This window comes from Jatropha curcas, chromosome 6 (assembly GCF_041381405.1).
Source record: "Jatropha curcas cultivar XTBG-Jc1 chromosome 6, XTBG_Jcur_1.0, whole genome shotgun sequence".
Taxonomy (NCBI): Eukaryota; Viridiplantae; Streptophyta; class Magnoliopsida; order Malpighiales; family Euphorbiaceae; genus Jatropha; species Jatropha curcas.
In genome coordinates, this window is record NC_143156.1 from 9,997,866 (window position 1) to 10,062,371 (window position 64,506).

The following is a 64,506-nucleotide window of genomic DNA, read 5'->3' on the forward strand; positions in this document are numbered from 1 at the left end:
ATGATATTTTACAAAATCTAGTCACCAAATTTATAATTAATCCTGGCAAATGATTAGATAGTGCGGGACATAGAGATGAAAATAGAAAGCCTACTCTCCAATAAGGTCTACAGAAGTGACTAGCACAATTCTGAAGAAAAGGGATGCAAAATTTGGGGTCAAATTAAGAAAAACATAAAAGAAAAACTAGTTAAATGAAAAACTTCTATTTCTTGATCCCCCGTCCCCGTGCAAATTCAGCTGTGACTATTTAAAGGAATGGGAGGGAATGTCGACTTTTTCCTAATATAATCTTCAGTTAGTGATTAGTGATTAACGCAATTATGGGATGCGATATATTTTTTATACGCATTTAACAGCTCCTGAAGATAAGGATACACTACGATTCCGCTGATCTTTAAACCCAAATTCCAAAAACGACAAATTACTTCTGAAGATAAGGAGATGATGTACACTACGCTTCCATTGGTCTTAAACCCAAATTCCCAAAACGACAAATTATGGTTTTCATTCAACTCAATGACACTTTGTACGGTGCTATATCTGTCCTTACTCATTATCATTAGGCTGAAGAGTGAAAGTAGCCACTTCTGTACTCGAAGAAGGGAGAAATGGAGATCAAGCCTGGTTTATCCGCTTTGGTCACTGGTGGCGCTTCTGGAATTGGTAATGATTTTGTATAATTTATCTTTCTTTTAATTATTTGTAATTCTCAGCTGTTGATTTTTGCATTTTACTGATTTATCTGTAATCTTAATTAGCTTTCAGTTATGGCTTGTTATTGATGGATGCGATGAATTTGGCTATCAATTTTTGCTGCTTCTTGTTGAGTTTGAGTGATGGAACAGTGACTATGAGGTCTTTGTTGATGAAAAATTACAAAGACTTCTAGTTCGTTGACGTTAAATAAAATTGATTTTGAAGTTTATTTAATGTTTGATTTAGAGATAGTGTGGAGGATTCAAATTTAGATCAAAATCACTTTTTATATTTGTAATTTAATTATTTGATTTCAGTTTCAAAGTAGTCCAATTTTCTTTGTTTGCAATCTTGGTGTGTAATTTATTCTTAAAAACTGAAAAGAAGTATTTCTGTACTTTGGATGCATTGTAAGCAGAGATGCAAATTTAAGTTTAGTGGTCTAGTTGACACTATAAACCTTTTCTATGCTTGGAATTTTTGTAACTCCTATGTTTGATGTAGCAATTGTCTAATGCTTGCTTTTTTTAATATTGCTGTTGATGGTTTACATGTAGGGAAAGCGCTTAGTTTAGCTCTTGGAGAGAAGGGAATTTTTGTAACGGTAGTTGATTTCTCTGAAGAAAAGGGAAAGGAAGTTGCATCCCTAATTGAGAAAGAGAATGCCAAGTTCCATCACAAGTTGGAATTTCCAACTGCACAGTTTGTCAGATGCGATGTGACAAATACAGGTAAGTGTTACCAATGATTATTTATGAAAATAAAAATAATTTTCTCATTAAATATTTTTCCTTCTCAGTTTCCATTCTGAAAGTTGTGATTGGCTTTTTTAGGATTGATGACTTGCAAGACTGCTCTTTTTAATCTGCAGAAATCTTGTGTAATCATTTTGTTAAATAAATAATAGTGCAATTTCAGCACAGATGATTGAGGATTATTATAGAATTTAACCAAAGATACAATTCAGCAAAACTTGATTTCATTGATTGCTTTCTCCCTTTCTCTTAATTATATTTTTCTCATTTTCTTGATTTGTTGGGGTTGATTTCTCCTCTCAACTAGACAATAAAAATGATGAACATGACATGGTGCCTCTTTATTGAAACTATTTTTCTGCCAAAACAGGAAATTTGGCTACTGCTTTTGAGAAGCATGTAGCAACATATGGAGGATTGGATATCTGTATCAACTGTGCTGGTATTGGTACTTCTATACCATTCTATGAAGACCAAACTGATGGTGCTCATTCATGGAGGCGCACTGTTAACGTGAACCTGGTTGCAGTAATTGATTGCACTCGCCTTGCGGTATGCTTAAAATTTTAATTTGTTTTCTTCAAATTCTTTGACTCTGGCTGCCTACATAATTAATCACTGTTTTGGGGTGGTTAATATTGTCAAATTAATGGGCTTTATAAATTCATAAACTTGCCACAAAACTTTGGAACTTTACTGACCTTTGGTCTTCAGGTTGCAGATTTGTAAATATTAAGTGAAACTTGATGTCCTACCAATTTTAGCATTGAGCTACTTCCTATCTAGATCCTCACCTAAGTTCCATCTTTAAAGTTTTGTCGACGTCAAATGTATCACTGTGCACATACTGCACGTAATATGTGATTTTTCAGTAGAGAAATGATACTAAGGTGAAAAAAAAAAAAAAGAAAGGAATAAAAGCAGGTGAGAAGGGTTTAAAAGCTGGAGACAAGAATGGAGAATCCTGACGACACATATTTTTCTTATTATTATTATCATTATCTTTTGTCTATTGAGACAACCCTTGGTGAATGCATAATTACTAACAATATCTAAGCAGGTAAATGCTATGAAAGCTGCACAAAAACCTGGAGTCATTATAAATCTGGGGTCTGCTTCAGGTCTTTATCCAATGTATGTCGATCCTATCTATGCTGCCTCTAAAGGTGTGATATTTTCTGTCACTTCTCGTTGCTGATTTCTTCGCAATCTTTGTTCTTTTTGTTCACAATTTTCCTAATTCGAGACAGTGTAATTCATGAACAGAAAACTCTGAACATGCATCAGTGAAAGCCTTTTGAATACTTAGATACTTGCACATTTTCTTACCTCAGGTGGTGTTATTATGTTTACTAGATCACTTGTTCCATACAAACGTCAAGGTATTCGTGTTAATGTGCTTTGTCCTGAGGTAAGACTATACAATGAAAATTTCTGAACTTCTACGATTATTTTTCTCTTCTCTGGTTTATTCAAAGTTTCTTTCTTTTCCTTTAACCCGAGCCCCTTCCCTGTTTCTTCTCATCTGATTTCATTTAGTCAAGAAAATTCCAAAAAATATACTCATAATTGAATTTAGAATTTAGACCAATCCTATGATAACTTAAAATTTTATGTAGTCCAAAATCTTATGTTTACCTTTATCATAGCATCTTTGCAGAAAATCATTTTAATGTATAAGACATAAGCTAGTTTCCTTTATTTATTTATTTTTTGTTAAGATAAGAATATATTATTGAGATGAGTGTATGATCTGGACAACAAGAAATCCTCCTAAAGCTCAAACAACAAGGGGTAACATGAAACAAGAACGAAGCTAGAAAAATATTTTGTTGGGTCCCAAATTTGGATCTAGTTATGGGTATATACTTGAATGGAGTTTAAGGATAGAATTAGGGCTCGTTAAGAGGGAAACCTACAATCTCTAGGGCTCGTCAGGAGAGAACCCTATGATCTCTTAGAGCTCATTAAGAGAGAACTCTATGATCTCTGATTTTTAGGAATTAGAACCTTTGTCTAAGATTCCGCTGACATTTTTCCTCTTTTCAGTCTTTTAAACATCTAAATGCAAAGCTAAAACTACCCAGTACCCAATAATAACTACCCGTTACAATAAATAACTTGCTTAATCACCAGCCGCTAATAAAGAGACTGATTCTTATCATGACAATAAATAATACTAAATAAATGTTGCAGCTCCATAACAATATTACCCTCCAATCAAGTTGGATAAAATTCAAGCTCCAGAAGCATAAGCCTACATAGAATCCCAAAAGACCACCTTGTCTCATAACAGATTAATGGACATGATTTTCTTGAAGATACGTTTATTTTTCCACATAGAAATACTCCATATGACTGCAAAAATGCAAAATTTGAAACTTACTTCCATTGGCATTGGCTATTTCTCTTAAATTAATTTTATTCTTTTTGAATGTGTTTTCTTTTTATGGTTTTCTGATTCCATTTTCACTTAAAATACTCCAATTCGACCTCTTATATGGGGTTTGCATTGCTATTTCATTTATTTCAAAAAGTTGGATGCAGTTTGTTGAAACTGAGATGGGAGTAAAAGCGGGTGCTAAATTTGTTGAGATGATGGGGGGCTTTGTTCCTATGCAAATGGTGATCAAAGGTATACTTTATGGCAAACCTTTCTTGCAATGGAATAACTTTCAAGTCCTGAAAATATTACACATTTTACTAGATTGCTACTACTTAAACATGTACCATTTGCTTGTTGAGGTTCTTTGAGGACACTACTTTATGGCTATATCAATGGTCATTGAACATTTTTTTTATTTATAATGTTATTTCCTTGAACCCCTCAAAACAAATTTTTAAATTCCAATGTCTGCATAATTTTAGGTGCTTTTGAGCTTATCAGTGATGAGAGCAAAGCTTCCTCTTGTCTTTGGATTACAAATCGTAGGGGCATGGAGTATTGGCCCACCCCCGCAGAAGAAGAAAAATACTTATTGGGTTCTTCATCTTCCAGGAAAAGGGTGTCATCTTCTAGGGAAAGGATGTCCTTCCAAGGTCCAGTAAAACTCCAACTTCCTCAGAGCTTTGAGAAAATGTGAGAGGATCTCTTTTCAGATATAATTTATTTTTGGAAATATTTTTCTATCAAACATAAACCCAAAATCGAATTACATTGCTGAAAATCAATCTTCCCCTTTAGCAAAATAGCAATATCAATTGCATTGCATAGAATATTCATTTTATTGTGATCAATGTCTTCTTCTTTTTTTTTTTTTTTCTCTTAGAAAGAACATATAGAACGAGCAGGTGTAAATGTTAGAGTCAAAAACTTTTAGAAGGTGTGGAATGAATGAGTAAAACTAGTAGAATCCGATTCCAATAAGTTTCCAATCTCACTATGGATGATCTACAATGATAGATCTGAGATGACCAAAGCAAAACCCTAGAAGGTTGCTTCAAGGATACTACTGTACTCAAATCCATTGGAATCTACCAAAACGAAGAACAAATTAAATAGAGAGAAATAATTATGCAAGAGCATCCAAGTCAAAAGTAGAAGTTCTTTAGTTTCCTTTTTTATTTAGGATTCCTATATAGTATGTTCATTAATAAGGATTATTCAGGTTTCCTTCTTTATTTAGGATTCTTATTTAATATAGTATTAGTCGATTAGGAATACGTTTCAACATAGAATTAGGATTTGTCCTAATTAATAAATACGACAACAACAATCATTTTATGTATTGTATTTTTCTAATTTTTCTATTGATATAGAATCTTAATTCCATGCATTTCTTTGAAACCAATTATGTTACTTTGTTCTAACTAAAATCACCCTATTCTAGTCTAATTATTGAGAATTAATTGCACTAGACTTTTCCAGTACATCAAATGGTATTAGAGCTTAAAAGATTCTAAATTGCATTTTTTTTTTCTTTGTTCTAAATGATGCTTTGTAATGGTAGACGTCAAGGTAGAGGCAATTAACCCCAACAAACTGAGTTAGCTAAGATGTGGCGAATGATTGAGGATTTGACTCAGTTTATACCGGCCTTGCAACTTTAGGAACCTATGAAAGCTCGAATGGAGATTCTGGAAGGCAACCACGAACAACTTGAGATTCAAAAGGATCTTGAGATTGAAGAGGAAGTCGAGGATGTTAATCCTTGTCATGAAGCTGCATGCACAAATCTAGCAGCACAAGGTGGATTGAAAGAATGGTTACCACATGCTTTTGATTTAAATGGTGGAGGGATGACGACTGAAGTAGCTGATATTCAGGGAAAGCTACATGTGGAGGATTATTTAGATTGGGAAGCTAGATCTAGAGAATTACTTTGAATGAAAACCCATGGCTGAAAATCGGAAGTTACTATTTGAAAGCTTAAATTGAAGGGTGTTTCACTTCACGGTGCAATAGAGTTGAAGCAACATGAACGACAAGGCAAGCTTAAAATCAACACTTAGGAGCCCATGAAAACTAAGTTATGGAAACAATTTTTGCCTGCTAATTATACGTTGGAATTGATTGAGAAGTTCCATTCTTTGAAGCAAAAGAACATGTATGTTAATGAGTACATCAACCTGTTTCATAATCTTGTGATTCGTGAACAATCTGAATGCATAGATTAGAAGAGGGGTTAGTAAGATCTCTTGACCTCAATTTAGAAGTTCCTATTCAAATTGCTGAAAATTATAAATATTCTACTACTAAAATAGATTCGAAAAGTGGCAATTGGAGAATCATGACATTGATCGATGTTGATGAAACTAAGGAGAGTGAAAAGGAGAAGGAAGTTTTTTGTTTTAATGTTCAACACAACGACAACAATAGGGACCTTATGGAACCAGACTATGATGAGTATTATGATGAGCAAGAATAAGAAGATTGGAATATTGAAGATGAGTAAGGGTGAAACAATGGTCGGTTGTTTCAAAATTAAATCAAACCAATGTAGAAAAAGGCAAAATGAAGTTCTAGACAGTAGAATCGATTTGAACCAAATTTATATGTGAATCAAATGGACTCAAATTGAACCAGCTAGGTTCGATTGGTTTTCGCTGATTCGGTTCGATTTTAAGCCTAACCAATTGATTTTTGCAAAACTAAGTCGAAAAAAAAAAAGTTTTGGGCTACATCAATTAAACTGACAATCACACTTTGTTGTTATCAGACAGAACGTTTGGTTCGGTCGGTTGTTTTGCTCACCCCTAAAGATGAGAAGACAAAGGAAGACCGTTATTCTTCAAGAAAGTATTTGCTTATGGATATTGATAGCATCGAGTTGCCAAAACAAATAATAGATGTCCATCATGCAATTAATCTCATTCCTTGTGAAACTTTAGCTAACCAAACAAATTGTTCAATGCAAGCGTCCCATGAAGTTGAAATACATCTTCAAGCAAGAAGGCAGTGCAAATAAGTAAAATTCTATGTTGAACCAACTTTGCTTGCTCGGAAAAGGGACGAATTATTTGAATGGTTTATGTTGTTGTTTGCTCTTGTAAAAGCCCTAAGCACATGATACTCTGAGGAGAAGTTTATGCGAATTGATCCTATTATGTTGGCTGATATATCTAACATTTTCTCATTGAAGCCGAGTTCTTTTCAAACACGAGGAGAATGATGCAGGAGCATCCAAATTAAAATTAGAACTTTATATGGGAGTGAATGTTGAGCCTCGAATGCTCAACACGTTCAAAGATGAATGTCGCAGAGATGAAGATGTTAAGGTGGATCTATAGCCACATGAGATTGGATAAGATTATAAGTGCCCACATCCGACAAAAGCTACAAATAGTGCAAGTTGAGGATAAAATGCGGGACGTCTGAGATGGTTTGTCATGTCCTACGTAGAACCTCAGGTGCTTCATTTTGTAAGTGTAAATACATTAATAGTTGAAGGTGTTAAACGAGGAAGAGGTAGACCTAGAACCATATGGAGAGAATTAGTTTCTAAAGATTTGTTGTTTCTGGACTTTAGTGAGGATGTGGCTATGAATAAAGCAAAATGGAAACAAATGATTCGTATAGTTGACTCCAACTAATTTAGGAGTAAGGCATAGTGTTGTTTGTATTGTATTTAAGATTTCTATCTAGTATGTTAACTGATCAGGAATATTCAGGGTTGCTTCTTTAAATTAGGGTTCCTATTTAATAGAGTAGTAGTTGATTAGGAATACATTTCAGTATAGAATTAGGATTCCCGTAATTAATAAATAGGACAACAGCAATCAGTTTATATATTGTATTTTTCTCCATTAATTCATAATTTTAATTCTAAGGTTTTCTTCAAAACCAATTAAGTTGTTCTGTTCCACTAAAATCACCCTTTCTAGCCTAACTGTTGAGAACTAATTGCCCTAGACTTTTCCCCTGCATCAAAGAAAGTCTTAAATTTTATTAGTATTTGGTACTCAAGGCTTTTCTAAAGCTGAATTACATTAGCTTTTTGTAGTCTTCCCAAGTAAAATAAATTTCCTAAGAAATTAATATTTTATCCTGCCAATGTAAAAAATCTAGAATAGCAATTATGAAAAATATCCTAAATAGAACATCATAAAGACCAAGAACAAACACATAAAAACTACTTAATATTCCTAAAACCCACTGGCAATGTTTGTGTTGCTCCAGTGTCAGTCTTATAGCAAAATTAGAACTAGAGAAAGGAATAGAAAGGGTTTTGGGAAAGCCCAAGTGAATTCTTATTTCATACTTACAACGAGAAAGAAACAAAGACCAATAAAGGCACAAGAGTACATGAAAGAATTAAAAATAGCTGTTGCAGATGTATAATTAAATGAACAATTGATGTAAAATCGTTTACTTGGTTACTCCTTGGAAAATGCTTAGCAACATGGTTATTGAAGAGCATAATACACACATTTAGGTGACAGCTAACAAGCTCCTAAAATTACTCATGTTTAGCTGTATGCATTGCCAGTTTGACTGGTTTCAGTTAATGTTGGATTCAGACTGCAACTTAAAATTTTTTTGTATTTCAGACCAAGCAAAAGTTCTTTTGAATATTAACTAAACTAGACCAAACCAAACCAAAAGAGTACTTTTTGGTTAGTTTCCAAAATTGTTTTGTTAGCATTCTTATCATCGTTTTATTTTCTTAATTTATGCTTCATTTGTTAATCCTTATTTCGTTGTTTACTTTTTATGATAACTATTTCTTCTTTTTTTTTTTTTTCTTTGGTTGTTAATTCTTAACTTGTGTGAAACATACATTATTAGACCTATTACCTTGTAGTTTAGTCTCAATTTCCATATAGTTGAGACCAACTATGTTTGTCCATAGCATCTTACCCGGCAAGCTCCGCATCCGCCCTACATGCTGATGCTCACAATTTCGATAGCCATACCAGTGATTTGGAGGTCAGTTTTGGGTAACAATTGTATATATGTCTAGGAAAACTACATCTTTCTTTCCTGCTTTACTCCATGTCATCCTTGGTCTATCTATATTTTTTTTCATTCCTGTAACAAAAGCTGTGCCCAAGTAGCATCAATGGTATATCCGCAAATCTACTTTGTATGGCCTAATCATCTCTCAATCATTCTACTCTCAGCTTATCTCAATGGGTGTCAATTCCACATGTCTATAAATGAATTAATTTCTGAGCCAACCTTTATTATGAATGAACTAATTTCTGATCCAATCCTTTGTTACATTTTGGTACATCAATTGTAGCATTATCATCTCTGCCATGCCTATTTGTAGGCATATTTCATTCTTTGCTCAAGATTCAGTTCCATACATCATATCTGCTGCTTTCAGATCAAGTCTTTGTGATATATTATAATCAATAATATTCATCTTTTCAGAACTTATCTGTTACCTTTTAGTGCTGAATGGAATCGAGCTGTCTAATTCAGTTTAGTGCCATCTGGTGCGGTGGTTTGAACTTAACCATAAATCTCACTCCTGTTGCTGTAAGATATGATGTTCTTGTAATCTTGCTCCTATTTTTTCTCATAGGAATTATGTGCGTATAACTTGTAACCAATTCAGATTATCATGAGCACCTCAAAATCGAGTCTTACCCTAACAGTTTCTGACAGTTGCTTACTAATAAATTTTAATTTTCTCTGCAGAGTTGTACATACCTTGGACCATAATTTCCGCAAAGCTACCCGCATTGTACGCACACCACTGCTATCACCCATCGGACCACATCAAGTTCTAGTGAAAGTCATTTATGCTGGTGTAAATGCTAGTGATGTAAGTTTGTGGCTCAACTTGAAAAGATTAACTTTATTCTTTTGAATTATTTTTTTCCTTCTATATCAGTACATCTTATTCTACTCCTCTATCTTTCACAAAGTCTAGAATTCCCTATTCCTCTTTTAAAGAAGAATGTACTAGTATATGTGGGCTGTGCTTTTGTGTGAGAGTTAACTGTAATATACATAGTTTGTTGATTGGGGAACTGTGCCATCATGTGCACGCATCTGTATTAACAGTGGTCTATGTGTTATTAGTCAATTGGGAAACTATTCTCGTGTTTGCAAGTGAGATGCTCATGGCAAATATAGTTTTCCATGCTCTACAGTTCATCATATTGGGGAAGAGATAAGCTGTCCATCATACTTGAAACTTAGGTCAAAATTAAGAATAGCTACCTAATCCTGTCTGAACTTCCAACACTTTTACCTGTGTCAATTATGACCTTGGGAGAATCATATACCTCAAAATCTAGCCATTAAGGTTGAACAGTCCAAGTACGTATAAACCCCACGTTCAAATCTCATGCTTCCAATGTTGGATCTAAGACAAGGTCTGCCCAGCCAAAGCCCCCCACCCCCCCCCCCCCCCCACACACACACACAAAAAGCCCTAGGCAAACAATGGAATACTGACATCACCACCTATAGAGTCACCGCCCTCGATTGCAACTGGAAGAAGTGGTGGTTGGTTTTGATACCAATTATTATGACCTTGGAGAATCATACCTTAAAAGCTAGCTGCTAGCTTTTGAGGTTGGAGACTCCATGTTCATATAAATACCGTATTGAAATCCTATACTTCTAATGTGGGATCCAAGACAACTCCCAACCTTGTCTTGCAACTAGGATCCTTATAGTGTCTTAGTCATTTAGGGTGCCCTTTGTGTCTCATTTTTAAATGGAAAATGCTGGGGCTTATAGTCTGACAGGGTGAGGCTGCACCATAGAACATGTATTTTTTTATAAATTTTTTATTTTTTAATCAAATGATACCAGTTTACGTCAGATAGTCTGCCAGGTGTTGAAAAAATTGTCTAGATAGTAAAAAAGTTTAGTTTTTCTCTGAACGAAATAATCACTGTATTGATAGAAAGATACAATTAATTTTTTTTGATATTCAGTCTATTTTTATACTCATTGTCTCTTGTAAAATATATTTAATATAATGAAATTGAATTTTTACAACCCCCATGAGGGCTGCTGGGAATAATAATCCGTGGCTCCCAGCAGCGCCCTTTTCAAATTTCTAATTAGAGTACAAGTGTGCCACTAACAATCCAGACTATGTTTGGATTTCTTAGTACTATTATAAGACTTAGTTGTATAAATGAAGACTCCTATGAAATTGGATTGTAACTCCCAAATTGGCCGTATATTAAATTACTTGGAATTTCTGTTGATATTTATGGAAAAGTTTGTTAAAAGGTAGAATTGTGAGGAAAGGAAGTCTCATTTAAAGCTTTTTGCCTTCATTTCCACAGTAATCAAGTGTCACCATACAAGGCTTTGTCCCTCCTTTTGGCACAAATTATGTCACTCACGTGTCATTTCTCAATCTGATAGTCTTTACATGCATTAATCTGCCTGTGTATTTTTACAACAACTTGCTATTAATTTGCATGCAGGTAAACTTCAGTTCTGGACGATATTTCACTGGCAAAAAAAATGACATTGTTTCCCGACTTCCATTTGATGCTGGTTTTGAGGTGCATAAAAGAATGTGATGATGTAATTTGATCATGTCTTCATTCTGTGTTTGATCATGGGTTTGGCAATTATGGGGAAACCAATACAGCTTAGAAGTTTAATGTCCCTTTAATTCTCCCTTCCAGGCAGTGGGAATAATTGCAGCACTGGGAGAATCTGTTCGTGACTTAAAAGTTGGTACTCCTGCTGGATATATTTATTCTGGAAGTTATGCTGAATTTACAGTGGTATACTTCCTTGATAATATTCGTTTTAATGACTGGAAATAATTGCTTCATGTTATATGTCTACTTTTTAAATTTCAATTTCTACTTTATTGTAAAATGTATGCTATTGCCACTGAGTTTTCTGATCATGATGATGCATGCAACTCAGGTTCCTGCAAAACACATCCTTCCTGTGCCAAGACCAGATCCTGAAGTTGTTGCCATGCTTACTTCAGGCTTAACAGCTTCAATTGCTCTAGAAAAGGTTTTGCTTTTTGCTTGAATTAGATGTGGAATTTTACCTTCCCTCATCTTTTTTTCCTTGACATTCTCATTATTTTCTAACTTAAAACCTTCATCCAAGCACTGCATTTGTTTCCTCTGACAATATTTTTCTTTTGTGGAACTTTTAGGCTGGACAGATGGAATCTGGAAAAGTAGTTCTTGTCACTGCTGCTGCAGGAGGGACTGGGCAATTTGCTGTCCAGGTTAACTTTTACTAATCCTTTTGATAAACAAGTTTGATGAGTGTCTTAGTATGTGTTTTGAATGTTTCTTCGTCACCGCAGTCATGTGTGCTTATTGTCATTCCAGGCTAGTTTGTTATTAGGTTACATACTTCTCTACTTCTTAAAAGAATCTTCTACAGTTAGTAAAAATCTCAAACAAATGTGACATATATCAATATTATTGTATATTGTTGCTCAATCCAATGCAAGCTGAGGCTTTATGTTGCAGACATTGTGTTTGAACTTCTTTGGTTGATTATCAAAGGAATTGAATTGTCGGGAAAAGCCATAAGGTTTGTTGTTGTATCTGCATTGATGATGCATTTTGTCCAGTCTAAAGCTGAAAAATAACCAAATATGTTGTTCTTGATGACTATTTTATAAAGAAACGGACCATTATGATTTGTAAAATTTACCAGAACTTCAGGTATCAACATTGACAAACAAGTTTCAAATTCCAATTTTAGTGACTTCATTGGATACAAGTTTCAAATAAACTGGTCACATTTGCTCCTCTGTTTATGTTCAAAAAAGTAGATGATGAATCAAATCTCTTGTTTTTGCTTCGTAGTTTATTGGCGATGCTTGTTCAAATGGAAGTTCCCTGCAAATCTCGCACACTGAATCCTTCTAGTTATGACCTCCTGACAGCACCTCTCATTGCAATGAAATCTTTCTTTTTCCAAAAAGAAAAGAGAGAGAGAGAGAGAGAGAGAGAGAGAGAGAGAGAGAGAGGAGAATTCTACTTGTTTGCTTGGGTATATAATGACTCCAATCCAAAGATTAATTGATTACGATAATCAGGAAAATTACTCCTGAGCTTGCACACTTTAGACTGTTGGGAGTTTAGCTTTTCAGTGTGTTTTATATGTAGATCAGACTGCAATTGTGACATCCCTACCCGACAAAATGATCCTAAGAGGGTGGATAGAGCAAAGCTTCTGGCTAGCTTCTAGGATGGCAGGCTAGCTATAGGTAGTGGAATGGCAGGACACAGGAATAAATCGGATCATATATTGAAAATGGGGAAATTAATCATTAGAGGCACCTTTTGGTGGAATGGTTTGGAGAGTTGGAAGAACTCCAGGGTTAAGCACACTCGCTTAACGGAAATCCTAGGACAGGTGACCTAATCCTAGGATGGGTAACCTCCTGGGAAGTTCCCCATTTCACCTGCAGGACAAAACCGTGCGGGTCTTGTCAATCCAGTATCGGATGGAATTGACTTGATCCAAAGCGGACAATTCCTCTGAAAGTTAGAGTCGGGCGTGACAGCAATCCCAACTTTCACGAGCTCATTGCATCTTGTTTTGTGGACATGGATTTCTTTTTTCTGGCAAAGAGGTTGTTTGATTTTTCAATCCTAACTTATTTTTGCTATTTAATTGTGATCTTCCATGTTTTTAGCATAAAATAATTATTTCTTGTTCTTTCATACTTCATTTTTTCCCCTTCATTTTTACGTTGGAAACAAGTACATGTTTTGAATTGTTAAATGTGCAGCTTGCAAAGTTGGCAGGAAATAAAGTAGTTGCGACCTGTGGAGGTAAGGAGAAGGCAATGCTCTTGAAAGAAATGGGAGTTGATCGAGTCATAGATTATAAAGCTGAAAATATAAAAACTGTATGCACCTTTACTTTATACTTTTCATCTTTGATTTTGTTATCCTATCCTTTCATGTCATATTGTGTGAAAGAGCTGGTGGAGGTTCAGTTCATGAGAATTACTGGCTTGAAATGAACCAATAACTTCACTTATGTTATCCCAAATATCCTGTCACTTAACATAAAATCCTTGTTTCTTCCTCGTTAATTTGGTTAAGGGACCTATAACAAGTCCCATCTTTGGAATTAATAAAAACAAAAGCTTGAAACAGAAGATAGTGGCTACTGACAATTATACTCGAATTTAAAAATTTCAAACTTCATAACACGCAAAGTTGAAAAAATAATTAAAGTTTTATACATGCAAATACAAAGTTTCAAAAAGTTCATGCACCATTAGCATCTTTTTTTTCCCAAATTTTTATATACTATTGTATTTTTGGGACTACTCACGACATTCAATTTACAGGTTCTACAGAAGGAGTTTCCTAAAGGTGTTGACATCATATATGAATCTGTTGGAGGTGACATGTTTGACCTGTGTCTAAATTCTTTAGCAGTCCACGGACGACTTGTTGTGATTGGAATGATTTCCAAGGTTGTTTCTCAGCAAGCTTCCTAGATAGTTGGTGTTTTGAGTATTTCTTTTATTTTCTCTCATTGTCATTTTTTGTTACACTTGCAAATACTATTCCAACATCCATTTCATGTTAGACAACTAATGTTTATATGTAACAAAATTAATGGCCTATGCATAATATTGCCCTGAACTTTAGGATTTTATCCTTGTGGCACCTTAAAGTTTTCGAGAGATCTATAGTGTTCCTGACGTTGTAATTTTTAGTAACAACCTTGCACCTTGAGGTTGATGGGTGCAACTTCTAATTGCAGTTTTTAGAGACTTATCATGCCTCTGAAGGTGCTTATTTATAACAGAAATTGCAACCTCAGAGGCATTGATGGGTCTCTCGAAAACTTTAGTCTGCCACAGATATAAAACTCTGAAGTTCAGGGGTAATTTATGCAATAGACCTAATATTAATCATCATACTTGTGGAAGTTGATGGACAACTCATATTGAGTTTAGATTTTTTAACAAACTAGTGGGTCAACTTAATGATGCATATTCCTATTCAAAATTGAAAGATGAAAATATGATCAATTATATGATTCACCTCAAATTATTGTAGAGTACCATTTCACTGGTTATTTGGTATTAGTCTTTAATCTAGAAAAGCTAAAGCAACATATTTGGTGTCAATTTATCTTATAAATTGCAAATTTCTAGTCCCCATGAATTTTTATAGTTTTGTATCTGTGTATTTTCACCATTGGGATTGCTGTATCTGACTTTATATTCATTTTCAGTATCAAGGAGAGCATGGATGGATGCCATCAAATTATACTGGGCTTTGTGAGAAGATTTTAGCAAAAAGCCAAACTGTGGTATGTATCTTTTAGACTATGGATGTGCTTTGATCATACACTGGTTGAGCGTCTGGAAAGTTAATCAACTCGCCTAGAATCTTACTCTAGATCAATTACTTTTGTATTACTTTTTCTATAGAGTCCCCATTATATGTAGACTTTCATATTATTTTGGCGCTCATGCTCCTCCTCTGCCATTGACCTTGTGTGCTGTGGGTTACTTATGTCCAACCACCTTGTCCTCTCCCACTGAAATAGGGTTTGAGCTTCCTGCAGTTTGGGGAGAGCTAAACGTATCATTACTTTCAAATACCAAAGCTTGGAAGTGTTGCCTTTGATCTTTTTTGGCTCCTTGTCACGATGATAGGATATTTCTCCATTGCAGGGTGATTCTCTCCCTTTATATGTAAAGGTTTTCTATATTCTTGAGAGTTTCATCTTATGTTAAGGTTTTTCATGTTCTTGAGGGTTTCATCTGACACGAAGCTGACTAGTTTAATCCCTCTACTACAGCATCTGGTAGTTGTCTGATGGTTGTGGCAATATATCCACAGTTTTTGTAGAAAGTCTTAATGTCTATAGGCTGCAGCTTCTTCCAAGCTGTATTTTTTCTTTAGTACATAAAATGAGAGGCTCCTCTTTACTTTTGATTTTGAGCATTGGAAATCAGTTATGACATAGCATTTTACACATTTCCTTAGACAGATTCATCTAAAACTATTTTGACTATAGGTTATTAACTTTGCTCTTTCTGCATCCGTTGTAACAACAGCCTGCGTGTTTAAATAGTGCAGTTGTCTGGCATGGCTGGCAACACTTCCCATGATCAGTTGCCCTTGTGCACTAACTTAATATATGATCTAGCTGATTAGCAATTATTGAAGATAACTATGTCAGGAAATTCGAAGTATTTTCTTTGTCCAATGGCAGTGATAAAAAGATCTAATGGCCTGTGAAAATCAAAAAGAATTCCAATCATTTTCCCTCTTCCCTAACTAACCTTAAAGTGATGTAATTAACTTGCACCAAAACCTCTTATTAAAATCAAAATTTGCTTCTTCCTCAATATTAGAGACTTCTCAGTAATCTACTTCATATGGGTTATTGTGTGTGCTTGGCGTGCATGTCTGGCTGACCGATTGGATCATTGCATTTATTTACTGGATTAAGCAAATGCTATCAGCCTTTAATCTATTAGTTGATGTAGTTTTGATAATGCTGATGGTTGCAGGCTGGATTTTTCTTAATGCAACATGGTCACTTGTGGCAACAGCATCTGGACAGGCTATTTAAAATTTTCTCTACAGGAAAGCTTAAGGTGATTCTTTCATCCTGTTTTACGCAACTCTCTTTTTACTTAAAATGTTGTCAGTCCTTTCAAGAGCTTGCATATGTTTCTATACATATTTATTCAGATTAGATTGTGCACGATTTATCTCATGCAGAGATCTTCAGTAATCTGGTTGCAAACTGATCTGATTAACTTATTCAATTATATCAGGTTTCTATAGACCCAAAAAGATTTAATGGTGTCCAAGCTGTTGCAGATGCTGTCGAGTATCTTCACTCGGGTAAAAGTGTTGGCAAGGTATTCAGCCGTCCTCTCCATATTCCATGCTCATCTTCTACACATTTACTTGTTCTCTTGCAAAAAGACTGATTGTTTTATGATATAAATTTTACAGGTGGTTGTTTGTTTGGATCCAACCTTCAGCGAACAAATGGCAAAACTATGACCATCTGCTGCGAATTAAACTCTCCGAACATTGTTGTTTATTGGTTTGTGACAAATAAATTTACGCTGTTAGTGAAAACTTAAACTAAATTTTCATTTGCAGCTATTCCGAGGAGGTTTGGCAAAGATTCCTGTAGTCCATCTAAACAAAAAGCGACCATGAGAAGCATAATTCACATCAAAGTTGAATACATAAGTGAAAAGTGAAATTGAAGAAATAAATTAAAGAGAGAATGAGAATATTGGTTATACAGATTCCCAAGATACTGACTTACCTTCAGCTTTTATGCTGGTTATCAAGCAGCTGTTAATTTTACTTTTAAGCAAAATAGCATTTGATATGAATGCATCTGGTGCGCTAGAAATCACATTTACAGAGTATGGGCTACACATTAATGTGAAAGGTATTTCTTGTGCATAAGAAATAGATATTCGTTGAGCCTGGGCAGGTATTTCTCCGCGGTAAATGTGTTCCGGGTAAGAATCCAAGAGCGACTTTGTTTGTTGTATCGAACGAATAAAACAGTTTTTGCTCCTAAGATTAACAATAATGTGTTCAATAGTATCTATCACCCATCCGGTCCATCCAACCTCCAACCTAACTATTAAATGAATGGAGGAGGAATAACACCATCCCCCTCCCTTAACCCTTTCCTTCGTTATCAATATGGGATAATTTAGCACATTTTTGTTAACTCTGTGTTTGGCCTAACATACAAAATTATTTTGAACTTTTTAACTTGTTACAGAATCACTTTAAAATTACCGTCTTCTGAAATTTAGATATGTTAGCATTAAATTTTAATTTAGAATTAAGGTTTATAATAAAAAAAAATATTTATTGGGTCTTACCTAACCACATTAGTTATGTTTAACCCACAAAAAAAAAAAAAAAAAAAAAAAAAAGCAAAACTGCGTCTTATTCTGTAATAAACTCTTCCTTCTTTCAAATCACTCCACCAAGTAATATACTGTTTACTAATCACTAAGGATAAATTATAAATTTATAATAGTATAGTTTTCTTTTCTCCATAATTTGTGCATTTTCAAGTAAAGATTTGTTTTTTTTTCGACCATCGTTTTTATTTTCTTTCCAATTTAAATATATAGTGTTGAAAATAAAGTGAGAAAATGAATAATACAATCCTTCATTATATCATTCCTCTCTTATTTTCTTTCCTCTTTCAAAATATACTGTAAACTTTTCTAGTAAAATCCAGGCATGAATTTATATATTTAGTCATAAGTCAGCTTCATTAATGTTATAAATTTCCAAGCAATAATAATTGGCTAAAAGCGACCTGATTTATCAAATTCAAAAATTTTCAAATTAAATTTAAATTCGAGAATTTAAAATATTAAATTATTATAATATCTAGAAATTTTAAACTCTATAAAAATATATAGAGGACATCAAACCGCTATTTAAACCAAAGAACCGACCTTGAACCAAGGAGAAAACCAAATATTAAACCAAAGCCATTTCAAAATCACTAAAAACCTTGGTTTTTCTTCAAATCGAATGAAGATTTCTTAGATAAAACCTGAACTGGACCAAACCATCCTCCATTTCTCTCTCTTTCTCCCTCTCGATGCTGACAGCTTTCCCTTCCCTTTTCCCCTTCGTTCTCCGACCACCAGCAATTGAATTCGACGAGCGAATACTGTAACGCTTTGTTTGGATGGAGGGAGAGATCATTAAGTAAGGTATAGTAAAATATGATATGGGAAAGTATGGTAGATATCTATTTTGTGTTCGTGGGAAATGTATGATAAATGAAAGTTTAATAACATTCTTTTGTTTTCACTGATGACTGCATGTCCGATGGATGGATTGTGTTGGTTGTTGATATGAATATGAGCATTTTATTGTTTAAATGTAAAAAATTTGAAAATATAGGATTAATCCGATTTTAAGGGAGATGTTGCCGGATTTCGGCAAAGCGTCTATCAAATTCGAAACTAATTAAGTAAGTAAAAGATGTTAAATATCATTATTATATTCGTCATTATTAGTGTTATTGTTAGATGCCAATAATGATCTAGAACAATAATACTAAGTTAATATAAATTAAGAAACAAGAACTGTATAAAGTAAGTTGGAATTCATGAGTAATAAAAGAATGGTAAAAGGATTTAATGAGTGAACATAAATCTTCAAATAATGCAAGATAAAGTACACAGAATTTAAGAATTAAATCTTACAGTTATAGAATCTCATTATGTCCTTTTATATATGTTTTTAGGGGCTTAAAGAACTTCCTCAACACCTGATAAAGGAACGAGAAGCTGAGAAATGATTTGTTATAAGCAAATAAACTATGAGTAATTACTCATGCATTTTACATTCATGCATATATGAATAATATAATATTTACGTGAAACATGCATACATGTAGAAATTGTATATAGGCGTATATGCCATGAGCTACATGGAACATATATACTTATATGTAATGAAATACGTTGAAAATTCGAATATCGTAACTGTGTGAATCATGTGAAATTTTGTGAATAGTTGTAATTTGGATGTGATGTAATGTGTTGTGAACATAGGATGATGTGAGTCGCCCTAGGGTGAGAGCACGGGCATGATGAGAATGTCGTCCGTGGAACGAAAGCAGGTGGAGTGGCGCCCCATGTGCACTCTAGGAATTAATGCACATCAGTGGTAAAGGAAAAACAAAAAGGAAAGGAAAAGTGAAAAGGGGAAGGAAAAGAAAAGAAAGTAAAATTGGACGAACTGGATCCATCAAGCCCAAATGCGGGTGGCCTCCCTGAATGCACTTGACACAGGGATCATGGATTTATCTTTTTGAAAATTATTTAGAGCATGTTTGGGGGGGATGAGCATGATCCTTATTTATAATGGGTGATTCCACAAACTAATATTCATTGTTTGTTTACTTGAATATTTGTGATATGTTTAATAAATGTGAAACTTATGCTCGTATGTTGTGATATGTTCATTCACAATTAGCCGGAGGACTACTGATTGTATAATATGATTATCATACATATGACTGCGTGGAGTGAAAGTGTGATCTAATCCTACTCATTGAGTTTTACGCTCATCTCTACTTCTTTATTTTTTTCAAATAATATGAGGAAAGCAGAACCCTAATGATACAAATAAGTTGATATAATGACCAAAGAAAAAGGCTAACTTATAAATAATGTAGATAAATGTAACAATTGTAATTTATAAAGTTCCACAGTTTTATTCCAAATGAGTTGCAATTGAATAATAAAGATATATGTATTAATTATATAAATTGTATTTTCAATACGACTGTAGACTATTAAATTGGACTTCGATTATTGAAATATAGTTATTTGGCCTGAAGCCAGGATCATATTGATTTAGACTAGACTTACTGCGGGCTTAGAAAGTCTTAAACCCACCCAGGCCCTAGTGCCGATGTAGCCCTTAAAAACCCATCGTGAGAAAGCATATATTCACTCTGGACTTTAATAAAAAAAAATAATTTGTGTTATTTTTGTATAATTTGCACATATTTATCTAACCATCTACCCATTTGAAGTTTATGTTACATGCGTATTTACATGAATAAAAAGCGGATACATCATCATTTTAACTTTTCAACGTATGGAGTTTCTAATTAAAAATATATTTATCGAGTAATTTTAACAAACAGCTGATGATCTTATGATTAAATATCATAATAAATCTTTTCGAGTAAAAAGATCAAACCTTGTACAAGAATAAGCTTCTAAAATTGAACAAGTTCTATCAAAGACAAGTCTAAACCTGGAAATAAAAGCTCTCTTTGAACAATTTTTCTTCTCTTCTTGAGTTTCCTTGCTAACATGGTACGTAATTTGTGACATATCAACTATGTCTCTCACTTGCTAATGTCATCTTCTTCTTCTTTCTCTTAGACATTATGATGCGGTTCATTAACTCCCTTTATTCTAGGCAATCCAGTTCTTTATTGAGGTAATTTCAAAGTATTGGGCATTAGCACTCTCTAGAATTTCCGATTTCTAGGTCAACAGTGGCAAATTGTAATTGCTTTTGCCAATGTAAACTGTTATTTTCTATATATATATATATATATGAAATAAATGAATAGAAGTAATATAGAAAGCATCTTGGTTACCATACCGCAATTTAGTTGGAAGGAAGGTCCTAAAAGACTATATCGAAAGACTAAATTCTACTTCTTACTTTGTTATGATACTGGACTTTCTCCAATAAAAATATAATATCCTGTAGTTGATCTCCTGTCTATCTTAGAACTTTGCATTTGTAAAACATTCAATATTTGAATGTCCGTGATTTCTATAGTAAACAACAATTCTTTCTCAAGGCTTGTCAATGCATAACAGTAAGAGAAGACATGAACTGACTCACTATGCTAACAGAGTACACAATCTACAGGGATAGGATCTGCAAAGAACTCAAATAAGCTGCAAATTCTGAGTCATTGATGCATTGCAAGGCTTAGCACCTAATTTCCTAGTTTCTGCCAATAAATCAAGCACATGCTTGCTTCCTCTAAGATAAGAAAATGCATTTCTTACATCTTCAAACTTTAATAAATAAATATTAAAATGAAGTCAGCCTCAAACTGTACATAAAATATGGAATAATCACATTTGCTTTTCTACATCCCAAATTTAGGAATCACCTTATTGAATTTTCCAAACTAAGTGGTCTTTAGTGTTGGTTTAGAAGAGCAGAAAATTAAGGAAGAGAAGGAAATTCTGCAGAAAATGAAAAAAGCTGCAGATTTTGTAAGTGTGAAGAAACAAATATTCACTTCTTATATTTTCTATTACAGCATAATGTAAACATTTATAGTAGAGCTAGTCTAAAGTTTGTTCACCAACCTTCCATAAGTCAAGGAAGGTTGTTCACCAAACCTACCTAAAAGCAAGGTAGTTCACCTACCTCTTGACTTCAACAAAATCTAAATGACTTTAACAAATACCTCTAAAAACTATCAACAACACTTGCATCAATTTTACTTCAATGGAGCTGTAACTGTAACTTTAACACTCCTCCTTGATGCAAGAGTTGAGACAAACATCAAGTCTTATTCCTAAGAAATTCAAATCTTGATTTTTTTGCAATGCCTTGGTGAAAATATCTGCTGCTTGGTCTTCCGAACTGCAATGAACAATCTGAATTTTATTTTCCTTTTCAGCTTCATGAATTGCATGGTATTTGATTTTTGTATGCTTGGTTTTTCTATGGAAGATTGGATTCTTAACCATAGTGACAGCTGATTTGTTGTCACAAAGTATTTTAGTTGGATTTTCTTGCTGAAAATTCATAATCATCTTCAACTCCTCCTCCATGGCAGCTCTCCACTCAGGCAATTTTAAGGCTTCATCCACCTGAGTTGGTTCAAGTGAGACATCATTACATCTACTGTAAATTTCATCTAGGGATCTAGTCCCTCTAATTGCATAATCATCTTCATTATCAACTGAAAGTTCTTACTCTTGCTGAAAATGATCTTGTTCAAGAACTGATTTAGAATTTTCTGGTTCCATTTTACTCCAATCCCATTCACTTTTCTCATCGAATTTGACACTCTTGCTGACATACACCTGTTTAGTAATAGGATTCAAAATTCTGTAGGCTTTGGATTCATTGTTGTTTTCAACTACAGATGGCAAATCAGCAACTAACTTCTTGGATTGTAGCAATTTTAATGAATTGAGATTGGTGTGACCAAGTCTCTTATGCCACAAATCAGATTCTTCTTTATTACTCAAGCAAGATTCTTCTTCGAATCTTCTTAAGTTTAGAGGAAAGCTTCTTCGTTTCATTTTGACAGCAAATAACTTTGAGCCAAAAGGATCACTTATTTCACAAGTTTTATCTTTAAATAGCAAACTATAATTCTTATCCAGCAATTGACCCATCGAAAACAAGCTTTCATTTAGTTCCGGTACGTAAAGAACATCGGAAACAAGCTTTGTACCTGAAGGAGTTTGTACAATCACATCTCCTTTGCCTTTGACATCAACAAGCCTACCATCTCCAAGTCTGACTTTTGAAGAATAGTTTGTATCCAAGCTATCGAAATTCACCAAGTTTGGTGTCATGTGGTTAGTGCAGCCACTATCAACAAGCCATGCTTCTTTAGCTTCAATTGAAACATCACATTTTTCGATTTCTTTTGCAGCAAATAGTTGTTCTTCATACTTTTCAAAATTTTCGGTGACTTGTGCATGATGCGCTTGTGTTTGTTGATTCTGGTTTGTAGAACAAACTTTCTCTGTGTGACCAAATTGCTTACAAACCTTACATTGAGCTCCAGGTCTGAACCAGCAGTAGTTCTCAGTGTGGTTTGTTTTTTTGCAATGTGGACAAGGTGGAAATCTATCTTTCCTCCAATTTTTTCTGAAATTGTTCTTCATTTTTGGTTGTTGAGTCACTACAAGAGCCTTCTCTCCAAAAGTTTCTTCTTCCCTATAGGCTTTTCTTTGTTCTACAGCTTATAGAGCATTTGAAAGCACATTCAAGGATATTTGTGACATGTTCCAAGTCTCTTCAAGAGAAGAAATCTTGGCTTCAAATTTTTCAGGGAGAGTCACCTTAACTTTCTCCACAATTCTCTTCTCTTCTAACTCTTCTCCCAACAATCGAATTTGGTTTACAATTTTCATAACTCTATCAACATAATCTTTCACCTTTTCATTATCCTTCATTTTCAACATTTCAAATTCTTTTCTTAAATTAAATATCTGCATCTGTCTAGTTTTTTCAGATCCATGATACTCAATTTTTAACTTCTCCCAAGCTTCATGTGCTGTCTCACATGTCATAATCTTGGTGAAGATAGGATCTGTAACAGCTGCATGGATATAGGACAGAGCTTTTGGAGCCTTAGCAACCTCTTCTTCATGTTGTCTAATTTGCTGAAGGGTTGGATTTTGATTAAGAGGTGGAGGTACTCTATTTTCCTCCACATATTGCCATAATCCAAGCCCCTTGAAATAAGCTTTCATCTTCACAGCCCAAACATGGTAGTTTTCCCCATTAAAATGAGGTGGTGAAAGAGACATGCTGCTGGAAGCCATTGGAGGAAAAGCAAATAAATAGAAAAACTTCACAAATTCTGGTTTATTTGGTGGCTTTCTCTATGTTTTTCACTCAAACACACACACAGCCCTTTGAGATCAAGGTTGCTCTGATACCACTTGTTGGTTTAGAAGAGCAGAAAATTAAGGAAGAGAAGGAAATTCTACAGAAAATGAAAAAAGTTGCAGATTTTGTAAGTGTGAAGAAACAAATATTCACTTCTTATATTTTCCATTACAGCATAATGTAAACATTTATAGTAGAGCTAGTCTAAAGTTTGTTCACCAACCTTCCATAAGTCAAGGAAGGTTGTTCACCAAACCTACCTAAAAGCAAGGTAGTTCACCTACCTCTTGACTTCAACAAAATCTAAATGACTTTAACAAATACCTCCAAAAACTATCAACAACACTTGCATCAATTTTACTTCAATGGAGCTGTAACTGTAACTTTAACATTTAGAACGATCTTTGAACCATCAGTTTCCATTCATATCCAATTTGAAATTGGAATTAGAAATTTTTTTTTTTCAAGGTTCAGAACTTTACAGCATCAATAATAATAATAATAAGACTAAATAAGGTTAACAAAAAAATTATAACAATTTGGTTTTCTTTTTTCTTTTTTACAGTTCAAACTAAGAGCATCAATTTCAATTCCGAAAAATAAACCAAAACCAAACTGTGGCATATGGTCTGGATCCAAACCACTGGTTATGGTTCGATTCCAATTTTAATCAATTTGATTTTAATTCAGTTCTAGTTTGGAGTCCAACCATGGTCTTTCCTAAATCCATCTACTCTACTAATTTTAAAGTTAATTCCTTCATCTACAAGTACTAGTGGGAAAATATCAAAATCATCTAGGAACAAACCTATCAATTTATGTTAATGTCATTTTTATGTATAGAGACAAAACCAAAGGTAAATGAAACATCCAGATTTTCGTAACAATTCATGATAAAACAATCAAATATATTTAAAAATAAAAAATATATATATAGTTAACTTTTATATATTTTCTAAAAACGATAAAAATGTTAAATCAGCAATTGACCAGATAAATAAAGAAACAAAGACAAAAACAAAAACGGAGACATATTAGTGAATTGTGTCAAACTTTATTGAAGTAAATAATAATTTCCTTAATTTTAATATTGTATAAGTTGTTATCCCACCTATCTATTAATTGGCATGTTCTTTCTTTTTTAAAGTATGCATTAAGCAGCATGTTCTTAGTTGTTAGAACTTACAAGATTTGTTTTTAGATGACCTACAGAAGGCCATTAAGAAAAATAGTGTTACACTACAGACAAGTTAAGTTCTTACTTTTTATGCTACAGAACGAGGCATTGGATGCCTTTTTTACATTGCATTGGCATATGTGATACAAGAGGCCACAAAGAAAAGGGTCTGCCTGCCATAGCTTCTGTCGTTCGTATAGTAAACTTGTTGTCAAGCACTACTTTCTACCTGCCAAAGGCAATAATCAATGCAGCAGTCAAAGAACAAAAAATAAAAAATAAAAAATAAAGCCATAAGAGAATTTGCAATTTACCAGAAAACACAGAATTTTTCTTTCCAATCATGAGACAGGTTAAATAAATAGTTCATAAACAAGAAAAGTTTTCTTGGAGAATTCTTTAGAATAAAATTGTATTAGTATTTTTTAATTATGTTCCCACTTCTTTCTAAGAATTTTTTTTTTTTCAATATAATATAGGACTATAAAAAGCGCAGTCCAGTGCTTGAAGCTCCTGCTGTATGCTCGGGATCTGGGGAACGGCCGAACCACTTTGGATTTAATGTAGGTTGTTTCCACGACTGTAACCCGTGACCTCCAAGTCAACAGCGCAACTCTATAGTTGCGCCAAGGCTCCACTATAATCAATTATTTGATACCATTTGGCTACTGGATGATAGATCAGTAATTCAACTTAATTTATCGCATCAATTGCCATTCAAGTATCTCTAATACACCAAAATAAAGAATGATGTGTTTAGTGCACCCTAAAAAGAATCAAATATGTATGTCTTTTTTTTTTTTTTTTTTTTTTTTTTTTTGAGGAAAATGTCTTTTATTTACTTAACCTAAAAAGAAAGAAATATTTCTGCACAGTTATGACTTGTAAAAGGCAATTCTAACTATATGCATTAATGTGCATTATAATGCAAATGCAACCAACAACTTGAAGGATTAGAAGTAATTACTTGCTTTGATTCGTTTGGAACTTCTTCTATCCAATTGCGTGATGTCTGAATCCTTTTTGTTGTCTTCATTGATTTCTTCTTTGTTTTCCTTGTCTCCATTTATTTCTACTTCTGCATTCAATTCAAATTATTTTAACTACAGGTATGAATATGCATTAAAATGTTAAATGCAAACCAACTTCTTGAAGGATTAGAAGTAATTACTTGCTTTGATTCGTTTAGAACTTCTTCTATCCAATGGTGCGACGTCCAAATCCTTGTTGACTTTATTCATTTCTTCTTTGTGTTCCTTGTCTTCGTTGTCATTGTCTTCAATGAGTTCTACTTCTTCATTTTCCTTGTCTTCGTTGTCTCCTAATTCATATGCCCTTATAATGTAAACCTATGGGAATTAAGTAGTTGTCAATGGAATTGATAGAATGAATACGAAATGTTATATTGTATTGTCTTTTCTTTCTTCATTTAAAGTAAAATTCACATCTATACAGTAACTATATGTTTAGTATTGCATTTTCCTTCTAATAAACTTGATATTTTTAAAATATACTTTTAAGGAGAGAACACAAAAAGTAAAGGCGAAAAGTAAAAATAAAAAAAAGAGCAACTTAACCAAACTAAGCCTAAATAATTCAGTAATCTGAAAAAATGAAATAAAGAAGCCTGAAGTTTTCCAACCAAAAACAAAAAGAGAACCTCAACTCCTTTTTTCCCCTCTCTTTTTGAGAGAAGCCTGAACCTTTTTAGGTACTAAAGCAGTGCACCTTTTGAGAAGCATAATTTTTGGAAGCATGAACAAATATCGAAGTGAACTCAAATAATCATAATCGATAATTTTTCACCAAGTTGATTTCAGGATTGTTAAAAAACACCCCCAAAGGACACAGAAATATTTAGTAAACTCAACCTAGTGAATCAACTATAAACTAACTATAAATTTTATGAGACGTCACCTGCCTCTATCTGGAAGAAGCGCTAGGCCTATGCCCAATGCACCTTGCGCTTAGAAGCGCCTTTAATAACTAATGCTTTAATTTAACCCATTACTTTATTAAGCGCATGTATTCGACTCTATGGACGGCAAAACATGCAATGCATGTAAAATTAGTAGAAAGTACCTACCTATTGATATCCATACACACTATTTTAAAATTTTTTACTATTTAGGACTCTTTTGCTTTTTTCTTCCAATGAATGGTCAGCAATACCCTCCTTTGTTCTAAGTGTCCTCATCACACCAGGTGCCAAAATTAACAACTTTATGCACTATAGCCAATAGGTCCATTGATAGGCCAATGAAGCCTTAGCCTAGTGGCTAAGGTGGAGATTTAGTCATGGGTTCACTTCTTCTTCCCGCCACCATTTGTTATGTATTTCTACTGTTATTGGCCTTGTCATTTGCTTCGCAATCTACTAGGCTTAACACTTACCTTGTACTCTGCTCCAGATGGGCTTAAAAATATATATAGTAACTCCTGATAAAAAAAAAAGTCCCTAGATAGATATAGGTGTCACAGGGATAAAATAGATAAGAAACACAGTAAATTTATGTATTTGGCTATGCCATACTTAAATTCCAGAATGTTTAGGCCTTGATCAAAGAAATAAATCAACCATAATCTTATCAGTTAGATAGGTCACCTTAAATTCTTTAGGGCTTACAAGCTGGAAAACTAATGCATCTCCATCAACTAATTTGTGGTCAATAGCAAACCCTCTCCATCCAGCACTTAGACCAGTTTTCTCAACAAGGTATTTTGATTCTGATGTATCTCCATTCTCATCCTCCAAAATGATATATTCATCACGTTTTGGAAGGTTATCCTTGCAAAACTGAACTGGCAGACCCTGTCATAAAATGTTATAAGAGAAATTACATTGAAAATTCATCTACAAGCCTGTTTTCAATTTTGGTGTATAAATTTTCATTCATTTAAAACTTTACACTTCTACATATATAGATTGGTTAGGTTGAACTAAATTCTACCCAGATTGGTAAAATTTCTAAATGAAATATAAAGTAACAAAGATGTTAGCTAATAAAGCTAATGTATTCTAATTACAAACTAACAAAACCACAAGCTTTAAATGTATCCAAACATGAAAATTCATTTATACATAAATCTTGATGAAATATTAATTAGGCGAATGACTGGATTCTCACCAGCCAAAATCCTCCAGTTACATGTGACTGAGTCATGGGTTTCACAAAACTTGGGAAACCAGGTTCTAAACTCGACTGAAGTTGTTCTGCTCTATCAATTGCAGCTTCCCTAAGATCGTCAGAAGCATATATTCTATTATTTAGATCTCGTCTTCGGTAACTACCATAGCTCCTGCAAGTTAATCTCATAGTAGGCATAAATTATCAACTATATTGGAAAATACTTAAATTTTGAACTAATGTGTTCAAATTCCAACCTCATGGGTCTCTCCAAAGGCTCCTGTCTAATCTGCCACAAAATAAAAACACTTGTGTTTCAATCCAATTTGTTATGCAACAAAATTGAGCACAATAACAAAACAGTTGGGAAATAAGAGATGAAAGAAGGTTTAATTTCAGTTTTCTCAAAGAAATACTGAAATAACAAAAAATTCTCTCATAAACACATGACAAAGGAAGAGATGAAGATGAAGATGAAGAAAAAAACACAAATTCATTACTCATAAAAAAGGATTTGCAAAGCATAAATTTTTTTTTTTTCTGTTTCATCTTAGTAGTTATCCAGCTCTTCTCTCTCTTTTTTTTTTTCTGTCTCTCTCTCTCTCTCTCTCTCTCTCTCTCTCTCTCTTTCAAATCCGTCACAGACTTTATAGAAAAGACGCAAGATAACTTTTAGCAACTCTCCACCTAACCTAAAAACTCAAGTTATTCAAGTTTACAAGAAAGTAAAATATCAAAAACACAATTTAAATGACAAGTGACAGCCTGAGTTTCACTACTGCTAACAAAAGCATATCATACAGACAGCAAATTGCCATGTAAATACAGTTACGTAGATATAGATAGAGAGAGACTGACCTCCTTGTAGCTAACAGGGGGCTTGTCCGCAAAACGAGTAGACCTCCTTACCGGCACTAAATCTTTTGGTGACCGAGGAAGCCTTGGTTTCGCCTGCTTCACCTGATTTATACGTAAAATTATCATATAATCTCTAATTTAATCACGAAAAACCCATACAAAAGTAAACATATTATAAACTTACTGGAGAAGATTTAGGACTGTTTGTACGGAGATCTTGACAAAGCTTTTTCAAGTTAAGTTCTTCCATTCTCTTCTTGTTTTCTTCCAATCTTTGTTGCCGGATTTCCTCATACCTGGATTTGGATACTACCATTTTCCTTTGATTCAAATGAAAATATTTTTCTTGACACTTCTTTGAGAGAAACGAAGAACCGAAATCTGCAAACGTATTTGCAGAAGGTAAAGTGAAATCTGCAAATGGAAGATTGACCGTTGAGAGTGGCGAGCAGAGGTATGAATGGGTTGTGTACTGTCAAGGATTTGAAATTCAAATTGTTGCCTCGTTTCCTTAAACGCATATATAGGTAGAGATGATTGGGTGTCAAACCGGAATCGAACCAACCGGTCAAAATCGGCATCATGCCATAGTCAACTGTGCTAATTTCAAAGCATAACTGAAACCATACACTAAAGTTTCAATTCGATTCTTCGTTTTTTAAAGTGAAACCATAGTTTTTGTTTAAAATCGGAAATTCTGGTTTAAACGTATGAAAAACATGTTTTTTAAATAAACTTTCAATTTGTTTTTTTATTTTACTTCCTTCCTTCCAAAAAAAGATAGTAGTTAATTTTCTTTTTTCATACAAATTAAGAAATAATAATTATTATGATTAAAGAATAATTTTATTCATAAAATTTTTCTATTGTGTCCATCTTAAATAACACATAAACAATTATTATATTGAAATATCATATCCGTTCCATAATATTGTCACATTTGTGTTTTCAAGAAGCAATAAATCTTTTTTTTTTATGTTTACCTTTTATATATAACCAATAATTTTTACTTCAATTGAATAGTTTTCTTAGAAAATTAGTATTAAATTAAGGATAATAGTCAATTTACTCAATAATTTATTGTAATTTTGATAAATTTAATTATTTTCTTAAAAGATCTGAAATTCCAAATGTGACAAGTATTAGTATGAAATAGAGGTAGTAATAAGTAAGAATTAATAAGGATCATTAATAATAAGATAAAATTTAATAAGGGTATAATAGACAAATGATTAACTATAATGCATAAAAGGAAAATGGACTATATTTTGAGACAAATTAAATAGGAAAGATGGACTATTAAGAGTATTATAAATTTTTAAAATAAATTTTAAAATTTTCATTAAATTGGTTTAGTTTTCTTCAATAGTAATATTTATGATTATTATTTATTTAAGTTACAAATAAAAAATTTTTTAATAATATAAAAAACCTTCTAAAAACGGTTGGGTTCCCATTTCATTTTTAAATAATCACAAGAGGCATTTCTGAAACTATATATATATATATAGAGGTATAGCCATATTTTATTCTTATTTTATTTATTTTATATTTCAAAAGTGACACATTAGTATTATGTTGATATGAAAAGGCGGCAAGTGTCGGGTATTTTTTTTAACAACACTAAAAAATGGTTATGGCCATATTGCAGGAAAAGAATGTTGAGTAGAAAACTGGCTATGTTTGGACAAGAGAATAAGGTCAACTCAGAAATTTTGTCAAACTGCATCATTTGGTAGTTAATAAAGAAACATAGAGTTATTACTTGTGGTCATCTCGCGTCACGTATGTACTTCTATCTATAATCTACGATTATAAGTAAAAGTAGGAACGGGAATATTTGGTTTTTAAAACGACTCTACGGACTTTAAATTTATCGATTGGTTAAAAATATTATCAAAGATAATTTATTCCTATTTTAATTAGTAAAATTTTTATTTTATTGAATTTTAGTGGTTGAAGGATAATTTTATTAGTTTTTTATTAATTGAAGGATAATTTAATCATATTCTAATTAAAAAATTTTTAATTTTATTGGTTGATTAAAAATTATAGATATTTACAATTAGGTGAAATTATTTTGGGCACCTAATTGACTATCCTTAAATTATTTTTCGTGGATAGTAAATACCAGAAAAAGAAAATTCCAACATAGCTAATACACTGTATGAAAAAAATGAAAATTTTCTCAATCACTCATTTATATTTACAATTAGGTATCTTGCTATTGGATTTAATATATTCAAAAGATTGCATTCAGTAAGAATTTCTCAATTCTTATCTCCAAAAGTGAAAAAAAAACGTATTTTTATTTATTTTGTAAGCAAAAACTAACATAAGAAATTTCAATTTACATAAGAAAAACCCTGAATTCCTAATATTCTTAGAGTAGAAATAGAAAAACTGACAAAAATTAGAAGAAAAATAAAATAAATGTGCAGTCCCAATTTCTAAAGTTCACATGTACAATCAACATTCAACCATTAAAATTAGAGTCAAATTTTCTAATTAGGAACAGCACAAATGGACAAACACGTGCAAACATAGATTTATATATAGCAACACTGTAGATTCCATAGTTTAGGGTAGTAATCGAAGGAAGCAAAAGTTTCAGAACAAAGACGATGTTAGAAGCTACAAATAATTTTACAAGAACCAGTCCCAATAATATTTTTAATATTCATTTTTATTATATATTTTGTTTTGAGCTGTGTAACAATTATATTTTTCATTTCAAATATAAAAATTCATTTTTTAGGGAAAAAATGATTGGAATTATTATTAGATATAAAGTCTTGTAGGTAGTAAAAATGATTTAAATGGTTAATTTTTTTATAGTTTTATCTAATTGGGAGTATATAATTAAAAAAATGTCAAAATGATTTGTATAAGGATTGATCATTGGGATTTCACTTATACATATGCCAAAATATATATATTTATGTGTCATTTGAGTTATAACTCTTAAGTGTAACTTAATCAATGCTTACTTAATTTAATTTAATTTTAGGTGTGACTTAATTTAATTTAAATTAGATTTTTTAAATTTAATTTGATTCAAGTGTGACTAAGTGTAATTTAATTAATTATTACTTCATTTAATTACGATTTGAATGTCTTATTGTAATTTAATTTTTAAATATGACTTAATAAAGTATAAATTAACTACTCCAATCCATTTGTCCATTCTTTTAATACTTATTCACTATTTTGCCACTCGACTTACAAACAAAATACTCTCTCCGTCCAATTTTGTTTGCATAGTTTAGCAAAGCACGTATATTAAGAATTTAGTCAACAAAATTTAATTTTTTCTTTTTAACCCTTAACTCATTAAGATATTAATAAAGGTCCTTAATTTAATGAACAATCATAAATGTTATAATGGAAAAAAAATAATTATTTAAATGTACAGATTTAGAAACCTTGCAAACATTTTGGAACATCTCAAAAAGGAATAACAAGCAAATAAAATAGAACAAATAAAATAGAACGGAAGGAATACTTACTTTCATATTTCTACTATCAACATTATTTTATTTTCTCATTATTTGATACTAAAAAAATAATTACGTTTGATAGTAAAATTTTCGATATATGATTAACATATACTTCCTATCTACTTATTTTTCTAATTGATCTAATTTAACAATTTTTGTACACACAAAATTCTAGAAAATGTTACAATATACTTATGCATTTCACTACTTAATTATTCTTCAATGCTCTTATTAGCTCGTTGAAATTTATATGTAGAAAATGTTCTTTAGACTTAACACACAATGAATATAGTTTTCAAGTATGACAAATATGATTTATTTAATTGTTACTTAATTTAATTTTAATTTGAATGCCTTAATTTTTAATTTGATTCCAAATGTAACTAAGTGTAGCTTAACAAAAAAGTATCAAGTTGAAAAAATATTAAGTGGCATATGATTATTTGTGTTTCATAAATCACTATAACACTTGGAATTAAATGATTTGTCAATTGATAAGGTAAAAACAAAATTAGTCTCACTCATTTAATGTTTTGTCTAGAATTATTAAATAATGAAAGAGAAATATTTGAAATTCAAATTTCAAATTTTTCGCTCAGGTTAAACCTACTAATTTTAAGTGAGGATGAAACTGAAATTTGACATTACTAAATTTGAATAAAAATTTCATTTTAAGTGTCATGATCCTGGATCACCATGAGTTAAAAACCTTTTTCTTTTAGTTTTAAGAAGGGCAATTTAGACATTCTATTATATATTTTTAGAAAATTAATGTGTTCAATCATTTTATTAATTATTGTGAAAAGATGAAATGTTAATAAAGTGGAATGGGGGAATATATATATTGTATCAAGACCAATCAAATTACATGTAATCGCTACATTTCACACTTTATGTCTTAACGTTTCTAAAATTCACGTTCTTTCAAAAAATTCATTAACTTTATCTTTTCTTTTAAGAGCACCATTTTTCAAGAACGTGCGATATACATGGTTACTCGTTGAATATACCTGTTAGAATGATTATTTATAATTTATTTATTTTATATATTTTTTATTAATTTTTACAAAGACAATGTAAAAAATTTAATATTTTTAGTTATAATTATCACATGCATAAAAATAGGTGCAAACTACTATCATACATATCTAGTATTTGATGAAGAATTTTACTAATTTTTTACAATAGATTTTTTGATAAAATGGAATAGTTATAAAGTTAAAAACAAATAATAATTTGATCCAAGATCTTACCATATATAAAAATAAATATATACATAAATTGTTAGTAATCAAATTCAATTTTTTTTTGATAGTACAACCAAAAAAAAAAAAATTAAAAGCTAAAATTAGTACCTCAACAATTAATAATAATAAAGTGAGAAGTTTTCGATATAACAATAGCAAAGAAACTCTTGACAGCAGACAGTCTTAATAAATTATTGATAATAAAAAAAAAATTCTTGATAATAGCCAATAAAAAATACGGTTATTTGATAGATTAAATTTTCAATTGAGTTATAATTTAAATATTTGTCCTTTATTATCATAATAATAGATGTAATATTAAAATCAAAGTATAATAATTTTTAAACTAAAAATATGCAACAACTTAAAAAAAAAGAAGTGTTAAATGTTAAAAAAATTACAATCATGATTTAAATAATTTTTTTAAAAAATAATAAATTTATACTAATTGAAAATTGATCAAGAAATTAACTTAGTAGATTAAAAGATAAAATAACTAATACCTTTAAGAGAATGATAAGATAAAAAGTAGCTAACAATATTAAGAAAGCAACCAAAAAGAAATGTGAGGAAAAAAAAAGAATTTCAATTTATAATTTATAAATTATAAATTTTAAGTCCTTTTGTAATAAAAGTGCTATACCTTTATATATTAATATATTAAGTATCAATTTTTATATATGTTCAATTATTACAAGTACAATAATAAATTTAAATAATAAGTATCGATTTTTTAATTTCTTTAATTGAATTATTTTTATTACTTTTTTAGAATTGTATATTATAAGAGTTAGCTAATATAGCTAAGTTAGTCATAGATATCAATTTATCATTTATTATTTAATCATTTTATTATTTTATTAATAGTTTTATTTTAAATATTTTTAATTTTTTAGTAGTTTAAATTAATATAAAATAAATTTATATAATTTTCCATCAATTGAGTTAAAATATTTGACATATACTTCATATTTCTTAACTAAATCTTTAATTTTATTTGATAACTGGTTTTTATTTTAGAGTCAGAATAAAAAAATTTTCAATTTTCAATTTTTATATTTCCTAGTTTAATATGTTTAATTGAATAGTATTTGAATTCAAATAGAAAACTAATATAACCAATCTAATTAAAAATAATTATATAATTTTAGTACATCAATAAAATTAAAAGTTTTCCAATTGGGATAAGACTAAATTATCATTAATGATATTGTTGATCAATTAATAAAATACAAATCAAATTTGAAATTCCTATCCATGTAAAAAAATTATGATTTATTATATTATAATTGAATATTGAAATTTTCATGGCTATCTTACTTCCATCTAATACTTGAAACTAAAAAAAAAAAGATATTATCTTAACAAATATTAATCTTACAATCCAAATAAAATAAAAGGTAGAAGAAAAGAGAAAAGGAAGTGCAAGTATACCAAAGGATGTGGCGGAGATGAGATATGCAATGAAAATTGGTTCTGAATTTTGGTTATAACTTTAGCAATGGATAAAAATTCCATTGCTAACATGTATGTAGAATCAACTCGCAGCAACGGAAGAAAGAAAAAAAAAAATCAATTTAGGTTATAATTTTAAAAACGTGCAAATATTTCGATGCTAACACGTTTGTAGAACCTTTTGTCAACTCTTAGCAACGAAAAAAAATAGTGAACTAAGATTTGTTAATTAATAAAAATAAAATGATTAAGAGAACTAATATAATCAATCTAATTAAAAATTATTATATAATTTTAATCGATAAATAAAATTAAAATTTTTCTAATTAGAGGGTCCATCTTTTTAAGATATTTCATAATAATGCTATTCAGCATGGAAAGTTTATAAGCTTGTAATTATTCATGATTACTAAACAATTACATTTAATCTATATATCTAAATTATAAGAACTATAAATAAAAACTATTCTATTAATTTGTAAATAGTGAGAGTTAAGGTTATACTTATCAGAAGAAGAAGATACGATTGAAAACTCAATAATTTTAAATTAGCAAAAGATTGATATAACAATTCTTGATAGCCAAAAGCAATAAATTTTTTATAGTTAAAAACAACAAAACTCTTGATATCCAAAAGCAATTAAAACTAAACATATATATAATTGTATGATAGGACAAATTCCTAATTAGAATGAGATTAAATTTATAATTTAATATAATAAAAATAATAAATTGATAACATAATTAGAATAGGATTAGTAATGATATTTCTGACAATTTATAAACTTAGCAAGGACGTTTTAGAAACCCAATGTTCCCCCCTCATTCGTACGTTTATATATACTAGTTTTTGTGAACTTGCGTTGCACGTTGTCTGTACTTGTTGTATATACTCGTATATTTATACTCATTGATTTTTTCTCATTCCAAGTAGTAATTTAACTTTTATAAATAATTTTTTATTAATGCGAAATACAGAATACCGCTTAGTTATGTGATAGAGTGAAGAAAAATCATTGATTATGGGAACATGTATTTAATGAATACATTTCCTCCAAAATTAATTTTATTTCCGATCCATTTTTCTCTCTAAAACTACTCAAGGTTATATTTGTCATTTTGAGTGTCATGATCCAGGATTACCATGAGCCAAATAGCACTACTCAAATTTTAAAAAAAAAATCCTCATTTAATTTTACTATGAAATTGATGCTAATTTTATCTCATATTAATGCATCACCATTAGAATAGTACTTCAATTTTATCTTTCCATGCCTTATATAATGAAAAAGTTTTAGTTATGTGTGTAGCCAAAATTTTAATTTAACTACAATTAAAATAATGATAAAAAGAAAAATAAGTATAAACATAAAATAAATTACATCTAATAAATATGGATAAAATTGAAACAAATTGTTAATATACTCTCACAATCCTAAATGAACACTTAAAGCTATTAAAATGGAACGAAGAGAGTATAATGACTTAAGAGTAAGAATATCTCCGATGCTAATCTAGATTGTGGTTGATACGTCATATTGAATAGAACGTGTGAGTGGTGATGTGGCTAAATCTCAAAATCCTAAATGAGTATGTAAAGCTATTAAAATGGAATGAAGAGAGTATAATGACTTAAGAGTAAGAGTATTTTCAATGTTAATATAGATTGTGGTTGATGCGTCATATTGAATAGAATATGTGAATAGTGATGTGGTTGAATGTCTATTTATAGATGTTGAATTTTAAAAAATCACTCTCTAATACATTAGTTTTGAGTCATCTTCCATCCTCTTTTTTTCTTTTCTTTCTTGGGCCTACAATTCAATATGCAACCAATCATTATAGAGCAATAAATGTCTATATTATCTAATAGATCCTTTAGAAATAGAAGATGTGGCAGACAATATATATTCTTTTTTTTTTTTTTTTTTACACTTTAGCTTAACATACCAAATAGACATTATTATTGTAAAGCATTTTTTTTTAAATCCTTATATTTTTTTGATGTGCCAATTAAATAAGAGCAATTCATATTAGCATTGGAAATGCTCTAATTAGTCAAGTATTTAATCATAAATAATTAATGATTCATTAATTATTTTCCACCTGGATAATTGCAGTCAAATCTAATATTAGGATTTATGAAGATTTATTCTCTTAACTCCCTCTTAGTAATTAATGTCTTACGGCTATATTTGGTAATAAATATCTAACAACTGCATTTCAGTAATAAATGCTTAATGACTATATTTTGGTTATTAAGGCCTTAAACCTTATCTATTCTTATATTAATAGTCAATTCTTATCATTTTTCTATATATATCATTTGTTTATTTTTATAAACATTGGTGCAGTGAGAGTAAAACATACGTTCCACGACAATAACAATAGCGTCATTAATCGATTTTTGTACATTTGAATCCATCAGTTGGAGCCATATATGGGAACAATATAAATTATTGTTGACTCTTAAAGTTAAAAAAAAAAAAAAAAAAAAAAAAAAAAAAAAAAAAAAAAAAGAGGAAAGAATATAGCTATTCTACAAGTAATCATGAGAGAGTTTTGACTAAATCATGTGATATTGAATCTTATTCATGCAAATTAAAGTATTTTATTTGTGAATCGGATATTTGATCGAAATCAGATATATATTTAGGGCAATGAGTCGCAGATTGTCCTTTGAATTTATTAGAAATAGAAATACATGAATGAAATTTTTTTTTTTTTTAAAAAAAAAAAATCAAATTTGATAAACTAAGTGATTTGGAGGAAAGAACGCATGTCTTTATTCACTTATTTTCTTATTTGATAAATTAATACAAAAATATAATTTAATTATAATAAAAACGTCATATTACATAAATGTTTTTATATTTGAGTAGATGATAAATCACTTGAAAATTATTACAATAAATAAAATTGTTATAATTTATGTTTAGATATTTTTATTATTGTGTGTTGAACATATAATATTAGTGTAAATGATGAATAATTTAAAATACTAAATTGATATTTGGGAAAATAATTATTTCATCCTGAGGATTTACAAAATTAATTAACTTGTCATCGTATTTTTGTATATTAGGTATTTAATTTTCAAAATTTGATTCCGTCTCGTTAAATAGTCCTTCCGTTTGAAATTAAATGATTTTTTCGTTAAATAAAAATAAAAAAGCAGGAGAGAGGAGATATGGTTATTTTAAAATGACTAATATTTCCCTTAAACTTCCTCTTTCTTTCTCAGTGGAATAAAAAAGAGTCCAGAGCTCCGTGGCTTACTTTCTCCTGGTGTAGGCAAACGATGGATGCAAATATAACTCTTCCTCTATTGTAGCCTTTTCTCCTACAAAACTGCTAGAGACGACAGTGACTCAGTTCTAGGACTCTAGAAAAAGAATAAGTCTATGTTCTTGGAGCTGGAAAGGCGACCGACGTTGGCCTGTTGGGTCAGCGGGATGAGAAAGATTTATGTTGGCTAGGCCTGTGAGCTTTTGGAAAATCTAAACTACCAAACTATCAAATGGAAAAGACTATATACAACTACTACTGGTAAATTAAATCTAACTCAAACTTTCAAAAGAAGAGACTTCACCTTCTCCTTAAAATAATACAATCCCTCCTTCTTGAATTTAAAAGAATCAGAATTTCAATAATCCCTCTTTAAAAAATGAAAAAAAAAATTATGAAGAAATTTAACGAAGAAACATGATTATCCCAAGAAAATAAAGAAATAGATAGGCCCATTAGCTTAGAGCCTTCAAATATCAAAAGCAAGTGTTTACAGTAGCTCAATATTGGTTTATAGAAAAGAAAAAGCAAGTATTTATCCATGCTCCGAAACTCTCAAAAGCATTGGAAGAGAAAGAAATCAAATGGGTATTTATCTCTTAATGATGTTTAAATGCATTTATTTATTTTTTTTTTTGAGTTTGTATAGTTCCAGAAATGGAGATTTGAAGAGTTGCAGGAAAAGAAGAGGTGGCTTTAATTTTTATCTAATTGAGAGGGTATTTTAGTATCTTATTATACGTTTAAAGGTAAAATCATTCAAATTAAACGGATCATTTAATCGGACGAAATTTAATTTCAGAAATTAAATATCTAATATATAAAAATATGAGTTAATTAATTTTATAAAATTTCAGAACAAAATAATTATTTTCACTTTATAGAAATTGACGAATGATTTGATAAATAAAATAATTTGAAATTTGCTGTTATAATTCTACTTAATTTTATTGATACGATAGAAATAATCATGACTGATATGGATTGATTGATTTATTTGTTGCTTTTCAATTTATTGCTGTTGTTGCTTTATTCTTCTACCCACTAATTTTTAGAGGTCAGGAACAAGGTTGAAGCGTAGAACCATGTGAAAGAAGGAGATGCTAAGTAAGACCCCCTCGAATCACGACTCACGTCAAAGCTTTGCTCATGCATGCAATTTCTCATTTTTGTCCTCTTTTTTTTATGTTTATTATTTGTTGTAAATTGAAAATTCGTTAAATTAAATTTAAGTGTTCAACATAGAGAATTAGCTTAAACAATTGAGTATTTAAATTCGTTGTTTTTATTTAAAATGCAAATTTAAATCTACCTTCAGATTGAATTTCGAACTCAGGATTGCGAAGTATGCACTTAATTATTTGGATTGTTAGGTTAATTAGTTGATTACAATAATGTTTATGATAAATGTAGAGAAAATAACGAGGAAGTAATTAGCTGGCTTTCTGTTTTAAATGGGACAAGTTTGTCCTATATGATATAACTGTATGTTTGTTCTTGGAACGAGTTGGTTGTGAATTTGATCGATTAAATTTCAGAGAGGAAATTAATAATTCAATAAAAATATATTTTACGATGATTTTTGAATAATCTCTACATATTTTACAATGGATCATATTAGCTTCTACTCTAAATATGGTATACAAGGTTACGATTCGTGTGGTGAGGGTAGAAATCTTAATACTATATATATATTATAAACTATATTATATTATTGGAATAATGATTCCCCTATATCTGAGCCTTAACGCTTATTATTTATAAAGAGCTAAGGCACTCACCATATTATGGAGCCTAAAAGTGCTCACTATATAAATACAAAGAGCTAAAAATGCTCATCAATCAAATAAAGAATCTTGGCAATCACCAAAAATTTCTAGCCTAAGAAAGTTATTAACTATTTGAAGCTTAACAAGCTCAAAATATACAACAATGAAATAGATGAATTCCAAAAAATTCTAAGCATAAGAAAGCTCAGAATTAATTTTTTAAGACTTACAAAACTCAAAGCTACAAAAAAGAAACTAACGAGTTCCAAGCCTAAGAAAGCTCAGAGTTAACTATCTAAAAGTTTAAGAAAGATATACAAAAAAGAAAAATTACCAAGCTCAATCAAAATAATTGAATAAATCTTTGGTTGAAAATTAGAAGGTTACAAAAAGATATGCAAAACAAGAGCTATGACACCATCATTTACCAAGTTTAAATAGCTCTGAACCCTATCGCTCATCATTTAGCTAAGCATTGGTGCTCATCGTTTACAAAGCTTAAGTAGCTTTGAGCATGGACATCATCATTACCGAGTTTAAATTGCTCCAAGCTTTAACTCTTATCAGATTATTCTAAGCATAAAAAGCTCCGAGTAAAATTATAATCAACTCTTACAACTATGACGCTTAAGAACTCTAGTTAAAATCTGAGTTATAAAACTCACTATATTTTAAGACTAACAAGCTTTGAATAAAATCTAATAAAATTATGATGCTAAGAAGCTATAGTTAAAATGTGAGTTATAAAGGTTATTATATTCCAAGTCTAAGAAGTTCTGAATAATTCTAAATAAAATAACTTTGAAGCTTAAGAAGCTCTACTTATAAATTTAAAAGATAAAAATTTTAAACTAATTCCAAGTCTAAAAAGCTCGTTGTAACTTTAATTAAAATGACTTAAGAAGTTTAAGAAACTCTAGTTAAAAATTTAAAAGTAATTTTGAGCTCATTATATTTCAAGCCTCAGAAACTCTTATAAATTTCAAGCTTAAGAAGCGCCAAGTCCTAACACTTCTTGAGCCAAAGAAGCTCTAATTTAAATAAACAAGCATAAGCAGCTCACCCAAGATACAAAGCCAATTATCAAGCTTAAGTAGCTTAATTAAAGCGTATATGCATAAAAAATAAAAGTTAAGAAAAGGAAGAATCATGTTTTCAACAAAAGAATATGTTAAATCAAGATACTGGTGCTATCTAGCAATTCAAACTCACTATAAATTTGGACATAACTGTCCAATACTTGTAGGCTTAATTTCACCCAAGGTCTCTCAACTCAAGAGGTCATCACTTTGAAGTCCACCATCTCAATTTTGTATCATAAAACTGTCTCAACTTTTACACTTGTAATAATACAGTAACTCCGGCTGGAAGGAAGTGAAGTGGCTCGCCGGAGTCAATTAAAAAGTATTAAAAATACCAAGTAAGCGCCCATGTGTCAAATAAAATGTTGAGCTGGCAGGAAGAGATTTTGAAGATATCGTGGACTGAAATTAATCCTAGTAGAAGGTTCTTAGGTTGTATAAATTATGAGGTAAGATTTTAACTGGATTTGAGCTTGAGGGTGTGTAATGGTTAATGAACTTATTTTTTGTTTTATTTTCTCTTATTTATGCAGATACCTGCATACTGCTATTTCTTGGAATGGATTAATCTAGTGGTGCATCATCGTTCAAGGCATGTCATTATTGGGTTGTTGAGGAAGCTAGATCGGTTGGAGAAAGAAGATGAAGGCAGAGGCAAGGAAGCATGACATGAAGGTTTTAGCTGTAGTTGTAGGTTCTGTATTAGTTTTGGGTTTAGCAATATGTTTAGGTTTTGGCAAAAAATTATTATGCTAAAACATGTTGTTGTATGGGTAGTTCATCCTAAAAGATTTAATTTTGCAAGATTTTATAAAATGGTGCTTCATATGTTCCCTTTTTCCCTTCTTATTGAAATGGTATAATGAAGAATGAAGGTTAATTAATTGAAATATTATACACAATTGATTTTTTTATAACTGAACTGAAAGCATAATATAAAAGAGATGTAATATAATATATTGAATATGAATGTCCCTTTTAATGGAGCAATACATAGTGCAAAAAATTTACATATTCATGTCCAAAAAATGACACTCCCTGCCATGATTCAGAAACAAAACAAACTACATATATATGTGCTTGTTTCAAATCTGAAGCACAAAAAAAAAAAAAAAAAAAGGAACAATTGTTTAATGAATCCAAATCATAAGAAACCCTAAAAATTATGCAAAAGGAAGAGTTATGATCTATGGCCTGAGTGTTACAAAACATTCACAAAAAAATAAAATCCACAGTAATGGTAGGTTCAGTTATGCTGTGTAGCTTTCCCTTTCCTCCTCACTTGTTGTTTCTCCCTTCTAACTTGAGCTTGTGACACATTTTGGCTACCTGTCATGCAACTTTTCTATCTACTAATTATATCTAGATTTTGAAATGATTGGCTACTTCCCTGCATGTATAAAAACAACAAGATCTTTCACCTCACATCAATGGTCAATTGCAATTACAAAATTTAAAAACACAAGCAAACAAGTCCTACAGCCATAAACCACCACTCTGACTCATTGGTCAGATTGTTGAGTAGGTTGGGAACTGGGATTAGGCATTCCACCATGTGTAGAGCTACTCCCCTCAGCTGTAGAAGTAGAAGCCGCAGATGCAGAAGTTGCAGCAGAATGTGTAGATTTCTTTGCTATAGATGCATATTTATTTCCTTTTCTTCTTCTCTGCAAATTAAAAATATTGACAAATTAGTTATATTTTAAAAAAATTACATTGCACATGTAGAAAAATTAATCTCAATTACCTTTGCTGCCATATAGGAAGGGTCCAATGGAGCATGGAACCTCTTATTGTGGCCTATTGCTCCACAAGTGCTGCACTTCATACTTACCCTTCCCTTCTTATTCATTTTACCTCTAGTTGTTGTCAATTCAATTTCTTCAGCTTCCTTTCTCCTAGCCTTTTGCTTTCTACTCCTCTTTTTCTTAATAGGACTTGGTGGTACAAATGGTGCTATAGGGTTTGCCTTGGCCACATGTTAGGTCCATTAATTGGATTCAGAAAGTGACTATACACTTTCATGTATGTCTCCATAATATATGCCTCATGCACATACAACTCATGCACCTCATTATTGCCAACTATGTAGGCAATAACATAATGTCTATATGGGATGCCAGTTAAATCTCACCTTCTGCATGTACATGTTTTATCCCCTAAATCCACAATATATTGCCCCTCATGCCTAGCAACTTGCACCCTAGGTCCACCACTAAATGTGGACTCATACATATGTGAAAACTCCTTATTCTCATTTAGTTTCTTTTGAATCCTAGGACAAAGTTTGCCTTGTTGATTCTTCATTTGCTCTCTCTTCCTATGTAGTCTTTTCATTAACTTTGTCCTATTTACCTCTAACATGGTTAGGATAACACACTCTCTGGCATTTAGGATATATTTGTTAAAGGACTCACACAAATTGTTTGTGAGCATGTCACGTTTCACCTTAGTCCTAAAGCAAGCCCTAGACCAATTCACACAAGGTCTTACCCTCAACCAATCCCTTACCTCCACATTCCCTTTTTCAATCTCTCATGCATTCAATTTAGCATCATAGCTTGCCCTTGCTGCATTCCACAACAGATCTTTCATCTATTTACCTTTAAAATGTGCTCTAAAATTGGTATAAAGGTGTCTAACACACAATTTGTGCTCTACCTCAGGCCACATCCTACTAATGACATTAATAACCCCTTTTCACATAAAAGAAATAAAAACAGCAAAACAAAAATAAAAGAAAGTCAGCCACAAAAAATTAGAAAATCAAAAACCAAATGACATTTTAATGATTTCAAAAGTTGGATTACCTTCTATCTGTCACTTACGAAGCAAAAGTTGTGATCATTTCTGAGCTCCAAGCCTTCCTTCAATGCTCTAAAGACCAAACCCATGTCTCCATAAATTCATTTTTCACCACAACATAAGCTAGTGGGAAAATGCAATCATTTGGATCGATTGCCATAGTAGACAACAGTTGACCTCCTATAATTCCCCTTCAACCAACGTCTATCTAAGTATACAAGCCTTCTACAATAGTTTTTAAATGCAACTTTCAATGCATTTAGGCAGATATAAACACCCTCAAAACCTCCCCCATCTACCTTAAAATGAATTGAAGAACCAAGGTTGGTAGCTAGGAGCTCCAACCTATAATCATGGAGCTTAGCATACTGCTGGCTCTCATCACCATACAACACTGCTATGGCCTTCTCCCTAGCCTTCTATGCCTTCATCCATCCAATTGTGTACCCATGATCTCTTTTGACTCTATTTATAAATGTGTTAACTCCTATGTTAGAATAGCCCTTGTTAAGGATTAGTTGTAAATAGAACTCTATTAGGAGTTGTAAATAGAACTCTATTAGGAGTTAGATTTCTAATAGGTTTATAGTATCTTGTATGTGTATATATATGTGTCCCTATTGATGAATCAAATATAAGAAAATATTTTTCCATAATAAACTCACATGGTATCAGAGCCTTTGGCTCGTTAAACCTTTTTTTTCCGTTTGCATTGAATTTCCAGCAGCTGTCTAGCGGCTGTTAGTCTCGGTGACAGTTCTAGGGTCACCGTTTTGTCTCACCGCCTACCTCAGAAGGTTCCCCGGCTGCCGATCGGCGTTCCCTCCAAATCCGGTCACCGGATTCCCTGCACGTGGGCCTCACGCACCGCCTTTGTTTTCTGCTACAGTACCACGCGCGGCGCGTGGCGGCGCGTCCGGCTATTTTCGGCGATCGAAATTTTTTCTCTAGCTTCGTTTCCACTTCAGCAGTCTACTCAGGTGGTTATTTTTCCGATCCGGTGAAGTTTTAGTAGGGGCGTTCTCAGTTTTGTCAATTTGGCGTTTCAGGTTATTTTTGCTCCTGTTTGCGTTGAAAGGCTATTTATTTTTGGTATCTCTTTCTGTGTTGCTGGTAGAGTGTTTAGTTTTTATTAATAATGAATCATGCACCTACAGATTCTAAAACTACTATTACTGAATTGATCCCGACAATGAATAAAATCACAGAACATAAATTGGAAGGACCTAACTATTTAGATTGGAGTAAGACAATTAGAATTTATTTGCGGAGTATTGAAAAAGATGATCATCTCACTGATGATCCACCAACTGATGACACTCGACAACATTGGCTCAGGGAAGATGCTAAGTTATTTCTCTTGATTCGCAATTCTATTAACAATGAAGTGGTTGGGCTAATCAATCATTGTGAGTTTGTTAAAGTATTAATGGAATATCTTGAATTTTTATACTCGGGAAAAGGTAATTTGTCGCGTATGTTTGAGGTCTGCAAATGATTTTATCGAGCCGACCAGCAAGATAAGCCCCTTACAACCTATTTCATTGAATTTAAGAAAATTTACGAGGAACTAATGTTTTATTGCCTTTTAGTCCCGATGTAAAGGTTCAACAGACCCAGCGAGAACAAATGGTTGTGATGAGTTTTCTTGCAGGTCTTGCTCTGGTTTTTGAAACTGTCAAATCACAGGTTCTTTTAGGCAGTGATGTTACCTGTCTTCAGGAGACTTTTGCTCAATTGTTACGAACTGAGGGTTCTCATACCCCTGCCCCTTCTGATAATAGTGCCCTTGTGAGTCGACATCAGGTATCTAGGAAGCCAGGAAATAGAGGAAGAGGAGGAAATAACCGTAGTAATGGACTAATTACTCGGGAGGCAAGTATTCTTATTGGCCATTATTGCCATGAACCTGGTCACACTAAACGGTATTGTAAGAAACTGATCAATAAGCCACCAAGGATAAATATGGACACTCAAGATTCTGCAGTTACTTCTTCTGATAACACTGTAACAATTTCTGCTACGAAGTATGCTGAGCTCTCTAGATACCGTTCTTCTAAGTCTACTGATTCCTCGATTGCTGCTGCTGCCAATTCAGGTACTTCTTCATGTCTTATGTCTACCTCATCAGAGTGGGTCATTGATTCTGGTTGCACAGATCACATGACAGGTAACCCCAGTCTCTTATCCTCATTAAAAAAACTTGAACTATTTAATCGTCATGTTACTCTAGCTGATAGGTCCACATCTTCTGTCAAGTGTATTGGCATTGCCAATCCCATTCCATCTCTTCCATTGTCTTCTGTTTTTTGCTTACCTCATTTTTCGTTTAATCTACTGTCGGTTAGAAAAATTACTCGTATACTAAATTGTTGTGTTAAATTTTATTCTACATATTGTATGTTTCAGGATCTTTTGACGAAGCGGATTATTGGTAGAGGACGTGAGTCTGGTGGCCTTTATCTTCTGGATGAACAAGTTTCATTATCTCTGGCTTCTGCTGGTGGTCTATCTCCTCTTGAAATTCATTGTCGTTTGGGTCATCCTTCATTGTCTACTTTAAAGAAGTTATGTCCGCAGTTTCAGTCTTTGTCAATTTTAGAATGTGAATCTTGTCAATTTGCTAAACATCATCGTTTACCTTTAGTTCCTCGAATAAATAAACGGGTTTCATCCCCTTTTGAGTTAGTTCATTTTCATGTTTGGGGTCCATGTCCTGTTATTTCTAAAACTGGCTTTTGGTATTTTGTGACTTTTGTGGATGATTATTCTCATGTTACTTGGTTATTTTTAATGAAAACTCGTTCTGAGATATTCTCTATTTTTTGTTCCTTTTGTGCTGAAATAAAAACTCAGTTTAATACATTTGTTCGCATATTGCACAGTGATAATGCTAAAGAATATCTATCGATTTTCTTCCAATCTTTTATGTCACAGAATGATATTCTCCACCAAACATCTTGTGTTGATACTCCTTCTCAAAATGGGGTGGCAGAAAGAAAAAATAGACATCTTCTTGAGGTTGCTAGGGCACTTCTATTCCAAATGAAGGTCCCTAAGCATTTTTGGGCTGATGCTGTCTCTACTGCATGTTTTTTGATTAATCGCATGCCTTCTTCTCTGCTTAATGGTGAAATTCCTTATAATGTCTTGTTTCCTTCTAAGCTTCTGTTTCCCATTGAACCTCGTATTTTTGGTTGTACTTGTTTTGTTCATGATGTTTGTCCACAGGTTTCTAAATTGGATCCAAAGTCCCTTCGTTGTGTTTTCCTTGGGTATTCTAGACGTCAAAAAGGTTATCGTTGTTTCTCTCCCGATCTTGACCATTATATTATTTCTGTAGATGTCACATTTTTTGAGAATACTCCATTTTTCCCTTCTTCTATATATAAGAGTGAGGGGGAGGATGATGAGTTTTTAGTTTATGCTATCCAACAATTTCATAACTCTCCTACTCCTGCTCCTATTCCCGCTCCTGTACCAGCATCTGCTCGCCCTCGTTTTGAACAGGTTTATTCCAGGAGAACAGGAACTCTTGACTCACTTCCTCCACCTGCCGCCTCAACAGAAGATCCGATTCACTCCACTCAACATGAGCCTGTGCCATCCACTCCCCAGTCAGACCTTGACGTTCCCATTGCTCTTCGAAAAGGTAAACGCAAGTGTACCTATCCTATTTCCTCTTTTGTTAGTTATGATCATCTTTCTTCTTCATCTCGTTGTTTTGTAAGTAACCTAGACTCTGTCTCTATACCTAACACTGTTGTCCAAGCTTTGTCCCATCCTGGTTGGTATGCAGCAATGAAAGAGGAGATGGCTGCCTTAGATACGAATGGTACTTGGGATCTTGTGCCTCTCCCGGCAGGTAAGAAGGCTATTGGTTGTAAATGGGTTTTCACCGTTAAAGTGAATCCTGATGGGACTGTTGCTCGTCTTAAGGCTCGATTAGTTGCAAAGGGCTATTCTCAGATTTATGGCCTTCATTATTCTGATACTTTTTCTCTTGTCGCCAAATTGTCTTCTGTTCGTTTATTTATTTCTTTAGCAGCCACTTTTGACTGGCCTTTACATCAGCTGGACATTAAGAATGCCTTTCTTCATGGGGATCTTCAGGAGGAAGTTTACATGGAGCAACCACCAGGCTTTGTTGCTCAGGGGGAGTCGGGTAAAGTGTGTAAACTTCGGAAATCTCTTTATGGCTTAAAACAGAGTCCTCGAGCTTGGTTTGGTAGATTTTGCAATGTGGTACATCAATTTGGCATGCAGAAGAGTACTTCTGATCATTCTGTATTTTTCAGAAGTACTAAGACTGGTTTGATTCTACTTGTGGTTTATGTTGATGACATTGTTATTACAGGGAGTGATTCAGCCGGCATTACATCACTCAAGCCATTTCTCCAGACCCAATTCCAGACAAAAGATTTAGGATTGTTGAAGTATTTTTTGGGTATTGAAGTGTCTAGGTGTAAGAGAGGCATCTTCTTATTTCAAAGGAAGTATGTCCTTGACTCTGAAGGAAACTGGAAAGTTATGTGCCAAGCCATGCAATGCTCCAATGACTCCTAATTTGCAACTTTCAATTGATGTTGAGTTATTTGACGATCCTGAGATGTATAGAAGGTTAGTGGGCAAATTGAATTATCTTACCGTAACACGTCCAGATATTGCTTACTCTATGAGCATCTTAAGCCAGTTTATGTCTTCTCCTACTGTTATCCATTGGGAAGCTTTAGGACTGATTTTGTGCTACTTGAAAGGTAATCCAGGTCATGGCCTTCTTTACAGTAATCATAGGCATTTGAACATTGAATGTTTTTCAGATGCGGATTGGGCAGGTTCGAAGGTTGATAGAAGATCAACTTCAGGATATTGTGTCTTTGTAGGTGGAAACCTGATATCGTGGAGGAGCAAGAAACAAAATGTAGTCTTACGATCAAGTGCTGAATCAGAATATCGAGCTATGGCACAATCTGCTTATGAGTTAATTTGGATTCGTCAGTTGTTAGAGGAAATTGGCTTCAAGTCATCCTTGCCTGCAAAGTTATGGTGTGATAATCAAGCTGCTCTTCACATTGCATCAAATCCAGTATTCCATGAACGAACAAAACATATCGAGATTGATTGTCATTTCATTCGTAAAAAGATACAACAGGGTGTTATCTCTACAGGACACGTTAAAACAAGTGAACAGTTATGAGATATATTTACAAAAGCTCTAAATGGACCTCGGGTTAACTATCTTTGTAACAAGTTGGGCATGATTAATATCTATGCTCCAACTTAAGGGGGAGTGTTAAGGATTAGTTGTAAATAGAACTCTATTAGGAGTTGTAAATAGAACTCTATTAGGAGTTAGATTTCTAATAGGTTTATAGTATCTTGTATGTGTATATATATGTGTCCCTATTGATGAATCAAATATAAGAAAATATTTTTCCATAATAAACTCACAGCCCTAAAGTCCTCTAGGTACATATTACCAATCTAGTTGCTGTGAGATGAAAATTTTTAAACGCTTTGGCACATGTGTGTTTAGATGCAAAATGTTTAGTTTGAAAAGTTATGTCGTTTTTTGCTTTTTGGTCAAGTTTGCTAGCAAACACCTTCCACCCACATCCTTTGTTGAAACATCTAGCTTGAACCTTTTCAAAATAATTTTTGTAGAAATAAATTTGAAACCTATTTTTTATACCATGTCTCCTACAAGCCTCCTTAAATTCTTCTCTATTCCTAAACAACATACCCACCTTAAGTATAGGGTTATCCATATCCTTTGAACCATTAAAGGTTGGGTACCTAGCTCTACCCTCATTTTCAGACTCTGGTTTAGTCAATAGCTCATCAGATGGACCATACTCTGACTCATCAGAACCATACACATCAACTCTCATTGAAGCATTTATGTTTCCCTCATTCATCCTTACCCCATTACTCTTAGGCCTACTATCCAACTCAGGCTGTTTATCCACATTCTTTTGCTCCATCACCATTGTAAAGTCCTTATCACCCTCTTCCACATTGTATTCATTGTCCCTTAATTCCCCATCATCACCCTCCTGCCTAACCCCCTCCGACTAATACACAACTAGAATGCATATTTTGCATATTAGAGGTAGGTGCATCATTCTCTAATCCTCCAATGACAAACTCAAAATCACTATTTAAATCCAATGAACCTAGGTCAATATGGGGCATAATTATTGGTGTTGGTTCATTAAAACATGACTTTACCCCTCTTTTTGATTTTTGAATTGATTTTCTTTTCTTAGACTTTTTCTTACTACTTGAAGTTTCACTAATTGGTATGTTTTCATTTGCTTCATCAGCTATTTCCTCAATTACAACACCTCCCCCTTACCTACATTGTTGAACTCATTTGCTATGTCATCAATTGCTAGGTGTTCCACATACATATGAATTATGCCAACATCACTCCCATGTAGTGCCATTTCATAAGCATCACTATCTTTCTCTAGTACCTTAAGCCCATCATTATAATCTAAATGAGGGTTCTTCCAATAATACCTAAGCAACCCTTTTATACCATTCAATTGAAACAGGTTATCTATATAAACGAGACTCATTTTATGTGCATTACAATGCCCTAATTCTAGCTCTTCCCTATTATTTTATCCCCATTCACCCATTTTCTCACCATAATGCACTATAATATCAAAATCTAGTGGGTCATTATCACTAATATCACCTGTAACAATGCAATCAAAGTTTAAGTATTAGGTAATTCAAGTGAAATAGCTATAATTATAACAATCAAATCATAATTTAAATTCATTAACTCAAAACCAACAACCTCAGTAGCATAACATAGTCATTCAATGCAAAACATAACAAATAACCAGCCAAAAGTGGCTAACAATCGATGTGTTCATAACATATATTTATTCCATACCAAACAACTCAATCCCTATTCATAATGGATCCCATGCATTTACTACAACTACAAAAAAAAAAAAGTTGTACTCAGCACTCAAAGCCATCAATTTACACATTCAAATTCATTGATTTATCAGAATCTACCATACCCCACAAATATATATCATTTTCCCCAATTTTTTCAAAATCCTTTTTAAAATTTTTTCAATATATTGCATACAATTACAATATTTTACGCATAAAAGGACCCTAGAAAAAGGGTCTCAGAGAAGACAAAGCAAGAGTCTAACTTGGTGGGTTTGCTGCCATCGTGCAAATACACTGTTCTTCTTAAAGCGCTACCCAAGCTCCCTCTTTGCGTCTTCTTCACCCTTCGATTTCACTCTCTATCTAGACCTAAATCAAAATCTCGCCTTCTCGTTGCCTGACAAGCTAAAGAAAAACCAGATAGAGACCAAAGAGAAACAAGAGAGAAGAAGAAGAAGAAGAAGAAGAAATGACAAGGAAAAACTAACACGTCAAATCAATTGAATTGAGAAGGCTCAAGCGCGTCGCTAAACCAACAGGCAGAGGAGAGAGAAAATTTCGTTTGTACACAGGCAGAAAAGAGAATTTACATTCCCAAGGCTTATGTGGCTCTTTTAAATTACTGTATGTATCTAGTCTAAATATGCCATTTTTGATACTTTATTGGATAGAAATCCACTGTAGTCACTTTACTGTTACAAGTGTAAAAGTTGAGACAATTTTATGATATAAAATTGAGATGGGGGACTTCAAATTGATCCCCCCCTAAGTTGAGGGACCTTGAGTAAAATTAAGCCAATATTTATAGAAGGACATTTGATAGAATATATAATAAAATTATGACTTAAAACTAATTAACCAAATACTTAATACAAATGATGAAGGACTTATCAATAATTTTCTACATGGACAATCACAGTCAACTTAACATCAGAATTTATGAAGATTTATTCCCTTGTATCCGCTACGTAATTAATGCCTATCCTTTTGAATAATTTAAGGAGTAATAAATGATATTTTTTCAATGTTACCCTTATTTATATTATATACGATAAAGAATAATTTAATCAAATTATCTTTATTTTGTTATAATCTAAGAGAGTTAATAATTTTCTTACTGCTTGTATAAAAACCTTAAACGACTTATATTTTGAAATTGAGAAAGTATATTTCAGTAATAAAAAATATGAGTTTATTTACTTTCTTAGTATTTTCTCTCTATTTTGAGACAGAGAAAGTATATTTCAATAATAAAAAACACGAGTTTATTTATTTTCCTAGTATTTTCTCTCTTTCGAAACACCGAATTTATTTTTAAGTGAATTTCTTCATTTAATTATAGGTAATTTACTTGTATTTTCTCTCTTTCAAAACACCGAATTTATTTTTAAAAGTGAATTCCTTCATTTAATTATAGGTAATTTACTTCGAACTCTAATTCAAACGTCAACATCCAAACTTCTATATGAAGACCATCAACTCAAATTTTGACTCTTAACCGAATATGTTGCTTTTGCAAATTTTCGAAATTTGTAATTCTATAATCAATACTAAAACTCAGTGATAATAAGCGAATTCACCCAAGCAAACATTGAACAAAATATCCATTACCCCAAAAAACATTAGAAGAGAGGAAAACGAGTGAGAGAGTATGAGTTAAATGGTCAAAGCTCAAAGGGGGACAAAAAAAAGAAAAATAGCCTAAAATACATCTTCTGCAAGTTTAATATACATGACTGCTAATTTAAAACATTGAATTACAGCAATCATACACTATTTCACTACTTATTAGTGAAATTTCTGTTAAAACATCCTGTTAGCATGAGAAACGTTTACCATCATTGTCAGTTATTCTTAGAACACAAGATTAATTTGCTTGGAAAATCATTTTCCTACCACGGGGCGTTGACTGCTTCCTGAAACATAAGCTCATGCTTTTCAGCATTCACTTTCAAAGCCTCTATCTCAGCATCAAGCCTCTCCCTTTCTTCTTTCAGTTCAGTAAGCTTCAATTCAAGACTTTTCATTTCCTCATCTATACGAGCTTGTTCTAGTCTAACTTCTCTACACTCTGACTCCACTGCCTCTTCTGATTCTGTGGCAAGGCTCATTAACCGGTTCAACCGAGAACGTAAGAAGCCAACGTTCATGCCCAACAGCTCAAAACCTTTCAAAGTCTTGTCCCATACTGCAAAATCTGCATGTGAGTTGGAAAGTGTGGATGCTCTAATGGCCTCGGAAATGTTAACAGTTCCGATTATTATTTCAGCTGCCAATTTATAATTAATACTCTTGAGAAGATTGTCATGCAGAAATGAGCTTTGTGAGCAACATAGCTCATAGTATTTAGTCCTATGGTGATCGGAGAGCTCTGAGTCTACTGCTAAATCATTGACAAGAACGCTGAAACTCTCAATGCTGTCTATATCTTTAAAATTTATTACAGATCCTGAAGACGTGGTAACTTCCAAAAGTTTAGATTCCTGATCCTCATTTTCATTATCAGATTGATTTGCTCCATGCCCTTCTTTCAAAATCATAAGGCTTTTCTCCTCGTTTTGCTCCTGCATAAGGCCTACTGGACTAACGTCCAAATTTTTTGTCCTTTTATTGCTTTCTATGTCTTTATCCACTTGAATTTATATTAACAGGCAAAGAAACAAGAGACTAAATTCAGTAACTTCATGGCATCATAAACTGTAACTAAAGCCACAAAAGAAACTTTACGTACCAAACTTGATTTGTTCTTCAGGAGCATCCACTTTTAAACTGTCTAACTCCCCATTTGCTTTGGCTGTACCAGTTCCTCTCACTATGTACACCTACAAGAATGATGCTCAGGGTGACTACTGTAGCAGCCCATAGAAATAGCCAAACAACCACTTTTTGAAGCACTATAATTTGGAAAATAGACCAACCCATATGCAAATAAAGGACAATTTAGCCCATATCTCAGCCAAAGGTCAGATTTAGATTTCTAGTTCTTTCTCTGTTTGCATGGTATGATGAATATTTGCTTCCATTTTCCATGAACTGAGCAATGTCTATATTTGCTAAAGTGTCATTCCATACACGTGAATGTCTGTGCGTGCCTGTGTGAGTGCATGCTCGGAGAATTATACAAGTTGGAACTGTATTTCTCACTACAAATTTTGAGAAATCAAAAGAGGAAACAATTGATAGGATTTTGTGATCATAGCTCAGTGAACTCTTAATAAGAACAACAGAGATCACAGCCACTCTTTCATTCTATTTCAGCATCTAATTTGATGAACCAAAGGCTAAATGCCATTATCTAGAAGAGCTTCGGTGGCATTTCTAATCTCAAGATTCTCCATGCCTTGAAAAGCCTCTAACACCCAAGTTTGTATTGGAATTACAGAGGGGTGAAGAGGTGTTTCTCAAACAGTTAAAACAATTCTTCCTAATCATTTTATTTCTAAACATGTACTAAATTAGAAAACAAAACTATACAGCAAAGTGTACCTTAAATCTTAAAGGTTTGAGTAAATGGAAAATGAGAACATCACCCTCATGCAACATGTTTGTGGAGCAGAATGCTTTCCATCCACCACTCAATGCTGTCCTTTCTGCAATATAATTTACAATGTGTTCTTCTCCATCTTCAGTTTCCAAGAACACGGTTGTATCATTCTTTGGCAAATGCAATTTGCAGAATCGCATGGGAAGATGCTGCCATCAAAGAAATTGAACTTAAAATGTTGTGTATGCATGAGAGATAGAATCTGATCTTCAATTTTGGAATATCGGGCTTACCATCCAAAATCCCACAGTTACGTTTGACCTAACCAAAGCTTTTGCGAAGCTAGGGAATGAAGCTTCTAGACTTGCCTGAATCTCTTCTGCCCGCTCCATAGCAGAAGACTTGGATTCCGAGTTATCGTAGAAGTCATTGACAACAGCTCTCTTTGGTTTATAGCTTTAAAAATATGTGAAGAAAGGAATCAATGCAAGAAGATAGGATTACTCTTAGTTCTTATCACCTGAATAACTGTGAACGTAAATAAAAATCCCTCACCTTGTAGACTTGCCTGATTTATCATATAAGACCTGTACAAGTGAATCACAGATTTTTCTTTTTGGAATCAAATTCACGATTTTAACATATATCTAAAATCATACAATTAATTGCAGCAGAAAAACCAAAAAAAAAAAAAAAAAAAAAAAAAAAAAAAGAAAGAAACAAACAGAGCACTAAAAATTGTCTCAAATATCAATTTTGCAGGATAATCATGTAGGTAGCCATTGACGTTTGTAGTTGAACTCAACAGGCTTGGTATGAGCAGAAAAATAAAATATAAATTCTAAGCAAAATAAGGCACCTATATCAGAAATCAATTGCAGCAGCAAATAAGGCACCCTATATAATGGCAAAGATTACGTTAATTGAAAAGTAAATTGGATTTAAAGCATGAAACTCTAGTCTCTACTTATTTCCACTATTAAATACTCCAAGCATGCTACGCACAGTTGCAACTGCAAAATTATGTACATTTCGTCAATCATCTTTCATGCTGGAGGAATTGTGAAGATACAAGTCTGCAAACTCGATTCTAAGCTGCAAACCTCCCATTTCGTTCATAAGTTCATGGCATTTGCAAAGTCGATTCTAAGTTGAAGGTAATACAGACCAGAGGTTTGGTAGCAATGTGCATCATAATAGACTTCAGGTTCAAATTTCATTTCCTGGATGGTAAATTGCTGTGGAAGTGAATGTTATTGCTAGCTGGAGCTTTTGGAATTTTCCAAAACAATTTCACAAAAGGGTGCCAAACTAATTCAAGGTTTTGAAAACAAAACTGACCAAGAAAACCAAAATTAGGAAAAGAAAAGGAAAAAAGAAAACCCTAAAATTAACAAAAGGAATATAAGCACAGGATATGAAATGAAGACTGAGAAAAAAAAAAGTTGCAGCCACTGATATTTACCTTGTCTCAAAATAGAAACCCTTAAGCTAATACAAAAGAACAAGACAGAGGATTTAGCTAGTGGGTATTCAGAAATTAAAGAGAAGATTGAAATTTTTAAAAACATGAGACGTCAGGAAAGAAAGAAGAACAGGATTCTCACAAGTTCAGTGCCGGACTTAGGTTGTGGAGAGTCGTCATGGATCTGGGTCAGCTTTGTCTTACTCCCTTGTGATTTCCTTTTCCTCGTCTAAAAATGAAGAAAGCAGATTTACAGATATAAACAAAAAAAAAAAAAAAAGTTCAGACATGCAAGAGAAAGAGAAACAGACCTTTGGATAAGAATAAATGGTGATTTGCTTAGACTGAGAAGGAGGAGAAGGAGTAGAAGCTTGGTCTTCTTGGGCATCCATATGAGGTATGTAGATTTAGCTCTTACCTTCTCCTGTTGTTGTGTATTTCAGGTTTCCCCTTCAGCTTCCTATCCTTGATAAGTGTACAGTGACGTTAACTAAAGAAAAGCTCAACCATTGGGATGTAAGAAAAAAAAATCTGATTGCAAATCAACACTTTTGTTGTGTCTCTTCTTTTCATTGTCAGAATTCATTTTCCTGTCATATTTCTTTTTATTAAAAATGGTTAAAGTTTTATATAAGATGTGTACTAATTTATTAGGATATACTAAAAAATGCTTAACGAAAAAAATAATGTAAGATTTTTTTTTTGAAAAAAAAATTTATATATTACTTAATGTACCCGTATTCACTTTTTTATTATTTAAAAATATTAATGTTAATTTAATTAATTATTATAAAAGAAACTCAAAATTTTATTATTTTAAATGAATATTAATTTTAATAATAATTATGTAAACTGAAAAATATAATTAATATCATTCATAAATAAATAAAATAAAAAGGCAACATAGATACAGATGAAGTACTTTTAAAATGAAAATTAAAGAGATATTAATGATTTTTAAATTTCATTATAATTCATGTAGATATTAGTTATATTATAATTTTCATTATGACTTCAAAATAATGTTAATGATATTTATTAATTTCATTAATTATTAAAAAATACTTATTAAAATAAAAAGTTGAAATATTTTTAAAATATTAATAACATTATTAATTCTATCAATTATTAAAAGCTATAACATATTATGAATGGTATTAATTTCATTTTATCAGAATCTATAAACGATATTAAAAAATATTTTCTTTAAATGAAAAAAAAACTTCCAACTAAATAAATTAAGGTTTTAGAATTGTGCCACATCATCTAATATGTTTCAAGTTTTATAGATTTATATAGATAGATGGATTTTAATATGTTAAATTGTTTTTTTAGGGAAAACTTTTTAAATTGTTCTACTCTAATTTTAAAAATTAATTTTAATTATTAATTTCATTAGAGTTGCATCATATTTTATTGCTATTATAAAAAGATTAATAAAAAAAATTATAGTAGATAGTACAGCTAATTTAGAGATAAGTAGTTGAAAATGAATGGTATACTAAATTATATTTCATTTTAATTTTGATTATAAGAGTTTAACTATATTTATTTTTTTGAAATTAGTAATAGTAGAGAGTTTAGATTTAACGGTGATTTGATAAAATAATGAAAAATAAGAAAATTCTGCGAGTCAATTTATCATTATTTAGTATCATTAAAGGATAAGATTTATTTCATTATTGTTTTTATTCAATAAGAGGCTGAAAGAGCTAGAATAATATTGTAAACTATACAATATTAGTCACTCTCTCATAGGCTTGCAAACTTAAATAAAATTTTTATGATCGAAAGGTCCAAAATTTTAATGGAATTATAACTTGTGGACCTCATAATTAATTTTTGAAAATAGAGATCCTTTATGTGTTAATTTGACTATAATTGAGAGATCAATTTATATTCTTTCCCTTAAAAACTTTTTCTATATTAGATCAATTTTATTTTATTTTTCTTAGTTAATTGATAGTTAAATAGACTATTTTGAATGGAAGAGCCAAAATGTTAACATAATCAAAATTAGTAACATCATAATTAGGGTGTTAAAACATCTAACACATTTTTTAGCTTGATTTTGATTTGCCAGGTTGATATAACATTGTGTTTTTGGGATTCTATTTACCTTTTTATCTCAAGAAAGTTTTAAATTTCTATAAGTTGAGGTTTTCTCGGTTTTTTACTTAACATTTACAAATTAAATTAAAGTGTATATGGTTCGGGTTCAGAAATTGAAAATATCAAATTTTTTAGGATTGAAATTAATAAAATAAGTATCTTTATTTTCAAAAAGTTTTATTTATCAGCGATATAAAAATTAGAATAAATATATTATAATAAACATATTTTACTATACTTATATATTAATTTTACTATAATTTAGGAAGCAATTTATATTTTTCTAAAGTATTATTTATCATATAATTAGCATTCTCTTTGGCCTATGATATATATGTAACAATAAATAAAGATTAAATTAATAAATTAATAACTTTAGCAAAATTTGTTGATTAAACGGATAATTTGTAGTGTTTTAGGAGTATTGTAGTGTAACTCAAATAGTTTATAGTGATATTAAAATTTTAATGGAGATTTTTTTTTATTATAATAAAGACAACAAATATTATAATTTTATATGAAAAGTTCATATTTAATCAGTGTTTTGTTTTGCCTCAGTGTAAAACTTTATAAGCAAAATTTATTTATTAAAAATATATTATTCTAAGAGTGTTGCTCCCTTTTATCAAATTGATTGGTTGGATTTCCAGAACTAAATCTTTCAAATTTTTTAATTTTTAAAAAATTTTATTATTAAAGTGAAATTATCTTTAGGTCATTTTAGTGCTCATAGAGCCAAAAACTAAATTGCACGAAGTTTCTATGTTAGCTTTTTTTTTATTTTTGAATGGAATATATGGATACAAGAGATGCCTCCTTCCATTGATATTTTTTATTAGTTGATAAGCTTTCTATTACTTAATAAAGTTTATCATTTAATTTTCATAAAAAGAAGTCACTTCAGTGCAACTCAGTTGAAAGTAAATACTCCTTCCCATTCATTTATTTGGACAAAAGTTGGTTTGTATAGGAATTAAGGAAAAGAATTTTTTTTTTTCAAATTTACCCTCAATATTGCATTTATTACACCCTTCTTCAATTGAAGTCAATTATGTCATGCTCTCTTCTCCCAATAAACTAAATTACTGACTAAAGCTGAAACTAACGATTTAAGATTAAAAATTTTGAGATAACAAAATGATTGAAGCAATGTTGCAAAGAATTAAGATCATTTTGGAGGGAAGTTTTCACCAAAATTTTTTTGATTATGAAATATGACCATTTGAAGATTTCATTTTAGAGCCAAGATTCTAATTCAACAACTATCTCCTCATCCTCTTCACAGATGATCTCATATATAACAACAGTGCACATCTGAGTTTTTTCACATGAAATTGCAAGAGAAGAAAAAAAAAATAAAACTCCATCTTCCATGACTTCTGCACATACGTTTGATTAGGTCCCTATACCTTCTAATTCTCCCACTAGTTCTGAAATGGTTCATTGTTTCTTAGAAAGTCTTATTACATTGAGTACTTTACATGAAGTAGATAATATTCCATCTCCCTCAAGTATGCAGTTGTGCATTTACGTAGGCGATGCTAAAGAGTCTGACAATCCATCCCCTATTTCTGAAACAATAGAGATGACGAAAAATGGATCTAAACAGAAAAACATTAATGAAGAGGTAAAATCTTTAGTTACAAATATGCTATTATCTAAAAAGCAAGAAGGGGTGTTGAATCCGTGCTCTATTGAAAAAGTTGCGAGCACATTCTCCATTTCAATAAGGTCAGTATATATAATTTGGAAGTTTGCAAAAACTGGTGAACCAATTTGCAATAGAATAGAGGGTCCTTGGAACAGGGGTAGGAAGAGAGTTCAAATTTCAGTGGATAAAAGCAAAGAAATTCCACTGAGACGTCGAATGAACCAGCATGGCTTGGCACATGAATTGGGTGCATCTTTGACAACTGTTCAAAGAATGATAAAAAAAGGAGACATTAAGACATATACAAATGCAATCAAACCACTTCTCAAATATGAAAATAGAAAGCAAGAGTCCATTTTTTCTTGTCAATGGTTGATCTAGGTACACTCAACTATAAGCCTTCTTTTATTAACATGCACGACATAATTCACATAGATGAGAAGTAGTTCTATATGTGTAATGAAACATAAAGATATTACCTTTTGCCCGATGAAAAGGAACCTACACGCATGTGCAAAACCAAAAGGTTCATTCCAAAAATTATGTTCCTTACTGCAGTTGTTGGCCAAGATTTGATTCTAGTTTTAACATTGAATTTGACTGCAAAATTGGAATGTGGCCTTTCGTTTATAAGGCCCCTTCTAAAAGAAACAGTAGGAATCGTGCGACGGGTAAAATGGAAACCAAACCAATGGTTTCAATTACTAAAGACGTCATTCATGACTGTCTTATCCAAAAATTACTGTCTTCTATCAAAGACAAATGGTCAGTATATGCTTCTAAGACCATATTCATTCAGCAGGATAATGCTAAGCCTCATATCAATGATAGCGATACTGAGTTTGAAAATGTTGCATCATAACTTGGTTTTTGACATTCATTTACTAAGCCAATCGCCAAATAGCCCAAATATAAATGTATTGGACCTTAGTTTTTTTAGAGCTATTGATTCAATAAAGCACAAAGAGGCTCCTACTACAATTGATGAATTTTTTTCTGCAATTATCATAGATTATGATGTTTTTTCTATGTATGATCTTAACAAAGTTTTTGACTTTGCAGAAATGCATGCTTGAAGTCTTCAAATGTTTTGGAGGGAATAATTACAAGATTCCCCACATTTCTAAGGATAGTTTGACGAGGAATGAAGATTTGTCATCTTCAATTAAATTTGATATAGACTTTGTAAAGGAAGCAACAAGATTAGTTCAGCTTCTGTAGAGGTCATACAGTGCGTCTGCTGATATTTTATTATGTATTTGTTTCAATTCTCTTTAGTGCATATGTGTACTTTATATTAAGTTGCATGCATTTTGTATTTTCTGGATTTACATAGATAAGTAAAAGATGTGCACCGACTTTTTGAATGAACACTACTTATACATGTTTGTAATTAAGTAAATACACAATCGGACTTAATCTTTATTTACGCGCGCGCGCGCACACACACACACGCACATATATATATATATATTATTTTCTTTTCAGGCTTTATTGTCTGAATAACTGAAGAGAACACAAAAGTACTTCCTAGAAAATGTGATCATTTTAAAATAAAAATAACAGACAAACATTGTCATTATAACTGATAAATAGAAAATAAACACACAATAATATCCTTTTAATACAACAAAATGTGGATATTTAAAGCATTCCAAACCAAACTAAAATAACATTATGCAACAAAATAAGCACTCAACGGATTACTATACTGAGGTCTACCAATGTGTTTGCCACAACTTCACTTGCGGATAATTCGTCATCAATAGAATCTTTAAAAAATCTAGACATATTTGGGTTAGCACTATCTAGTTGTGTTTCATCCTTATCATATGCATCAACATTTGCAAGATCTTCACCTTTATCCTTTTCTTCCACAACAAGAGCATTATTTTTATTAACTTGCACATTTTCATCTTCATCTTGTCCATCAACATTTTCATTATCTCCTTCATCTGAATGAGCATTATCATTTCCTGCACGCACATTTTCATATCCATCTTGCCATCAACATTTTCATTATCTTTTTCAACTAAATGAGCATCATCCTTCCCAACACGCACATTTTGGAAGTGTATGGAATTTCAGTCATATTTGCATTGACTTCCAAATAAGTCTTCAAGTCTATGAAAGTAACATTCATTTCTTCAATCTGTGCACTGTTAGCATCTACCTTATCAACCAATGTTTGTAATAATTCATTTATTGCATCCATTTTTTTCACAAACTCGATGGGTAATTCTACTCTATCACTCACTCTAGTAGACCTTCTTGGAGGGTTGACCACTTGTCTTACAGTCCTATTCTCATCTCTACTGCCCCACTCTATCACATCATTCTTCTTAACATACTTCAACAACTTCCATCCTCTATTTTTGGTCCTAACTATATTGCATGAATTGAGATATTTGACATTAATTTTCTCAATTACCTTGCTGTTGTCCAAGTGCTCTCCACTAACATCAACTCCATTAGCCATAATGCATTTTGTAATAAGTCTTGCATATGGTAAATTAACGCATTTTTTCCCAGACTTATACTTATTTGCACTCATTGTCTTATGATTGTGTGCAATGTTTTTTAAAATTATGGATCCTACATTAGCAGGTAAGCGATGAAGCAAATGCCATAAAATTAGAGTTTCATCATCTGTTGCATTGTTCTTGTTACCTAATTTAGGCAAACTATTTGAGCACACCATCAAATGGAGCAACCTAAGAATAACTTTCATCCTAGTGCTAACAACTTATCCAGAAGCATAATCCTTTGCCAAATACCTCTCCTAAAAAAAAAAAAAGAAACATTATAATTTTCAGGAGGCGCAAAATCATCAATTACAGAGTCAAACCCACATATAGGAATCCTAGCCACAGAAAGTAAAGTAGACTATATAATCTCAACTTCTATATCTTTTACTAATGACACAAGCTTAATCTTTGGTTTATCCCCTTTTTTATTTTCTCCACAAATAAATTTGCATAGAACAACCTAACCAACCGAGGATAAACAACCCACTCCATTGACATATAGTTCTTCAATCTTATATTAAAATACTTATCTAGATCTAATCCAACACTCTTCAATAACTCAAAATTCACCTGCTTTTCAGTCAATAATTTTTCATGCATAACCACTTGGTTATAGTACTCTTCACAAGAGGGAGACATTAACTCATACCTATTAATATAATCTTTATTGCTTTCTTCGTTTTCTGATCTCGCTTCAGATTCTTTTTCTTCTTCAATGGATTCATCTTCTTCTTCAGTGGATTCCACTTGCTCTTCGATAATTTTTCTTTTTTTTTATTTTATGTGGGGCTTTGTTGGAGGCAATGGGTTTTTTTTTATGACAAGTAATGGGTTTTCTTCTTGAAGAACTCTTATTTGGAGCAAAAGGAGGTTCTAATTACACTTTTTTTTCTTTGCCTCTATTTTTTTCTTTGCCTCTATTTTTTTCTTCTCAGCGATATTGGTAGAAGGCAATTTACCTTTACCTTTTGATGGTTTCTTCTTAGTAGATAGGATGTGGAAAGAAGATGGCTCTGAATCTGTCGCCATTTTCTTTCTTTTCCTTGTTATGTTAGAGTTCATGCCTTTTGATGCCATTTATAATCGGAAAACAGTGTTTACAAACCAGTGGTAGGGTTTTAGTTGGAGGAGGCGGATTTTGGGAAGATATGAGTTTTAGAGAGGTATGATTTTCAATTTTTGAATGTGAGTTAAAACTGAAAATTGTTGATTTAGGATTTGGAATGGACACAGTCTTCTAAGTTCGTTTGAAGAGAATTATAAGAATGGTGTAGACAACTAAAACTATGCTCATAAATTGATTTTTTTCATGCATTTTTAATTAAAATGGAGAGAGAAAGAGATAAAACAATTGCCTTATAAACATAGCCATATTAAATGCATGTTCTATACTTTGTCTGCCACTGTCTTGATATTTTCAAAAATTAGAAGTTATATAAAGGGCAATATAAACTTTGTACCTTCATTTTTACTAAAATGTCTAAATAAATGGGACATCCTAAATGGAAAGTTTGTCCAAATAAATGAAATGGAGAGAGTAATAAGTTTTTTTTTTTGTTTATTATAGTTACTTAGTAATTAATGAAGTTATCACTATATTTCAAATCACTATTAAATTAATTTACTATTTTATATGAAATCATCATAATTTAATATCCATAAAAATTTATTTTAAATAATTACAAACCTAATTATAATGAACTCCTGATTAAAAATTATAAAATATCATGAGAATAATTAATTTATGCTTTCATAATTTATTAATGAATAAATATATGCATTTTGCTTGTATATAAGATTGGTATAGCATTTTAAATTAATAATTAAATAATTAAGAAAAAGTTATTTTTACTTTACTTTTTGAAAGTATAATTAATTTCTTAATTCTCTAATTATAAATAATCCCTTAATTCTCTAATTATTATATCTTTATTTGATATGCTTTGTTATCAATAAATTTTTCTGTTCAATTCTTTATTTAAAGTGACATCTAATATTAATATAATCCTAAATTGCAAAAAATATAGTTTATTTTTCACATAA

General features: G+C 31.8%; 3 protein-coding genes, 1 long non-coding RNA gene and 1 pseudogene across 7 annotated transcripts; 1 reads left to right on the forward strand and 4 right to left on the reverse strand.

The window, feature by feature from the left end:
• Positions 1-249: 249 nt before the first annotated feature.
• On the forward strand, positions 250-17,113 carry LOC105629851 (uncharacterized). The gene is made up of 18 exons (XM_012211499.4): positions 250-666; positions 1,257-1,430; positions 1,825-2,006; positions 2,515-2,620; positions 2,789-2,865; positions 4,002-4,089; positions 4,323-4,533; positions 9,544-9,670; positions 11,301-11,381; positions 11,508-11,609; positions 11,758-11,853; positions 12,002-12,076; positions 13,601-13,720; positions 14,171-14,299; positions 15,070-15,147; positions 16,361-16,447; positions 16,631-16,717; positions 16,815-17,113. Exons 1-18 carry the CDS (start codon positions 612-614, stop codon positions 16,863-16,865), a joined length of 1,926 nt encoding a protein of 641 aa, XP_012066889.1. The 5' UTR covers positions 250-611; the 3' UTR covers positions 16,866-17,113.
• Positions 17,114-25,027: 7,914 nt separating this feature from the next.
• Positions 25,028-29,778, reverse strand: LOC105629852 (AP2/B3-like transcriptional factor family protein). 2 transcript variants are annotated; one of them, XM_020677668.3, is made up of 8 exons: positions 29,341-29,778; positions 29,157-29,258; positions 28,556-28,587; positions 28,299-28,470; positions 27,776-27,982; positions 26,342-26,519; positions 26,142-26,248; positions 25,028-25,399 (listed from the first exon to the last, which is right to left on the reverse strand). In XM_020677668.3, the coding sequence occupies exons 1-8, from the start codon at positions 29,470-29,472 to the stop codon at positions 25,382-25,384; spliced, it is 948 nt and encodes a 315-aa protein (XP_020533327.1). In that variant the 5' UTR covers positions 29,473-29,778; the 3' UTR covers positions 25,028-25,381. The 2 variants fall into 2 exon arrangements, with proteins under 2 accessions (XP_020533327.1, XP_012066890.1); XM_012211500.4 differs by having other exon boundaries at positions 26,138-26,248; positions 29,341-29,774.
• A 12,655-nt stretch (positions 29,779-42,433) lies between these two features.
• Positions 42,434-43,630, reverse strand: LOC105629853 (uncharacterized). The gene is made up of 3 exons (XR_016321221.1): positions 43,245-43,630; positions 42,978-43,164; positions 42,434-42,887 (listed from the first exon to the last, which is right to left on the reverse strand). It is a non-coding gene; the product is annotated as an uncharacterized LOC105629853 (long non-coding RNA).
• A 303-nt stretch (positions 43,631-43,933) lies between these two features.
• LOC149495529 (uncharacterized) lies at positions 43,934-50,644 on the reverse strand (annotated as a pseudogene). The gene is made up of 5 exons (XR_016321371.1): positions 49,771-50,644; positions 47,784-47,900; positions 46,015-46,112; positions 44,308-44,767; positions 43,934-44,193 (listed from the first exon to the last, which is right to left on the reverse strand). The product of XR_016321371.1 is annotated as an uncharacterized LOC149495529 (transcript).
• A 2,259-nt stretch (positions 50,645-52,903) lies between these two features.
• Positions 52,904-56,709, reverse strand: LOC105629854 (B3 domain-containing protein Os01g0234100). Of its 2 annotated transcripts, none has more exons than XM_020677678.3 (7): positions 56,484-56,709; positions 56,315-56,401; positions 55,263-55,294; positions 55,001-55,163; positions 54,710-54,916; positions 53,955-54,045; positions 52,904-53,846 (listed from the first exon to the last, which is right to left on the reverse strand). In XM_020677678.3, exons 1-7 carry the CDS (start codon positions 56,562-56,564, stop codon positions 53,116-53,118), a joined length of 1,392 nt encoding a protein of 463 aa, XP_020533337.1. In that variant the 5' UTR covers positions 56,565-56,709; the 3' UTR covers positions 52,904-53,115. The 2 variants fall into 2 exon arrangements, with proteins under 2 accessions (XP_020533337.1, XP_012066892.1); XM_012211502.4 differs by having other exon boundaries at positions 52,904-53,855; positions 56,484-56,707.
• Positions 56,710-64,506: the final 7,797 nt, after the last annotated feature.

Coding starts and splice junctions, on each gene's coding strand:
- LOC105629851 (XM_012211499.4), top strand. CDS start 612: ATGGAGATCAAGCCTGGTTTATCCGCTTTGGTCACTGGTGGCGCTTCT. Junction 1,431..1,824: donor ATGCGATGTGACAAATACAG/GTAAGTGTTACC, acceptor CTGCCAAAACAG/GAAATTTGGCTACTGCTTTT. Junction 13,721..14,170: donor AAGCTGAAAATATAAAAACT/GTATGCACCTTT, acceptor TTCAATTTACAG/GTTCTACAGAAGGAGTTTCC.
- LOC105629852 (XM_020677668.3), bottom strand. CDS start 29,472: ATGGTAGTATCCAAATCCAGGTATGAGGAAATCCGGCAACAAAGATTG. Junction 28,471..28,555: donor CCTTTGGAGAGACCCATGAG/GTTGGAATTTGA, acceptor ATTAACTTGCAG/GAGCTATGGTAGTTACCGAA. Junction 26,520..27,775: donor TAAGCCCTAAAGAATTTAAG/GTGACCTATCTA, acceptor TAATTCCCATAG/GTTTACATTATAAGGGCATA.
- LOC105629854 (XM_012211502.4), bottom strand. CDS start 56,564: ATGGATGCCCAAGAAGACCAAGCTTCTACTCCTTCTCCTCCTTCTCAG. Junction 56,402..56,483: donor CCATTTATTCTTATCCAAAG/GTCTGTTTCTCT, acceptor CTTCATTTTTAG/ACGAGGAAAAGGAAATCACA. Junction 55,164..55,262: donor AAATCAGGCAAGTCTACAAG/GTGAGGGATTTT, acceptor ATATTTTTAAAG/CTATAAACCAAAGAGAGCTG.